At 28.5% G+C, this 72089-nt stretch overlaps 3 protein-coding genes across 7 annotated transcripts; 2 read left to right on the forward strand and 1 right to left on the reverse strand.

Annotated features, from left to right (window-relative positions):
• Positions 1 to 452: 452 nt before the first annotated feature.
• Positions 453 to 32595, reverse strand: LOC100198318 (stabilizer of axonemal microtubules 1). Of its 3 annotated transcripts, none has more exons than XM_065792143.1 (2): positions 32502 to 32595; positions 453 to 1861 (listed from the first exon to the last, which is right to left on the reverse strand). In XM_065792143.1, the coding sequence occupies exons 1-2, from the start codon at positions 32516 to 32518 to the stop codon at positions 472 to 474; spliced, it is 1407 nt and encodes a 468-aa protein (XP_065648215.1). In that variant the 5' UTR covers positions 32519 to 32595; the 3' UTR covers positions 453 to 471. The 3 variants fall into 3 exon arrangements, with proteins under 3 accessions (XP_065648215.1, XP_065648216.1, XP_065648214.1); XM_065792144.1 differs by lacking the exon at positions 32502 to 32595 and adding an exon at positions 4106 to 4190; XM_065792142.1 differs by lacking the exon at positions 32502 to 32595 and adding an exon at positions 3669 to 3883.
• Positions 10370 to 30839, forward strand: LOC100201869 (tetratricopeptide repeat protein 14). 3 transcript variants are annotated; one of them, XM_065792145.1, is made up of 13 exons: positions 10370 to 10610; positions 10725 to 10890; positions 11137 to 11259; positions 11342 to 11414; positions 15046 to 15140; positions 15240 to 15292; positions 22175 to 22318; positions 22501 to 22569; positions 22937 to 23056; positions 23564 to 23686; positions 23979 to 24102; positions 24458 to 24585; positions 24679 to 24966. In XM_065792145.1, the coding sequence occupies exons 1-13, from the start codon at positions 10576 to 10578 to the stop codon at positions 24785 to 24787; spliced, it is 1362 nt and encodes a 453-aa protein (XP_065648217.1). In that variant the 5' UTR covers positions 10370 to 10575; the 3' UTR covers positions 24788 to 24966. The 3 variants fall into 3 exon arrangements, with proteins under 3 accessions (XP_065648217.1, XP_065648220.1, XP_065648219.1); XM_065792148.1 differs by having other exon boundaries at positions 10387 to 10610; positions 11103 to 11259; XM_065792147.1 differs by lacking the exons at positions 24458 to 24585; positions 24679 to 24966 and adding an exon at positions 30768 to 30839 and having other exon boundaries at positions 10387 to 10610.
• Positions 32596 to 41531: 8936 nt separating the features above from the next.
• On the forward strand, positions 41532 to 56843 carry LOC100215737 (protein O-GlcNAcase). Its single transcript, XM_065792149.1, has 10 exons — positions 41532 to 41846; positions 43949 to 44000; positions 50563 to 50660; positions 50835 to 50965; positions 51313 to 51481; positions 53272 to 53370; positions 53598 to 54182; positions 54577 to 54767; positions 54840 to 55262; positions 56210 to 56843. The coding sequence occupies exons 1-10, from the start codon at positions 41801 to 41803 to the stop codon at positions 56726 to 56728; spliced, it is 2313 nt and encodes a 770-aa protein (XP_065648221.1). The 5' UTR covers positions 41532 to 41800; the 3' UTR covers positions 56729 to 56843.
• The last annotated feature ends 15246 nt before the right edge of the window (positions 56844 to 72089 follow it).

Here is a 72089-nt window from a genome sequence, read left to right on the forward strand (position 1 = left end):
AGCATAATTACTCATTTGTTAAAGTGATCGAGCTTGTTCTCAAAACTTACAAGTGTGCCAATGTTATATATATATATATATATATATATATATATATATATATATATATATATATATATATATATATATATATATATATATATATATATATATATATATATATATATGTATATATATTTATATATTTATATAACTATATATATATATATATATATATATATATATATATATATATATATATATATATATATATATATATATATATATATATATATATATATATATATATATATATGTATATATATTTATATATTTATATAACTATATATATATATATATATATATATATATATATATATATATATATATATATATATATTTATATATATACTGTATTTTATATTAGAATACAAGTCTATAAGAATCTAAAAAAAAATCTAAAACAAAATCTAGAATTTTTCCATTGTTTTATTAAAATGTCACAATTTCCATTTGTTTCTGCATAGATATATCTGGTGTAGACATACTTCTATCTAGGACTTTGAAATATTGGTGTCCATTTCTTTCTGAAGTATATATATATCCATTGACCGAAGGTTTGTTTATATTTGTTTCTAAATACTTTGCAGGACAAGGAGAAAGTGTTTCTCCTCTGAAAGTATCTTTATAAACAGTAGAAAATTCTTGTGGACCAGTAAATGAAATATTATCAGGTTTAGGCAGAATTAAATTTTGACGATCTGTTTTACAACCTGTGAAATCAGTTTGAAAAGTTGTGCGGCCATCAAAGTTTCCAGACGGTCCTTTGTAACCTTCTGCTGGTCGCATACTTTCTCTTGGATTAATTGCCCACGACTTAAAAGCATCTTTGTGAGTAGTTAAACCATCAAAGCTGCCAGGCTGCAATCGAACATAATTAGGGCGAGCACTTTTAGTAGGATCAATATGTTTTTTTGTGTAATCATGTTGAAAAGTAGTTTCATGGTTAAATGGAACAGATGAGGCAGTCCATCCAACTTGTGGCATCCATTTCTTTCTTTTTTGAATACTCCATGGCTTGTATGTTGTATTATTTGTTGTTTCTGTGTCAAGAGGATCTCTTGACATTAGTGTCATTTGATTAGGTCTACAAGTAAGAGCAGGCTTGCCATCTAACCATTTGAAACTATGTTGTGTTGTTGTTTGATGATCGAATGGTTCTTTGCATTGAGTTACATGCTGTGGTGGTTTTGCTGATTTTTCAGGTCGAACATCTTTTGGAGAGTAATCTACTTTTGAAGTTGTTTCGTTTGCAAATTTTCCAGTAGGCAAAGATAAAGCAGATTCAGGTATTTTTAATGGATCTCTTCCAAGATACCCAAGATGACTAGGAAAGTCATGTTGAAACGTGGTTTTGTGATTAAACTTACTTGTTGAAAATTTAATAGATTCCAAAGGTCTAAATGCAGTATTTGTTTGAAGATCCCATGCTTTATATGTTTCTTTATTTACTGTAGTATCATTAAATGGTTCATTATGAGAAATATAATTATATTGTGGCTTAGATGACATAACTTTTTCTGGAAACTTTTCAAAATAATCCTGCTTATAACTTGATAACCCTTCAAAGTCTCCAGGAATTTTAACAAACTTTGCAGGCTCTTTCTTTAATCGAGGAACAATAGCATGAGGGATATATTCTTTGGAATATGTACTAACACCGTCAAATGGTTGATCACTTAGACTAGTTGCATTAATAGGCTTAAAAGGAGCTTCAGGTTGGTAACCAGAAAATTTACGAAAGGTATCTCTATATTCAGTTAAAGCACATGGGCCATTTACCTTTATTTCACTATTTGTGCGATGAATGCAATGATGGCGCCTACATAATAATAAACAAAACTTATTTAATTAAATGAAAAATTATGATTAGTAATACTTTTTAAAAATTCATACTTTTTTGTTACTTTACGAACATTAAAATATAATTTTGCATCATGCTCAATTTGAAATGTTTATGATTTAGAGAAAAAAGTTTTATATATACATACATACATACATACATACATACATACATACATACATACATACATACATATATATATATATATATATATATATATATATATATATATATATATATATATATATATATATATATATATACACATATATATATAAATTAGTAATTAAATTTCTTCTACGGTCTGTTTCACCTTCAGCAAGTTCTTCAGGAAGAATGTTTAAATATAGAAAAATTCAAATTATAGAAAATTTTTTTTACAGGAAGTTAGAAATTTTTATAAATAATTTTATAAAGTGTAGTAATATTGCAACCAGGAAGTTACATTAGCTACATTACTTTTCACAAAATTGATCCATGGGTAATAATTTAACATTTTTCTTTTAAACGTAGTATACAATTTTAGAAATATTGTTATAGGCAGGTGCAGTTTTAAGAAAGACATTGACTAGTTTAATTTGAAATTAACATTTTTTTCTTTTAATTGCCAAATATATTTTGACAGTATAGTCTCTTTTGAGTATTTTTTATATTTAAAAGATTGTTTGTGGTTGACGTAATGTTTTTTTTATTCGCCTTCACTTAAGCCAATATATTGTTTATTAGGGTAATTTTGCGAGGAAACAATGCATTTGTAAATAATATTTTTTGATTAGCTCATCAAAAAATTTTATTTGAAAATATAAAATTAAATATAACAATTTCCAACTTTCTGTCAAATATTTTTTTTATAACTTAAATTTTTTGATACTTAGACATTCTTCTTGATGAACCTGCTAAAGGAAAAACAGACTTTACTTTGAAAGCATAGTTGTATTTGCTAGCGAATTGATATTCAAATGTTGTCATGAGAACAAATTCCTATCAGATAACCACAAACAAAATAATTATGCGATTTATATGGCTAAAATTTGATGCTTAGAAATGATTTTAGACATTTTTATAGAAAATGTCTAAATATTTCTCTTATTCGATCTGACTTTTGACTTTATAACTAACCGAATTATTATAAGCAAGAAAGAAATTTGATTATCATTTGTTTAAATTTTTAAAATGTTGAACTAATTAATTAATATGCAATAAACCATTATTATATATACTTTTTATTTTAGCCTTACTTGTATTTGCATGTCTAGTTTTTGTCTAGTTTTATAGTTTCTATCAGAAACCACACATTCTGTAAAAGTATGAATCAGAGATAAATATTTTCCAGTATACATATTTTTCAAATATGTATACTGGATTTTATTCTACTCAAATATCTTGTATTTTTTAGCCTTTTTTTTAAATAAGTGTAGATAAAAAACAGGATTTCGAATATAATAGCTATATATACTAAACTGACTTAAACATTTGTTTTAAACACAATAATTGCACCACATTATCTGTACTGTATATCTTTCTTGTTAGAAACAAATGAAGAAATTTTTTTTAATTATTACAAAATAAAGCAATTAGAGCTACCCTCAAATGTGATAGACATGCTATTATAGCATAACTATAAGTGCTTAAACAAATTTATGTAATTTACTTATTTTAATCTATTTGTATGTAATGTACTAAATTTAATCTACTTTTTGCATACTAGCGAATGGGAAAGAATAAATATACTTTAGTTATGGAAAGCTTTAGAAGATAATTGTTCTTTATATAAAGCTATACTTACCCACAAGTACATATTTGACAAATACAAACCAACTTTCCAGTTCCCATATTTTTTGTTTTTGCCATAAGAAAATCTTTTTCGATCTCAAGTGAATGCTTTGCTCATGTTGTGAATAATTAATAGCAATTTCGGAATAAGTAATAGTAATTAATTATTTATTATAAAAAATCTTTTAAAAATTTTTTTGAAATTGAAATTAGAAGTTAATCACCTTGTGAGCTAAATCAAAAATAGTTTTTACGTTTTTTATGTATTTGTTGTTTATGAAGTTGTTATGGAGACGTTCCAACGTTGCTAAGAAAACTTTTTAGTTTTATTTTTCTTTCTTTTATTGTTTGAGCAACTTGTATTAAAATGTATTTAAACATTCAGAATAAAATAATAATAATATTTGGATATCACAATATCCAAATTTTATTACATATAAGAGATTTCACCTAAATTCACGGCTCATAACAATTCTTATGGATTTCCATGTAAAGCCCGAATTTCTTTTAAGTTCGAGCTGGCCTTATGCCCGAGTTTTACGACAAAGAGAATAATGTGAGTTTTACGATAAATAGAATGAATTCAATTTCTTTTACGTTTGTGATTCTACTTAAAAAAAAAAAAAAAAAGGGTTAAGTTCTAAGAATTAAACGGATATTTGTAAACTAAATTACAAATGTAGTAAAGTAAAAAAGTTCATTGACTTGGTTGGAAAAATCTTTGGTTTTCAAATGATTTGTTATTAATGAAAACGATGCAAAAACAACAACAAAAGCAATAACAATAACAACAATAACAATGTTAAGAGCTATAATTAAACAAGCCTCTTATAGGAATTACAAGAGCTATAATTACAAAATTACAATTAAAACTAGAAACTAAAATTATTTATATTATGCTAGTTTTTTTTATTTTTTTTATTTTTTTTCACAAACATTTTGTACTTTTTTTTTTACAATAGCCAACGAAAATATTAAGTTTTTTGTATTTTTTTTAAAAAAAAGGATTGTTGTTGGCTAAAATCCCGGCTCCGTCAATTCAGCATATGCGTAGATTAAAAAGTATATTAAAAACTATAGACGCGGCTATAAAACGTTAATCTAAAAGTGAAGCCAAACAAAATTTGCGCATGAACGTCATAACAAACTTTTTTACGTCGAGTTTGCTCTTGCATGTATCTTACATTTTATTGATTAATTTAATTGATTACATTATATTGAGTAATTTTGGTGCATACAATTGCACATAAAAATATAAAACTGGTTCAGATGTATCATTTCACGAATAAGAACTTGTATTTATAACCAGTGTCGGATTCAGTATTTTTTGGTGTTTGAGATAACTAACTTCCACGCATGGAGCAAACTCTTGACATTTGTATGTTTATACTTATGTCAAATAATGATGCTTTGCAAAAAATTGCGATGATTGGTGCCTGGGAACAAAAAAAGCCATGAAATCATGAATACAAACTCTTATTCGTGAAATGATACATCTGTACCAGTTTTATATCTTTTTGTGCAATTAGATGCACCATAATAAAAATAATCAATATAATGTAATCTATAAAATTAATCAATAAAATGTAAGATAAATGCAAGAGCAAACGACGTTAAAAAGTTTTTTATGACGTTAATACGCAAATTTTTTTGCCTTAACTTTTAGATTAACGTTTAGCGCTAATAAAACGCGTTATATAACTACGGCCGCGTCCATAGCTATATAACGTTAGATCCGTCACTGTTTATTGCAATAGTAACAAATAAATAGTTTTAAAGAAACAACATACCGTAACATACTTTATGCCTTGTGGTCCTACTTGAATCCACTTACAGAAAATTTGAGTTTCATGCCTTTCCTGTTCAAACGTTTAAAAGGTGGTGCGTTTTTTTCTATTTTTTAATTTATATATATATGACTAATTCTGTTATGAAACCATATTGCTACACTAAATAATTTAACTTTAAGTTGGATGTCAAAAATGAACTGAATTTGCTAGTGAAATTCACGTAGCAGAACTTTTATGTGGTTTGTTATTATCGCACACACTACATAAATAAAAAATCTCTGAGATTTCTAGTTTTAACACTTAGGTAAAAAGATTTAGCTGCGAGAAAAAAATAACTAATAACATTTAAATTAGTTTTTATGTTAAAGTGGGGTTACTTTAATCCGGACTTAAAGTAACCCCATATCATTTATTAAATCTCCAATCATTTTATTTATATTAAATAAATATACTTTTTATTTATTTATTTTGGTGGTATGATTTATTTCTTTATTAAATGTATTATTATCATTATTATTATAACAAATATAATAAAGTTAAAGTCATTAACATTTAATATAATATATATATTAATAATATATATATAATATTATATGTTAATGACTTTTTTGTTGTTGTTGCTTGTGTGTTTTTGAATTATGTTAAGTTTCTGCTTTGAATTAGTTTTTACTTACTATTTGCAATATTCATTACTCTTTACAAAAGTTCCTTTACATTTTTTATTTATAATAATAGTATTGTAATAATTTTACAAAAACCGTATTTTATACTGTAAACAATATTTTTGTTGTTGGTAAAATATATTGATTGATTTATATTTCAGCTTATGAAAATGCCAAGAATGTATTCTAGGAGACCGGTTTCCAGAAAATATGTAGATTATTCTCAAGAAAAGCTCCAACAGTGCCTTAATGCTAATAATGAAGGCAGAATTAGTCAGAGAGTAGCATCTAAACATTTTTGCATATCTAGAACTACTATCCAAAGTAAACTAAAGCTAAAACACAATGGACAACCAGGACATCCTACAAAATTTACTGCTTTGGAAAAATCTGCTTTTGTTTCTCACATCTTGGCAGTGTCTGAGTTTGGATTCCGTGTTGATGAATTGGATTTTAGATTTATTGTAAAGGATTATCTCTCTTCCCAAAACAAAACTATTCCACAGCTTAGAAACAATTTTCCAGGACTTGAATGGAGGAAAATATTTTTAAAAAGACATCTTATGCTCATGACGCAGTAGGCAGTTAATATAAAACGTAATCGGGCTGCTGTTAACGAAAAAACCTTAAGCGAGTTTATTGAAAACCTCTCCCAAGTTGTTACAAATGTGCCAGCAGAAAATATATACAACTATGATGAAACAAACCTAAGTGATGACCCAGGCCGCAAAAAAATTATTTGTCGTAGAGGTTACCCTGAAAAAGTAATGAGCTCATCAAAATCCAATATTTCAGTCATGTTTTGCGACAACGCTGCAACGCTGTACAATACCACCTTATGTTGTCTACAAATCAGAAAATCTGTGGTCAACGTGGACTGAAAACGGTCCTCATAGAACTAGGTACAATCGCACAAAACATGGATGGTTAGATAGCGTCACATTTGAGGAGTGGTTTACTGCTCACCTGCTTCCTATACTGAAAAAAACAACTGGAAAAAAAAGTTCTCATTGGGAATAATATCATCACGCATTAGTCAGAATGTTTTAAAACTTTGTCAAGTAAATAACATAGTATTTGTGTGTTTGCCTCCCAACTCGTCACATTTGACACAGCCTCTAGATAATGCCTATTTAAGGCCACTAAAAAGTAAATGGAAAACTGTTTTGAATTCATGGAAAGAATTACCTGCAGGTAAAAAATCAGCAACACTTCCAAAAGGATGCTTCCCATCACTACTAAAAAAAGTGCTGGAATTAATAAAAGACACTTCAAGTGAAAATTTAATATCAGTTTTTGCTAAGTGTGGAATTTATCCTTGCAATAAAGAACCTCTTATTAATTGGTTGCCACTGCAGGATCTATCATCTGTTGATCTAAACCTTATTTCACAAGCATTTATCAGTCATTTGAAAGACAATTGTGCAGACCTTGGAACTTCAATATTAAAGCACAAAAAGAAACTAAATGTTCCACCAGGAAATGGAATCTGTCCTGACTCAGAAGAATCAGAAGTTATACCAATCAAAAATGCCCTAGAAGCACCCCAGAAACGAAAAAAAGTTAAATGTGATACCTCTAGTGCAACATCTAACAGTAAATACAATTCTAGGCTACGTGCCTTTAAACCTGACTAAAACAATTATTTTCAAACATTAAATATTTATATAGAGTTGTTACCTACCTACCAATTTAGTTATTTTTTTATTATAAACAGTTATTTTTTTGTTATAGAACAGAAAAAAATTAATACAATATTCAAAGTTTTCTGTATAATTTCTATATTTCTTTTGCTTTAAATTGATTTGAGGACAATTATTTAAACAAAACAGAAGTATTTCTTAATGTAGATTTTAAGTAAGTATTTGCTCTAACATTATGAAGGTATTTACTTAAGTAATTTGTAAGTAAATGAAACAAAACAGCGCAACAAGTATACATGGCCAACCCAGGGTAACATTATGCCACATTTTGAAAAACTAAAAAGTATATCTGTTAATAATTTGTTTTATAAATCAATGAGCTCGAATTAAAGGTTGATATCTTTAAAAATATTTTGAATAAAAAAAATTGAAAAAAAAATTTGAATCAAGCAAAATTAATCGTTAAATCTAAAAATTGCAATAAAGTGGATTAGAGTATTTTTAATTAAAGGAATTTTCCTAAAAAATTTAAATAAACTCTTATTTCTAATTTGTTATTTCTAGTCTTTTGTTAAAATGCGACGTTACATACGCAAAAAATTGTTGGCTTTAATGGTTTACGAAAAAGCCTCTTCCATTTTAAATGGTTTACGAGTGCGAAGGAAACTCGCCTCGCTTAACTCAGCTATTGCGATATTTTATCTATTAGTCAAAGCTAGGTATCTAAAAAAATAATACCCCTTTGAATTTTTAAAAAAACTTCGAAAATGAGACTTTAAAATTAACAAAATGAAGAAGCAAAAAAAGAAATAAAAATCACACCCTTAAAAAAAAATAAAGCAAACTCTTTAGGGAGCTTCAAGAGTTTGGGTAACATTAATGATCGCTATTTAGTTACCATAAAAAATCCGTTTCTGAAAAGATTTGTTAAAAGACTTATTGACGTAACTTATTTTTAGCATGCACGTCGTAAGTAGGGTAGATTAAGGTATTTAAAGCAACTTTAATTTCACTGCTTACATCTTAGAAACCTATTGGTATGCTCATATTACCAAGGTGCTCATATTATCCGAACCTATCCTATTTAAAGTTAGGTGAAAATTGAACTAACAAAAGTTTTTTTCTAAATATTTCCCGAATAAGAAAAATAACAATTTTCTTTAAAAGAAACATTTTGATAAAAACAAATTAAATTGAGCTTATTGTTTTATTTAAATAGGTGATCTGGAAACTAATAGATACCTTGATCTCATAAATACCAAGAGTAATTTAATGAGGTAGTGAATGTCATCAGTTTGTTAAAAGACTAGACAAAGAAACTAGCAGGAAAACAAAATGAAAAGCTCTTGATTATAATGATGTGGATAAGAATAAAGTTTGATGTGGATAAGAATAAAGTTTATTAGAACAGCAATACATGTTCAAAAAGACAGCAGGTTCAAAAAATAAGTAGGTCTCTGACTGCGTTCCCCATAACAATAAAATAAATATACTAAAAAGATTACAAAATTAAGAAATATAATACAACTATGACAAAAAACTATTACACGAGATTCAAGTTAGCCAGAGCAGTATTTTTCAAAATTGATGGAGTTGATTTTTGTTTTAAAGCTTTTGATATTAATTGCGTTTACAACCTTAGTTATTAAAAATATTAACAACTCTGAGAAAGAATAAATACTTACAAACATTAAATTATAGTCACACTTTGTGGTGTTTCACCACAAGGTGTGACTATGGTGAGCATACTTTTTTTCACCATTGTCACACAAGGTGTGACCTTGGTGAAAAAAAGTAAATGTGTGATTATGGTGTGAAAGTATTTTTCGAGATACTTGGCTAATCTATTCTTTGATTTGAATTAAATTTATTAGAAGAGCAAAACATGTTCCAAAGGACAAGCGGGTCCAAAAAGTTAATAGGACTCTGACAGCGTGCCCCGTAACAATAAAATAGTTAACAACAATAAAACAATAAACAACAATAAAAATTCTTTGTCTAAAAGGATCCTAAACACCTTGGGCTAAAACGAATAACTTTGAAATTGAAATTGGTTTCAAGCTGGATGCTATAGAAGCAAGAATTTAAACATTTTTTAGCTTTTTTATGTTGTTTTTTTTACATTGAATAAGTGTAACATTATTCAATATAAAACTTATAATATAATGGGTTGGTCATATTTAAGTATTGCTTCATTTAAAAAGTATTGCTTCATTCATTGGTCATTCAAATTTGATTTGTGCGCATTGAATGTCGGAACTCTACACACGGCGTTTATAAATATATAAATAAATATACCTATAAATATATATCTACACACACACACACACACACACACACACACACACACACACACACACACACACACACACACACACACACACACACACACACACACACACACACACACATATATATTTGTATATATTATAATATATATCTTCAGAGCCGTGGCTTAAAGGTTTGTGGTTCCCCCCTCAAAACCTGCCATTAGGGCCCTAAAATTTTAAAAATTTAACCTCTAGTCATTACTTAAAAAAAAAAGCTCCTTCAATTTATAAAAGAGCCCCTAAATTTTCAAAGGAGCCCCCTTAAATTGCTGCCCCCCTCCCCCAATAAGGGGGAAATAATGGCCTAGTCACGGCTCTCTATTTATATATAGATGAAGTAAGTTTAGATTAATAAAATTTTTTTAAATTGTTTCAGGTATTAAACAATGCTTCTTGTACAGATAGTTTAAAGTAAAGATGTACACATAGGAATAAAGTATTTTTATTGACATAGAAGGTATATGCACCAGTAAAAAGGTACACAAACGACATAATATGTGTGCGACACTAAAAGAAGATAAAGGAATAAGGTAAAAGGAATTTTTATATATAGATGTTGATATTTGTAATATGATTATAGCTAATACTTTGATTTGCGAGTTTGTTAGTTGTTTTATTTAATTTTATATTTATTTTGTTTTCAGGTTTCATGAACTTCTTGCAAAATTTTCTGTTAATGTTAACCAGTGTAATAAATCTGAAAATGCTTCTAATATTCTTTTATTAAAACAAGACAGCGACAGTCCTGTTCTTCCACTAGAACAATACATGTGTGTAGGGACTGCATTGCGGCGTAAAGCATTTTTTGAGGTAATAAAAAGACTTGGCTGTGTTTACATAAACAAACAATATATATATATATATATATATATATATATATATATATATATATATATATATATATATATATATATATATATATATATATATATATATATAATATGACATGATAAAAATCTCAATACAATACCAAGTACTATTTACCAGTATATGTTAAATATACTGATAAATGATATCTTTAGAATAATTCAAAAAGTTTCATTTTAAATGCTTCAGAGTGTTCAAGCTGGTGATGTTATCTTCGGAAAAGTATGCAATATATTTGATAAAGTTTTAAATGTTTACCTAGTCTCAGTTCTTTGTGGTCCTAATCGATGGGTTGAAGATTTAAAAATTTTGGTACAGTTTTATATGTAATTATTAACTTTAATTAAATGCACCATCTATTTTGAAACAAATAAATAATTTACTTGATTAATAGGCTGTTGGTAATATAGACAATGTTTTTAAAAATGATAATGATAATGAATTGGAAATTGGTGACAATATTAAAGGTAAATTTAATATGTTCATAATGTAATTATAATAATGTATCGATATTAATAAAACAATAATTGTAAATTTTCATGCATTTTGGGACTATATATGAAATTAAAATATTTAATTTCATATATAATCCTGATAAACATTTGGTATCAAATTTGATTTTTAGAAAATAGACAGAAAGTTTTTATATTTAGAGTTTAACTGGATATAATTTATATATTTTAAATGTTATTTCTTGGCTCATTGGAAAATATATAAAATATTTAATTCCATGTCAAATGCGGAAGTGGTGTAGTGGTAAAGCGCTCGCTTCATAAGCGAGAGGTTCCGAGTTCAATTCCCACCACGCCCCTGGTAGTACCGCACTCAACTTGTTTCTCCGCGCAGCGGCCTTGTTCGTCGAGGTTTGTGTTTCGGAGTTATAGAGTTGAGAGAGGGTTATAACCACTATTAAGTAGCCTCCTCATCTGTAGTGGCTTTCTTGGTGAATAACAAAAAAAAAAAAAAAAAAAACGACCCAGGTCATGTCACCATACATCTCAGATTTCTCTGATTTTTATACAGTTAAGAGTGCTTAGTAAAATAAGAGTTCCTTGAAAATTTTAGCCTCTGGCTCCAAGAAGATCCTGAAATATGTTTTACTTTTAGCAGATATTGACCAGGCCCCTTTTGTCCCTTCAGAGTTGCAACATTTATATGGAGATTTATAGTCGCAACTTTAAAAATATTTGATTTTTTACTTAAAAAATTGTAACTGGCTATTTTTGGGGATGATGAATCCAATGAAATGATCAGAAGTGTAAAAAATTATTAAGTTTAAATTTATTTAAATTGATAATTACAAGAATTATTAATTTAAATAAATTCAGGCAATTTTTTATATCCCTGTTTTTAATGCTCAAGAAACCCATGTGGTCTTCATGATATCAACAACAAAAAAATTACACATTCTATATTGATTGATCTTTCAAAAAATATAAAGATTTTGATCTGCAAGTATTTGGATTTCCATATATGAATAGCAGGACTTGGAATAAGCAGGAATAATATAATTGATTTTTCTCTACCTTCCAGACTAGCTGGAGCTCTGAAACTTTTGGCATTTTTGTAGTGCCAATGAATGTGCATGTTAGAATTGTTTTCATGGCCCCAAGACATTAGGGGGGACTAGGGCAAGTGCCCCACTTTTTTATAGTGAAATCTTGAGATTTTTTACTTTTTTCCAGACAAACTTAAGTTCTGAAACTTTCAGCATTTGTTTAGTTCTGATGAATGCATGTTAAAATTGTTACGAGAGCAATTGACCAGAGACTTCAGGCTCTAGGCACTAAGGTCATGCCCCACTTATTTGTGATTCAAGACTTTTTGAATCTTCACTTTTGGTTTAAAGCTAACAGTATCTATAGATTCCGGGTTAAATAGATGATCCTAGTTCTAGGAGTTGTTCTGCTTAGTTGAAAACATTTTTTCAAAGTGGTGCGCAATTTTGTAAGTCTTTATTTTTCAATTTTGAAAAAAATAATCTATTCAATTTAATATCTGGTCATTTATGGGCCTTTGTAGACTTGCATTTGCAGTCAATAGTTTTACAGTGCCACCAATATTATCACTTGGTGACTTACCATGACTTGTAGCAAAAAATCAATATCAAAAATATCTTTATGGAAACAGATACTGTAAAAGTTTTTGTGGTTTTATACTGTGCAACACAACCATCTAAAAAAGTAAAGAAACTTTGAAATATTAGGAAGATTTTCTTTCATATAATTAACTATTTGTCTGAACTTCATATGCTAAACCAATGTCATGCTCATTATCTTCTGACATGAAGCAAAATGATTTTTCTTGAGGCCAGTCATTTTCGTTTAATAGAGGGCAACCAGGTGTAACTTGCATTGGCTTTGGCACCAATGCTAACTTAAGATTTTATATTTAATCACAAATGTGTAGTTTTCTGCAAAATCACCAAAAACAATACAGCAGTCTTTTGCCAAATTAGGTATCTTGTTTGACATTTTGCGATGTAGGAATGAGCTGTTAATTTGTTTATTGCCTCTAATAACATCAATTTCTTTTCTTTAATTATTGTTCTTTGACAGATCAATGTTGTTCTGTCTTTTTCTTTTCAATTCAAAAAGTTTTAAATTATACAATGTAAAATTCTGTTAAAATCATTAATTTAGATGAATAAATGTTTTTAATTCATATACTAGCAAATCTAAACTTTTACAGACATATGTACTTTCTTAAAATATTTTAAGAAAGATCATTGAATCAGAATGTTCAAAACCCAAATCGAACAAATATAAACCAAAAAATGTTTTTGAAAACAATGTTTTCAAAGTTATCTTTACTATATTTAAAATGCAAAAAAAAACTTTTATGGACAAAAGTGGGGCGTCTCCCCTAGTACCCCAGCCCTCCAATCATCTGCCCGGAAAATAATTTTAACATGCATTCATCAGGACTACAAGTGCTGAAAGTTTTCAGAGCTCCAGCTTGCCTGGAATGTAGTGAAAAAATCTATCACAAAATTTTACTACGAAAAAGTAAGGCCCATAACCCAGTCCAGCCTCCCCCTCTGTGTCTCGGGCCCTGAAAACAACTTTAACATGCATTTTTATTGGCACTACAGAAATGCCAAAAGTTTCAGAGCTCCAGCTAGTCTGGAAGGTAGTGAAAAATCAATTGCAATACACTGCTACAAAAAGTGGAGGCCTGTGCCCCATTATTCATATATGGAAATCCATATACTTGCAGATCAAAATCTTTATATCTTTTGAAAGATCAATAAATATAGAATGTGTAATTTTTTTTTTCTTGATATCATCAAGGCCACATGGGTTTCTTGAGCATTAAAATCAGGTATATTAAAATTGCCTAAATTTTTTTAAATTGATAAATACAGGTTCTTAAAAATAATTTTTTACCTTTCTGATCATTTCATTGGATTCGCCACCCCTGAAAATAGCCTAGTACAAATTTTTAAGTAAAAAGATTAAAAATTTTTAAAGTTATGTAACTTGAAATCTCTAGGTAAACATTGTAATTCTAAAAGGACAAGAGGTCCCTGGCCAACATCTGTTAAAAGTAAAATGGTCGTAATTCAGGATCTATTTGGAGTCAGAGGCTAAAATTTTCAAGGAATTCTTATTTTACTAAGTACTCTCAACTATGTAAAAATCAGCAAAATCTGAGGTATAGGGGTACATTTTAAAAATTTTCCGAGCCATTTGACATGGAATTATCCATAGCGAAGATTTTGTGATGTTGTTCACCTCTCTAAGGCTGAGTAGGCCACTGCAGTTGAAGAGGCTACTTTTTTGTGGTTACAATCCCCTCTCAACTCTAACTCCAAAACACAAATCTTGACAAATAAGGCCGCTGCATGGAGAAACAAGTTGAGTGCGTTATTACCAAGAACCTGGTGGGGTTCAAAACTTCTCGCTTATGAAGCGAGTGCTCTACCACTACACTATTACCGAATTAGATTTCTGTCTATAATTTTATTCTGCAGTTTTTTGCAGTGTTGAGGAGTTTTGGAATATAACAAAGGGTTTTTAGGTTAATGCATAGATTTTTTTCAATGTTAAAAATCTTTGCTTTTGTCTTTTTTAATTAGTTTTTACATATTTGTAGCTGTTATAACAAATGTTAAAAAAACATCTGAAGAGATTACAATATCCCTCAATGATAAATGCTTATCTGATATTGCTTTCAATCATTTTCCATTGGTAAGCATGTAGCTTTAATATGTAATTTTTATTTATTTAGATATTTTTTATATATTTTATAAGAAGTATTACTTAAACAAAATTATATTTGATATTTAGGGTAGAGTTGAAAATAATATTTACTACAGAAAATCTCAGCTTAATAAATCTAAGTATGTACATTTAAAATTTTTTAAAAATAAGTTTGAAATATATATAAAAACAGTAAAAGAAAAAGTGTTCGTACTTGTAAAAGTATATTTTTGCCAATTTGTATGTATGTATGTATGTATGTATGTATGTATGTATGTATATATGTATGTATGCATGCATGTATGTATGTATGCATGTATCAGAGGTGGAAAAAGTAATAAAATTTTGTAATCAAGTAAAAGTACTATTACTAAAGTGTAATTTTACCCAAATACACGTAAATGTTACCTATCAAAACATTGGGTTAATTAATACAAGTAATATGATATTAAAATATATCATTTAATATGTAATACTCATTTTATCAGTTAAGGGATGTTTTTTTTTTTCATTCTTGCAAACTTTGTTAAATTGGCAAGTTTATCATATGCATATAATTAAAAAATGCTTTGAAAAATTAATTTTTTTTTCTTAAATAAAGGAGCATCTACAACAAACATCTTTAAAATAAAGCCAATAGTTGTGTAACTAGAATATATAGTTGAATATATTATTGAAAATAACAAGTTGTTTTTTTATGTTTTTTTCACTATACAAAATATAAACGTAGTAAATCTTCATATTAATTTTTTTTTTTATTAATTTTTTTTTATTACATTTTTTTTTTAAATTTCTTATAAGAAAGATGAAATTCAAAATGTCAGCAGTGGATTTGTTTATTGTCTTCATAACATTATTTAAAACATTAATGAAAACCATAAGGAAACAAATTAATATAAATTGGGAACTAATTTTTATTGATTAAAAAAATTTAATCATACTTTTATTGAAATCGTATACTAATACTATAAAATTTTTTACTCAGTATATGATTTAAAATCTAGTGAGTACAATTCTTTTAAAGAAAAAATACTTAAGTAAAAGTAAAAGTACACACTTAAACAAATGTAAAAAAATTTTAAAAGCACTTAAAAAGTGCAAAATGCACAAAAGTAAACTTAAAAAGTAGAAATACACAAAAAAATCTACTCAATTACAGTAACATAAGTAAGTGTAATTTATTACTTTCCACCTCTGATATGTATGTATATATGGGCAATTCCATGGTGGAAAATGAAAAAGTAGTCGAATTTTATTCTCTTTTTCATCAACATTTAGCAAATAAATATTGATGTAGACACATAAAAATAATGTGGTAATAGAATAGTGGTAAAACATTTGGCAACCAAGAGGTTGACATTCAAATCTATCCTGCACTCTCTTAAATTACTGTGCTCAATCTGTTCCTCTATACAGCGCTCTTGTTTAAAAATGTCAGTGTTTCTGAATTAAAAATTGAGAGAAAATATTTAAAAAAAAACTCCCTTGACTGTAGTGGAGCAAAAAGGAGGTGAATACATGAAATAATTACAGTACACATACATTATTAAAAATTTGGAATATTGATCAGTTTTTAAAAAAACTATAAAAACCAAAAAAACTCAATAAAAATCAAAAAAATCCACTTGGGTTAGGTTTTTTTGTTAAATGAGTTTTTTCCAACCCTGACACACACACACACACACTTATGTATACATACATATGGGCAATTCCATTTTAACTTACGTTACACGCGCAACAACTTTATCAAATATTTGCCAATTTAAACTGTAAATTAAACTTATAGCTATTTTGTATGAAAGCTGTTAGTCTAAGGAATGAAATAGGCTAAAAAGTTTTGAGTCTAGCCAAAAGAGGGCAAACTTATGACTGAAAATGCCACTTAACTTACATTACACGGAAAACAAGGTAAAAAAATTGCTTTAACTTTTAGGTCAGATTTCTGCGAATCAGTAAAGCGATATTGTATTAGAAACTTCACAAGATATAAAGAATTCTATTATCGTGGATTTTTTATATCTAATAATAAGAGTTAAAGTTGTGTAACAAAAAAATTGCAACAGTATTAAACTAATTCATTAAAAATAATAAACAAAGAAAGTTTTAAAAAACTGGTGGCACTCCTCCTGAGTGATTTTTTATAACATTTATGAAAGTTATCAAGTCGAAAACAGTTTTTACACAAGACCAAGAGCAACTTTAAAAAATTATTTTAGTGTAACAACTTCATTAATACTTATTTGAGTCGTTTAAATAAGAAAATCTTTGGTTTTTATTTATGGTGCTCAATGGGTTGTTTAAATAAGAAAATCTTTGGTTTTTATTTTATGGTGCTCAATGGGAAATAAATATTGATGTAGACAATAATGTTAATTAATTGCATTAAATTAAAAACATGTTCAGAATGTTTTTGACTAAGAAAAATCACAATAAAAATTATTATGGCAACTGATTTATTCAAAGTTGGAAGACAATATAAATGTTGAAAACTAGTTTTTATACTAATATGTTAAGCATGTCATTTGGAAAAGTTGTAGATCTGATCAACACTAAGCAGTAAATATCTTATTTTTCTTATTTTATATGATTATAATCATATTTTTAAAATGGGGTGAGAATGGTTAGCTGAATTGTGGGTGACATTGAACACATAATGTTTTTATTTTTTAGATTATGAATAGATTCGTTTGCAAGAGGTTTTGTGCCTAAGCCTAGCTTATTCTTAAGAATATCTAAAATGAATTCATTAAGAACCATTACGGTATCTTTACCACCAGGTTTTTTATTTTTTCCTGGAAGATGTTTTATCCTTAGTTTTGTTCCTCCAGTCATTCGTATAAGTAATTGTTTGTACAAATAAACTTTCTGTTGAACTATCAAGTCTAGTTTGTCCACCATGCTTTTTTGGAACTTGATCCCCAAGTTTTACGTTTTTATGTAGTGTTCTTTTTTGGAATGTTAGCCTTTCTTATGGTAAATCCATGGTTTTTTACTTTGTTTACAGCTGTTACTAGGTCTGTTTGAGGGTGATTTGTTTTACAATACCTGTTATTTTCCTTTCTATCGTAATTTCAAGGCAAATTTCCTAAAATTAGCAAAAAAAATTTCTTGATAAAAAAAAGATGCCATTTTAGATGAGCAAATAAATGTATAGACAAGCTACACCCTAAATTTTGATTTTATTAGAACCTGAACTGTGTACCTGAACTTAATGTATAGCAATTTTTATGATAAGTCGGTTGACTGCCTGAACCACTATTGCTGTTTATATGCGGTAGTAAAAAGCTGAAGAAGATAAATTGTTTGTGCAGCCCAAAATTAGCTTCTATATATTAAAAGCAACTGAATCAAAATAACACAAGATTTATCTCTATTGCTTGTGTTGCTTCACCTTTAGTAAACTTGGTGTTTATTTTTACCCCGCTTTTCATAATCACCCCTGTTGATGGTAAAACTTGCTGCTGATATAAAAATTTTTAAACCTGAAGAATAGACAGTGAGCATAAGTATCATTCTCACCAACAAACCCTGTCCTTGGGAAGTACATACAGGATTCCAACATGTTTTTTCATTGAATGAGCAAACATTTTGCAAACTTGCATGCACATAACATATATATTTAATGGTTTAAGGTGGTATGCACTTCATAAGGATAAGTCCCTGTCATAAGGATAAGTCACAGTCTAGCAAACTGTAGCAGAATTTTTTTTTCCTGACAACTTTCCACTTCCAGACTGTGAATAAGGTGTGACAATTTTTATATATAGTGTTATGCCTGTGACCTTGTACTGAATTATGCATTTTATAACATAAACTTTACAAAATAAAGATCAAATACCAATATAAAACGACAAATCTAAAACGCTTGTTCGGACATATAAGAGTTTGAGAGGAGAGGAAAGATATAAAATAACTAGTAATTTCTTGACTTTGAAATTTAGTAGACTGATTTTTAATTTCTTTATAAACATATAATACATTTTTACCCTATTATTTTCTTTATAAACATTTAATACATTTTTACCCTATTATTTTTTATACATATTACAATAATATTTTTTAATATTTAACTTGCTATATGGTTAAAAAATTATTAAATTATCAATTTGCTACAAAAAATGATTGATCAGTTCAAAATTCCATTTTGTATATAAATACAGTGTATACAAGAGTATTTCCAGTATAAAAGTTGCAATTTGTTAAAAATGAAGCTATTATAGGAGCTAAAATTAGACTTATCAGTTGTAAAATAGGATATTTTAAAAAAACCCAAATATATTTGGGTTTTTTTAATTAAATTTAATCATATAATATTTAAACTATATATGTGTATATATATATATATATATATATATATATATATATATATATATATATATATATATATATATATATATATATATATATATATATATATATATATATAAAAGCAGATGCGGAGATGGTTGCAGATTACAGACAAGTGCACAAGTGCTGCTACATGTTTCATCAACAAGCTGGCCTGTCTGTAAAGCGATCAAAACGTGACAGTGCAAAAGTTGCGTTGAAGTAGGTCATTCCTTTCTTCAAGAAAGCAAATATTATATTAATAACAGAAAAAAGGCCTGCAAAAAAATCATTGCACTGTCTGGAAAAAAGGAAAACTTTGTGAACTTCCTCTAGATCGTTGTTTATCATTGTCAGCACTTGCCAAGCTTGAACAAATGTCAGAAGAACTCAGTTTGACATTTTCACTAAAAGATGCTGAAAAAGTCATGAAGAATGACAAAGACGTAAAGTTTTTAGAGTCCGTGAAGACAGACCACACAGCATCATTTGGCTCCCATGACAAGAAATTGGTATTATAATTGCAGTGCAAGAAGGCACGACTGCAAAAGCAAGAAGAAAGGAGACTAACAGCAGAAGAAGTAGCTACTGCTACAGTATCTGCTATTTGTACAGTAGAGCTTTCTAGCAACAGCAGCAAGGAAAGTAGTGATGAAAGTAAATGTGATATCGATAGTCCTTTCAAGACTTCTGAAAAGAAACTGGTAAAAACGCACCATTGAACCACTCGCACTAGAACAGCAGCTCATATACCTTATAACATTCTCAAATCTCCATTTGTGGCTTTGGCAATGAGAATGAAAGTTTCTCATGCACAACAGTCTGCAGTCTAGGCGTATCGTAAATGAAGAAATTGCTTCTGAAGTTTGGAAGTCATGGGTTCCAGCAAAGTATGCATGAACTATTATTCTAAACTGATGAAGAGCCAGGCAATACATGACTCACAGGAAAGACTTGTGGTCGCTGTTGGCAACAACACTAATGTCAAAATTCTTGGTGTACCTGCTTATCAACCAGGAACAGATCAACGATCTGGAGATATCATCACATATGCTAAAATGCAGTTGTTGCAGTCATGGAACTATGCTGAGTCAATTATAAACATGACTTTTGATACTATGGTCAGCAATACCGGACATCTCTGTGCCGCGTGTGTGGCCCTGCAGCAAAGAATTGGCTGTGCATTGTTCTGGTCTGCATGCCGTCATCATGTTGGAGAAGTTATTTTAACACACATTTTTAATGACTTGCACATTGAAGCATCAAAATCACCAGAAGTTACTGTATTTAGCACATTTAAGAAGCATTTTGACACAGTTCCTAATGGAAGCGACAAGACACTCGGTCCATTCGACCCTCAACCTTTCTCAAATGATTCACAAACTGTTTCTCAAATTACTATGTGGAAGGAGAGTGCAGAAGCAGCTGCTGGATCTTCCATAGAGCATCAGCGAGAAGACTAAAGAATTCAGTGAATTATGTTTGCTGCACCTTGATCCAGAAAACAGACAGTTTCACTTTCGTCAACCGGGTGCATTCCACAAAGCATGATGGATGTCCAAAATATTGTACTCCATCAAAATGGTCCTTCTTGAACAGCAGATCCGTTTGTTGCCAGCAGGAACAATTACCACTGCTGCATAGCAGACAAAGTTATGCAGTTTCGTCACCTTTGTATGTCTGATATTCAGTGCCTGGTGGACAATATTTAGATCTGCAGTTGATGCCCCATGGCATGATCACTGCCTTTATCAGAACCTTCTGAAGTACACACAAGTGAGTTCTGAAATATCTGAAAGCGCTATAAAAGCACTGAAGTGCATTTAATAGCGCTTTCAGATATTTCAGAACTCAATTGTGAATGCACTTCAGAAGGTTCTGATAAAGGCAGAGATCATGCCATGGAGCGTCAACTGCAGATCTAAAAATTGTCCACCAGACACTATAAATGGAACGCGGTGTGAAACTAAGTGCAGACTTTCTAGATGCAGCCAAAACTGAGGTGAATTATCAGTAGATTCTGCATGTTGTTGAGGCTGACAGAAAGTTTCAAGTCTGCACAGCCATAAGAAGAAATGAGCAGCACCAACAGTCGAAGATCATGACGATGACACTTGACAATATTTAATTATATACCCATAGTCCTAGTAGCTAAAAGCTACCTTTTGTACTGTGCTCTGTTCAATATTGTAAATTTTAGAATTACAAGTAATTTTGTGTATATTAATTGTTTAAGTGTAACCAACACCAATAATAGTATTAGTTACAGTTTATTTCAAAAAATACAGATATTTGTGTTTGTTGTGGACCCATTAAATTGTCACAGAGAAATCTCAAATTTTTACAGGAGTCATAATTTATTAAGTGGAACACAGGAATCATAGGGCCAAAACTGAAGTAAATAGTTTAAAAAATTGTTGGGGGTTGATGCACCCTAATATATATATATATATATATATATATATATATATATATATATATATATATATATATATATATATATATATATATATACATACAAACATACATACATATATATATATATATATATATATATATATATATATATATATATATATATATATATATATATATATATATATATATATATATATATATATATATATGTATATATATAAATATATGTATATATATATTATATATGTATATATATATGAATGTTTAAATGCACATAGCAAAGAACAAGTTGAAGAGTATGAACCAAGGCGTTATTTAGATCATCTCAGAAAATCTTCATCTTTTATTGACCCTCATGGTGTTGATAAATTACTTGATCAATTTCATGTGGATCGCTCAAAATCATTTTTGAGAAGTCAAATGTAAATCTTTGTATTTTTTTATACAATTTTTTTCAATTTTATATTTTAATATTTATATATTATAAATATATTTTTTTTAAAGTAAAAAAAAAATCTAAATGATAGTCAAAGTTGTTAGTATTAATCTTTTGTCTCAGTTAAATTTGTTTACCGAGTAACTCAAGTGATTTTTTTATTTATAGGTGCAATTGTCCTAAAGAAACTGTTGATTCATTGCGTGAGCGACAATCATATAAATGGTCGATGGATATGTGAGTAGAAATTTAGTGGATATTAATACCTTATGTTGAAATGTTGTTTTATTTGATCTATTACTCTTTTTTTTTATTTTCTTTTACTTTATTTTATATTGTTAAAAATTTTACATGATGTAATTTGTTGCATGTTGTAATACCTATTTTAAAGACTTTTTTTGAAGATAAATTCAAACCATTTATTTACTTGCTGATTATAATACTTTTATCACACAATTATAACACAGTTTTAAATGTGTTAAAACACATTTTTAATGTTGTTCCAACACTATTATAAAACATAACACAGTTATAAATGTGTTCTAATACTATTATAACACAATTTTAGCAAAATTAATGATGCAAAATATCTATTTATTATAAGGGTTGGTACAGGTGTGAAACATTTTCGTGAAAATGAAGTAAAAGAAGCAAGAGATAGTTTTGACCAAGCCATAGCTTTCTATCCAAATAATGTTGAGGCTTATGTTGCACGCGGTGCTTTGTAAGTTATTTTTTTAAATAAGTTAAACTTTCTAAGGCTGAGAGTTAAATTTTTTATTGATTAACTCTTAATAGACAAATTTCTTACGATATTTCCCTAAGAATTTTTTGGTAAACTAATAAATAGTTAATATAATAAATAGTTATAAATAATATTTATAGTTATATATATAATAGTTATAATAATAAATAGTTAAAAATAATAGTAATAAATAAATAGTTGAGTGCTCGCGCACTTTTGTTTCTTGTTTTTTGTTTTTGTTTTTGCAATACATTTTGTTTCAGTTTTTTAATAAAGTTTAAAACAAATAAATAGATCAATATATAATAGAAGCAATGACTACAATAATAAAAAACAATAAATAAGACAAATAAATAGATCAATATATAATAGAAACAATGACTACAGCAATAAAAAAACAAAAATAAATAAAAAAAGACTAGAATAAGACAGAAAAAACATTAAAAAAAAAAGGATTTAAAAAACTTATAAATTATTTTGATTTAGAAAAGCAAATAGTAATCAGCTTAAGGAAGCCATACAAGATTTCAAGAAAGCTCTTGACATAAAGCCAAATCATAAAAATGGCAAAAAATATTTAATAGAAACATTGTTTAGTCTTTCAAAAGGGTAAGTTTTTCACTTCATTTTTGAAACATTTTTTATCAAAATAAAAATGTTTTATATGGTTATTCGTTATTCATAAAGTTATATGTTAAGTTGTATACATGAATATTATTACTTATACTTTGCTCACTACCTATTATATTGGTAAAAACATATTGTTGTATAAACAACATTGGTTAATACAATATATTGGTAAGAAAATATATTGTTGTATAAAACATTATGTTCTAAAGAACCTATTGTGATTTTAAAACTATAAATATTTTTTACTGAATACTTCTGTTATTTATTTTAGTTATGAGAGAGATTCAAAGTGGAAGGAAGCTTGTCGTTGTTACAAAGATATTCTAGAGAAAGATAGTGGTAATACTGATGCCATGGATCATTTAAAGCATGTGCAACATCTTTTATCTAGAGAGGTCAGTCTTGTATATCCTCTTTTTAAGATACACTACACGTAAGATCTTAAATATATAACTAATTTAACATGATGTTGCTAATTGTTTTATTTATACTTAAGACAAAATTTAATATTTAAAACAATCATTTGATATTTTTTTGTTAACGTTGTTGCTTTGTCTTCTTTTTTCATGCTTTTGACGTTATTTTTGCAACTTCTGTACGTATCGAACGTTTTCTTGCATTTTTTATTTATTTGCGCCAAACTTTAATAAACCGCTATCTTTGGAGTTTTGGTCTTAACGTTTCAATTTTTGTGAATTTATACGATTTTAAACGTTTCATAATTTCTTGCCTAAATGTTATCTGATGGAGGTGGTATCAAGGCGACCTAATGCGTCAAAAAGAATGAAGCTTTCAAGTTTAAGCACTGCTTCTCAAATTAAAATTGATAGACTGAAGGAACTATTAGAGGCTGATACTAGAAAAGCTTCTGAATCTAGGTAATATTAAAAATACTTGAGGTAATATTTTAAGCACACTTGAAAGATTAATTTTTTCAAAAATGTTATAATTAATTTTTCTTATTTCAATAGCTCTTCAACTTCTTCCTCCTCTTCGTCTTCGTCCTCGTCTTCTTCAGGGTCAGAATCAGACGATGACTGGGTAGAAGCAAGTTGTTCGAAACATATCGACAAACGATAATGATTTTTTAGATTATAACAATCATGAAAGTAATAAACTTTGTTAGGTTAAAACCAAGACCACCAGTAGTTGTGTGGACAAAGAACAATTATAAAATTTTGTCTTTTCTATGTATCCATACGTTTACAAAAGAAAGTCATCTTCATCAAATTATTTTGATAATAAAAAATGCAAAGAAATCTCGTATTATTGTTTATTTGCTATTATTTATCAGCATTGATGCTTTAGGGGTTAATTTGAGAATAATTTATTCGAATAATACTTTTCATTTAAAGGTGAAAAGGAAAAATAGAGATAGATGAAGAAAGGAAAGGTCAGAAAAATTATTTTAAAGATATCAGATTGATTTTTTTTTAAGAAAAAAAAAATAATAATAATTATAAGAAAAAACAAAATATAAGTTAAATAAAGTCGAAAATGGAAAATAATAATAAAAAGGAACTACAAAATTAACTGCAAAAGTTATTGTTATTTAGAAGGAAGTAGTTATTTGTAAAGAAAAAAGCAATAATTTTTTAATTATTAAAATTATTAGTTAAGCACAAAAATTTATCACAATTTTTTGTTGGTATATTATTTAAAGATAAAAAAAAATTCACCGTCATGACGTCATGACTATTATAACAAATGGAGTTTTTTGTGCAATCTAAATTTTACTTTTTTAATTTAGTAAATATTTAGCAAAAACTTTTTTTGTTTAAATAAATATCTACGTCAAAATTTTTTTTACTAAATTATTATCTGGAAAAAAGTAAAATTGCATTTCTTTTTTGCCACCTGTTATAAAGAGTAATTTGGATTATTTATACAAATGTGTATTTATGAGTCCATGGCAATATTTATAAACTAATTAAGAATATCATTTATTTGACATATTCTACATGTTAATACAGGCGTTATGTAAATATAAAAACGATGCCCAAATCGCACAAGTTTGCAAAGACAACAGAGAAAGAAAACTGAGCTAGAAAAAAAACGAAGTAATATTCGTCACCAAAATTTAACGTCAGAGCGACAATTAGAAAAAAAAAGAACTTTCTAAATTAGGACAACGTAAACACAGAGATCTCCTGTAATCAAAACTTGTTAATGGTACTCCTTGTTGATCTTCTATTCAAATAAAAGAGTTCTATCGTCCAAGTTCACCAGTAGCTCGTACTGTGTATCGTGTTAAACTGGATTTATCAAAATCACAACTAAACACAGATTATGTCATTAAATAGTTAGCAATAAAAATAAAGATTTGTTTACCAGATATTCTAAAGACAAAAAAGGTATTCGTTTATCTTCTGTTGTTTTTGATCATGTTTTAGAGTTATGGTAGCAAAATAAAATTTTCCAAACTTTGCGCACTTTGTCCAGCTTGAGTGCTCACGTACTCAGAGTTGCCCCTTGATATGTTTAATTCATGAAAGTTTTATTAATATATGCAATGCCTTATTCTCTAAACTTAATTTTGAACCTAGTAATACAAACTGAGTAAACAGAGAGATTCTTTGCAGCCCTTTCACTATAGATTGTCTCTTGCTCTCTTTTTGAGCCAATTACCTTACCAACCGAATGTTACCAACATCAGAGGAGAAAAATGAATGACATAAAGAAATCACTACATAAATTGGAACAAAGGCAAAGTTACAAGTTGCCTACAGCGAATATAGATCAAACAGTCTTTGTATGCGACATACACAGAGTTTTGCGACATACACAGGGTAACGAAGGGCCTGTTTCTTGTCACCAAAAAAATGAACAGTAAGTTGAATATTAGCAGAAAAGATTGAGTTAATAATTTCTGGAGAGTTAAGAATAAAATTTTATGCATAAAAATGTCACCATTGTCAGACAACTTACGCAGTTTAACAACTTTTATTTAATTGACTACATGAGTTTATTTAAATATGTTTTTAATTGCAATTTAATAAAGTGATTTGTCATGAATTTTCATTAAAAACTTGTTTATTTATTTGTTTAATTTACTTAACAGTAATTAAAAATTATTCACAAAGTATTTATAAATTTTTTTAAAACTTTAGCATTGTTAACCTTGAAAATAATGTTATCTGATAGTATATTTTGTCACGACTGCGATGCCACGATCGCAATTTTTTGCTAGCTACCCATTTATTTAAAATAAAAAAATAATTATAATGTAATCAATAAAATTTGTTCTAAAAAATAAAAAAATTTCAAATATTTTTAAGTTTTTGAAAGTTTTTGATAATTTTTAACTTTTTTTTCTGGCTGTCACAACTGCGACTGATTTCATTTTAGCAATGCAACTATAGCATAAATTTTCCAGGTAGTAGGACACTCAAAAGACACAAAAAAAAAAAATGTCACAAACGTGACTATATGGAAAAATCCTGAGTTTATGTTGTCATTCATTTTCACTTCTGTTTTTTTTGTTTTTTTGGTTAGTCTTGCTTTTATTGTTATTGTTCCAAATCTAATAATTTTCTTTTTAAACAGAAGTGAAAATGAATGACAATATAAACTCAGGATTTTTCCATATAGTCACGTTTGTGGCATTTTTTTTCTTTGTGTCTTTTGAGTGTCGTACTACCTGGAAAATTTATGATAACTTTTATGCTATAGTTGCATTTTAGTTTTCTATTATTTTTATTTTTAAGTCTTCATCTTATTCATTTAATAATTATTTATGTTTGTTATATTATACATAAATAATTGTAATATATAATAATATCAAATAGGCATAGAATTACCATCAAGGTAAAAAAAAAACTTCATCAGAAAATTTTTGTACTAGGTTTTAGGTATATGCATGATGATTTTCACAAATTTTTAAAAGTATTTTACGACGTCCGAAATAGTTATGGCTATTTAAACATTTCGGTTAAAACCCTAAAATACAGAAATTTCCTTTATTTTCAAAATAAAGAATCCAAATTGATATAACTTTAAAGTAAAATAGTTTTCTTGGCTTCCAGTCACGAGAAAGCAATACAAATAAAAATTTATGGTTTTATGAAAAAAAACTAAATTTTGTGTTTTTTAACGTTCGTTTTAATTTTATCATTATGATTTTATCATTTCTGTGAAAATCCAGACTTGTAGTAGCGCATAAGTATTTGTTGTCCAAATCTATTGTCACAATACCTAACAAGACTTTATCACACACTGAAAATTGTGCTCAAGTATGTCTAGTTTACTTTTAAAAAGGAACAGATATGGTGCCAGCTTGAGACTCAATACCTCCATAAATTCAGAAATACTTCCATGAATTCAGAAATACTTCTTTGAGATTTATGATCCTAATTAAAAGCATTTACCTTCTGATATATGTGCTAGATTTAGACTAATCTTTTTTAAGATTATAAAAAGGGGAGAAATAATAATCTACCTGGCCCTATATTCTGAATAGTTAAATAGGGGAATACTAAGGCTGTTCTTTTCCAAGTAGGAAGACCTCCAGTAGCAGCCGAAGATTTTTTATCACCTTGTGGGCAGTTTAAAGTGTGCCAGCGCTGTTGACAGCTAGTTGGTTGTAGAATAGCACATCCAAACCCTTGTACAGTTCAAGATGCAAGGGAAAATCTTCAGACAGTTATTGACCAAGTTGCCAGTATAGCAGAACTTATTGCTTCTGATGCGATCAAAATAAAATTTGCAGCATCTTGAGATGGAGACTCAATTGCTATTTTAGCAACAAGAGGAAGAGATTTAACCGTCACAAAAAGTGTCAATTCTCAAAAATCAAGAGCACTTCTTTAAGTTTCTCTTTGAAACAAACTCATAAAGCAGCTATTTTTTTCAGAACTTGGAGTGGTTGCAAATCAATTAAATCAGGTTTGGTTGGCAAATTAAGTCAACAAGACAAAGCACTTGACTTATTCTACAATTCTACAATAATGGACTTTGATGTTTCCAATGGTGATGAACAAAGTGGAAAAGCTCAGCACACGTTAATTTTTGTAATGACATCTTTGGTTAGGTTGAACACTTCCTTGACCTTCAAGACCTTCCACCAGATGATTGTATGATCAAAGTAAAATTAGGAGGTGGTGGGTATTTTAAGGTTTGTATGAATGTATTGGATAGTCAAAAAAAAAAAAGCATAAGTTTTCTTATTCATAAGGTTCTCAATAATAATCTTCTCAAGTCTGTGGTAACTCAGGAGTATAGAAACTCATGATCTTGACAATTATTGAGTCTGTGAAAGAATTTTATGAGAACTTGAAGCAAATTTTAGAGTTGGTTTGTCTTGAAAGTGTTGCTTTTACTGCGGCTGTGGACATGAAACTTGCAAATGCTTTTCTTGGATTAGGCTCGACTGCATCCACATTTCCCTGTTCTTAGTGTTAAACTTCAAAAAAAGATTTTGGGAACCAAGAAATTACAGGGCAATTAAGGACACTTGGGAGGATGAGACTTAATGCCAATAATTATCAGAAAGATCTCAGTGTTTATTGTAAAAGTTGCATGAACCTCCCTCTATTTGATCTTGCAGAGGAAACAAAAATTCTTGATATTTTGCCAATCATATAATTGCACATGGTTTTAGGAATTACCAGCAGGCTTTTCGATCATTTGATAACTATCCTTAGCAAAACCAATTCTTGTTCTTTGAAAGGTACTGACAGGTTAAACAAACTGAGCATCTATAGACCACCAACTCATGTAGGAGAATTCAATGGAAACCAATGTAAGCATCCCCTAAATCATGTTGGGGTCCTAGAAGAATTGCTTGCAAATGCCAAAATTGGAAATGAAGGAAAAAAAATAATTTCTGCATTTAAAACATTTGATGCAGTCAGACAGACATGTTTAGGGAATGTCCTAATTTCCTCTTATAGAATTTTTATACTTTCTTTTAAGAGAGCATGCGATGCCCTTGGAATTTCAATTACACCTAAAGTTTATGCTGTCATTATGGCATGTTATTTTGTGTTTTTTTATTTTTGTTTACATTTGACGTAATATATTTTACATAAATTTATATATATTTTATAAATTACATATTTTTCAAATACAAACAAGGCTTCTTCAAGACTTCTTCAAAAAAGAAGATCACAATGATCTTATCGTCAGAAGCTTTTTACAAAAGAGAGTACGTAAAATATTATAAAAACGCCTTCATACAATAAGTGTACGTAAAAAATAATATAAAAACATTAAATCGTATTTAGATAAATGAAAATAAATTGCAAACAAGTATAAAACAAAACTTGAATATACATGGCAATAAAAATTATTTTTTATTACAAAATTTTCAATAGAGAGAATGAGATCTTTTAATTTATTTTTAAAAACAGGATAAGTTAGGGATGAGCCGAAGTTAGGCAAAATAATTTTGTTACAGAGATGAAATACACGATAAGTGATACAAAATTAATTGAATTTTGTTCGACAGAGTGGTTCATTTAAATAATTATTATTCCTCATGTTAAACTTGCTTAACGGTTTCAAAATAAAAAGGTCTTTAAAAATTAAAGGAGATAAATCATACTTCCATATATAAACAAAAGATAAATTTTTATATACGTTTAGTTTATATAAATCGTGGATTTTCATTTCATAAAAAAGTATTGAGGAATGAGCGAACCGATTTTCAGAATTAATTAAACGGATTGCATGTTTCTGACGGCGATAGAGACATTGTAAATTGCTTTGATCAGTTCTACCCCAGGCAAAAACCCCATAACTTATATAACTGTGAATAAAAGAATAATAAAGTTTAGTTAAATTATTTTTATCTAAATGAGTACGCGCCTTATATTTAGCGCCTTAATTCCGATACTTTTTGAAACTTTTGAGCAGAGAGTTAATATAACGTTTCCATGTGATGTTCTCGTCAATAAAAACCCCCATGTATTTAGTTACAGAATATCTTTTTATTTCAATATGGTCATTAAGAATTTTTGGTAGATTTGGGGTAGAGAACGTTTTTTGGAGAGCGGGTGGAGAAAAATCCATTTTGTTTTGCTTACATTTAATGTTAATTTGTTACTTTTAAACCATTTAGATATGTTTTGAAGTTCTTTGTTCATCATGGAAAATAGTAGATAGATGTCACTGTTAGAGAGAAATAAGTTTGTGTCATCCGTAATAATTAAGTTTATAAAGCAAAATATCATAAACGACAGTATCAAATGCTTCTGAAAGATCGATAAAAATTCCTAATGTGAATTGAGATTTTTCAAAAGAATTGGAAATTTCTTGTACCAACTGAGTAATTGCATGCTCAGTTGAATTATTCTTTTTAAAGCCAATCTGATTGTTGTATAACAAATTATCTAAACTAAAATAATTAAATACTCTATTGAATATGATTCTTTCTAGTATTTTTGAAAATATAGATAAGATAGAAATAGGCCGGTAATTACTAATGTCAGATTTGTCACCACCTTATTATGTTCTATTCTATTCTATAGTTTATTAATATAAAGAATAGCTTTAATAATTTGATATGAATAAATAATCTAAAGTAAAAATAGAAAAAATAAATTTTATAATGACGTTTTTTGGTAGTTTTCTATTTTAAAATTATCTCTGGGTAACTAATGTTTGAGATGACATTGGATTGTTCTTTGTACATGAGTCTGATTTGGGTTATTAATGAAAATTTAAAAAAAAATTATATTTTAAATAGTCCAGATCATTTTTTGCACAATAAAGCAGCCGAAAAGTATAGTTTTTTCAAGGATTTTTATAGAAACACTTAAATGACTATAACTTTCTCGTACGTCGCAAAAATATTTTTCAAAATTTTTCAAAATCATATCTATGCATATACCTAAGACCTTGTACATATATTTTCTGAGGAAATTTTTTTTCACCTTATTGGTTATTCCATGCCTATGTGATATGGTCTTTTTTATTATTATTTAATTAAGGCTATTAGTTTGCTAGTTAGTAACTATATCAACTAGCCAATATTAACTTAATTTTGTAAATTATAATTAACGTTGTAATTTTTAATTTTATGGTTAAATAAAGGGATAAAGAAAACTTTTTTCAAATAAACTGCGGACGGGTACTTTGAGCACCTCTCTTTAGTTAGTATAAAACGAGTCTTATTTGAAACAACTTCTCTCGAGTTATTATTACAAGGGGTATGGTAAATGGGAATAAAAGGAGGGAGGTGGTGGCAATTTTAGCCTAGATCTAATGAACAGGGGGGGAGGGATTTTTATGTTACTATATAAGTATTTTTTATAAAAAATTTCAGTTTATAAATCCAAGCTAATATTTTTTATAAAACACGCATAAAATTATATCTAACGTGGTTTGCGATCAAATACGCATTTTCTAACAGCTGTTTAATAATAATTAAATAGGATATACGCTGATAAAGTTTTTGAGAAATAAACCAAAAGCTCGTTTTCGACAAATCAAGATTTACTTGGCGATTTTTAAAGCCCGTTTACACTACAAGTTTTTGTTTTTATCTGTGACTAAAATAATTATTTTCTGATTTTTAAAGCCCATTTTCACTGATTTTGTTGTTGTTGTTGTTGATAAAAAGTAAAAGTTAATAAACGGGGGAGGGGGTCTTAATAAGTTTGGGGTGAGTGGGAAAATTTTCCAAAAATTTTTAAACCTGCCCCCCCCCCTTCTTTTTTTTTTGTTAAGGACTCGAGAGTATTATTGAAAATAATACCGATTTTTACAGAGTTACTTAAGGGGGTGGCTGAAATACATGTCCGCCGAATAAACAATTCATGTAAATTTCTTAAATTAAAAAAATTTTACTTACTGAACACACAATGCCATACCACTGCAATCATTTGAAAAATAACTTTCTAGTATGTGACGTCAAATTGTGTTTAAATTTGCATATTAGATGTCCGAAACAATAAACACAAGCTTTTGTTATGAGACCAATTTTTTCTAAAATATGGTAACATATTTATATCTTTTAAGGTTAAATTTTTTAATTTTTAAACTATAAATATAGTTCAAAAATTTCAATAATATTTTGCATTTTTGTGTTTGTATATTAAATTTTTTACGATAAAAAATTTTTTATAGATCTTTTTGAAAGTTTTTAGTGAAAAAGTTTACGTTAGATTGGGCTTATTCTAGTCAGCGCTCTGGCAAGTTTTTGTAAAGATTTCACTCATATATATATATATATATATATATATATATATATATATATATATATATATATATATATATATATATATATATATATATATTTATATATATATATATATATATATATATTTATATATATATATATATATATTTATATATATCTATATATATATATTTATATATATATATATATATTTATATATATATATATATATATATTTATATATATATATATATATATATATATATATATATATATATTTTAAATATATTTCGTCGTTAATAGTATTTACAATAACAATGTACATGAATAAAACAATATATGAGCGGGGCAAAAAGAAGACTATAGTTGCCTTATCGCTAAGCCCCGTAATAAATATACCGTAAATTACAATGCTAATAAAAACCGTAAAAGTTACATATGCTATAAATTATTTTTTTTATTAACGCTTAAGTTTACTTTACTTACTAAAAAGACCAACAATAAAGAAGAAAAAAACAAAAAAACAAAAAAAAGACAAAACAAAAAAAAACAAAAAAAATAAACAGAAACAAGACTAGAGACAAGATTATTTATCATATTTATGTATTTGAATAAACAATCTTAGTAATAAACAATTATTAATACTAAATTATTAATAATAGTACTCTCATTTTAAACGCTTTAGAAGAAATTTAGTTCATTGTCGTTTAGTAAAAGATTTTGCTTAAGTTTAGTTTTAAATTGATTAAGCGAAGAAAGTGTTTTAAGATCATTATTTAAAAGTGTATTCCAGAGTTTAGGTCCTCGGTTTGTGATTGAGTATTTAGTGGCAGAATAGTAGATTTTGGATTGAGTATAGTTATTATTTGAAAATCTTGTGCTATATATATGATTTATTTTTTTAAATAAAGAGTTGAATAAATATGGTGCCATTTTTTTATCAAGTTTAAACATAAATATAAGAACATGATAGAGATTTAATTTATAAACATTTAGAATATTAAGTTTACGAAAAAGTATTTTTGAATGAGAGAAGCGATTTTCATTTGTAATAATCCTAATGGCGTGTTTTTGTTTACATAGAAGTTTACTTAGCTTTGTAACATTGGTGCTGCACCAAGCAATGTTAGCATAGTTTATGTAACAGTGTATAAATGAAAAGTATATGTATTTAAGACAAGATTGGTTTAAGAACTGTTTAGCTTTATACAATATACCAATATTTTTAGAAACCTTATTCTCAATAACACATATATGTTCTCTCCATGTAACATTTTCATCGAGTATTACGCCCAAAAACTTTAAAGATATTTCCCTTTTTATTATATTTTTATCGATAAAAAAATTTGGAAGTTTAAATGGAATATTTTCTTTTTTATGAACACGATGGAATAATGTGTATTTAGTTTTAGTAATGTTTAAAGATAATTTATTGGCTTTAAACCATTGGGTTAGGTTATCAAGTTCTTTGTTTACCGTTAAAAATAAAATATTATTGTCTTCATGAGAATAAAACAAATTCGTATCATCGGCGAATAAAGTTGTGTTTAAAATATTAGAAAATTTATATAAGTCATTGACATAAATTAGAAACAAAAGGGGCCCTAGAATTGATCCCTGGGGAACACCGCATGTAATAATCATATTATCCGTTTTACCACCATCGTAAGAAATATATTGCTTCCTATTAGACAAGTAACTTTTAAACCAAGCCAAGTTAGAATTTTTGATGCCATAGAACTCGAGTTTGGACAAAAGAATTAAATGATCGACAGTATCAAAGGCTTTACTTAGATCTATGAAAACACCTAAAATATATTTTTTTTCATTGAAACCGTCTGTTTTTGAAGAAAAAAAACACGTCTGTTCATGAAGAAATTATGCGCAAGAAGTTTTAAAAGAAAGATATTCTCCAAATCGCTAAGGCCAGCAAAGTACCGTCTTAATGGAAAAAAAGCTTAAGTCACTCCCATTTTCAAAAAGGGTTGCAAGTTGAACACTTCAAATTATCGACCTATTTCACGCACTTCTGTCTCTTGAAAAGTGATGAAAAGTCTTATTCCCTCAAATAAACTCATCAGTCTTGCTGCTTAACACGGATTTCGAAAATGAAATTGGTTACCTCACAAACCTGCTTGAAACTTGCGACATCCTGACAGAAGCTGCTCATAAAGATCACCCAACCAATGCCACCCAACGTCTATTTACAGACTTTTCAAAAGCACGCGACAAAGTTCTGCACCGTCGTATATTGTACAAGCTGAAATCGTAAGGGTTGACATCTTGTAAAAATAAATCGAGATTTGGTCAACCACCCTGTGGGTATGCGTCGTCCAGGGGACGTCCGTCGGACGTCCTCCGGACGACGCGTGCCTACTGGACAACCACCTACAACGCGTAACTATTAGTAATAACAAATCTAAATGGAAAAGAATTTGCAATAGAAAACAATTCATGGACCACTCTTATTTCTCATCTATATAAATGATCTGCTAGACAAAATACTAAAGCGTTTCAAAATGTATGCAAACGGCTGTAAAAAACAACAACAGGGTTATCAAATTAAACGAAAACAACATAAAACTTGCCAAGCCGTCATCAATAACGCAGTTAAATGATCATACACATGAATCACATCTTTTGATGTCGATAAGTGCACACTGGCTTCAACAGCAAAAAATACTCAACTGCAATCTAAACAATAAACAAAATTGTCGACAAGTGCACCAGCTGTCACGCATGGCAACTGAACAAGATCTTAGAGTTGTGAGGAATGATGATTTAAAGGTCAGAAAACAAGTATGCGCGGCTGCATCAGCTAACAGCCGTACGCTAACAAGATATAGTTTAACTTAATTAAGTTCAACACTGAGCCACGAAACATATCTCTATCATAAAGCACTTACCTTACACTTAGCGACCATTAAAACTAAACAATTCAAAGCTAACCAAACAACGAGCAAGAGGAGATTTTGTTGAACAATACAAAATCAACAGCAAAATCAACATATTTATTATGTGGTTCTTCAGCGTCAACCAAACGCAACTCTTTTAAAGTATAGCTTTTAAGCTCGCACACTCACTAAAGTACTAATAGCACAATTTGTTCAAAACTGTGCCGAAAGAAAAAACTTTCTCACCAACCGCGTGGTTGAACTATTTTTCTTATAACACCTTAATAGTAATTTAAAAGCTAAAGGCTGTATTTTCAACATAGAGCGGCCTGGTGTGCATTTTATCGATAACTTAAAAATTTTATTGACTGTGAATAAATTAAAATCATAGTAACATAAACAAAGCACCTAATTAAACTTTCTTTTCTATTTTGCAAGTTATTATTGTTAACAAAATTAATGCCAATGGTTACTCAGCCATCAAAAACTTAGCGCCGTTAATCATCCACCTTTTTATCTGGATAATGGAGCTCATGAACATCATTTCTGAACAGATAGCTACTATCAAATTGCAAGCCAATCAAATAAAAAACTTAAATAAAATGTAGCAGTTATACAAACTAACCTCAACTCTCAATCAGTCACCCAAGCAAGTTCACACCAGCCGTTCTAGAGTAGTGTAGTCAAAAACAAGCTAAACTAAGTTCTCGACAAATTCGTCAAGTCTTTGTTGAAATAAAGTAAGCAGGTAAGCGTGAGAAAAAAGTTAATAATATTTGGTCTCCCTAAACCAGTCTTTGTAGCAGATTTTACACAAACACCACCAACAGTGTTACCCTGCATCACAGAAGTTCTAACAGTTATAGGCTTTACCAATGATGATGTTAGTTTCTCTAAGCTTAATACAAAAAAAAAACATTAAATTGTCGGACTTCTGTGGTAGAATTTATAAAAATTGCTAATACAAAATTGGCTCTTATAAATTCTTGCAAACTTGCTACACATGAAAATTTCTAGAAATACAGTGTTTGTGTTGACTTATCACCTGCTGAAAGAGAGCTTGAGTATCAACTACGCAAAGACCGCAAAACTCTTAATGATAAACTTTGTATTGATAACCCTGATGCTCCTTTCACAGGAGTATTTGCGATAGAGCAATTGCTAAGATTCGCGGTGTTCTTACTCCTTGCTCCACGCCAACCAATTAGCTCTAACATCAACACCAATCGCCTAACAAAATCAAGATTTTTAAACAATTTCTTACAGATACTAACATTGACATTACCTGTCTGACTGAAACATGACTAAACCCTAGTGGTAAGCCAACTATTCTTTACCAAATCAACAATAATTAAACTTACATAAGTACTGAACAACAGGGTTGCATAAGTGATGGCACTACTAATTACAAAAGCATTTTATAATGATATTACTTATTTCTTAAATAAAAATATTCAGATTAAATAGAATAAATAAAAATAATGACCGTTAAGACCGATTAGACCAACATGTGTTTAACTCGGGGCCTAAAAAAAAAAATAATTAAACTAACAGTTGCTTGTGTATACCCAAAACACCTTCCCCGAAGTTACTCCTGCCGTCTGGTAATACGTGTCTAGATCGCGGTTTAGTCTAAAAGCGAGCAGTGCATCTTAATAACTTGCACAATGTTTTATTTGCAATTTTACCTTCTGATGTGGAAATCATCATTTTTGAAATTAAGGTAAAAAATGGCTAATAAAAGCTATTTATAAGCTATGTAAAATGGCCCGATTATCATAAAGATAAAAAAGATGCCAATCTTATGCTAATATAAAAGATGTCGGCACATCAGGCCAGCATTCATGTGTTATCTGGAAATGATCTCATAACTTTTTTTTTTTTTTTTTAATTTAATTTTTTTTGTTCTTTAATCCTTACAAATTCGTAAAATATAATAGAATCTTTACAGAGTAGTAAAATTTAAAAAAAAAATAATAATAATAATTACAAAGTTACGTTATACAAAAAAATATATAATGTAAAACTGTAAAGTATTAGAAATTACTTCAAAGAACGCGGAAAACTTGCAGAAGACCGACGGTCTTGTCATCAAGAAACCGCTATGCGTTACTAATATTTATGGATGCTTTTATTTAAAATAAGTTTATATATATATATTTAAAAAAAAAAAAAAAAAAAATGTTATTGGTTTTCGGCAGAATGAGAATAAAAATCCAAAATGCAAAAAAACAAAGAAAGCAAACAAAAAGTAGTTTTTAATTTTTTAATTTTATTTCAATACAAATTAATATAAGTAGGTACACGATTTGCTAAATAGGTAATATATAGTCGTTTGAGTGTTGATAAATAAGCCTATTATTTGCTTTTGTGTTTTTGTTATTGCTGTTGTTTTTGAGTTATTTAGAGTTTTTTGAGTTATTAGAGTTTACATTGGTTTCGGAACAAAGTTAGTTTTATACATAGTTTTAAGTGTTATTCGTTTAATAAAAATTCATAAAGTTGTCAGTGTTTAAAATGAGATCTTTTAATACGGTTTTCAGAGTATTTAAGTTGTTTGATTTTTCTAGTTGAGCATATTTGGATATTATTTTGTTATATATACAAGGACCACGGTGCAAAATGGAAAAGCGCGAGAGATTTGTTTTTTTAAAAGGTACGTTGAAGTTTCCGGTTCCTCTGGTATGGTATCTATTTTTGCTATTTTGAAAAAAATTCTTTGAAAAGTAAGAAGGAACAAGTCCAAGTTTATATTTGAGCATAAATAACAAATTTTAGAATATATTGATTTGATATACATTTAATGCTTTCAAATTTTTTAAAAGTGGCTCAGCATGCGAGAGTCTATCTTTATTAAAAACTATTCTTGCAGCATGTTTTTGTTTTTGATATAGTGTGGTTAGTTTGGATCTATGAGTGCTCGCCCACGCAACATTAGCGTATATGTAGTAGCTTTGTATAAACGAGAAGTATAGAAACTTTAAATTATCAGGAGACAGTATAGAACTAGCTTTGTAGAGGATACCAATGTTTTTTGATATTTTGGTATTTAATATATCTATATGTGATTTCCATGAGATGTTCTCATCAATAAGTATCCCAAGAAATTTAGTTTCTTGGGTTCTCTCTATTTCTTTAGGATCTATATTTAGCGAAGGTAAATCGGGTGGTATTTTTTTAAGGTTAGAATGAAAAAGAATGTATTTGGTTTTTTCTGTGTTTAACGATAATTTGTTAGATTTTAACCAACTGTTTATTTTTTCGAGTTCAGTATTTGTAGTTTCATAAAGTTCTGTAATTGATGAGGATGCATAAAATAAATTGGTGTCGTCCGCGAACATTATGAAATCTAATTTACTTGAGGCTTTAGGAAGATCGTTTATGTATATTAAAAACAAAAGAGGTGCAAGAATGGAACCTTGGGGAACACCGCATTTTATTTTGAGTAATTTTGAAAATTTTTTTCCATGAGCAATAACGCATTGTTTTCTTTTTAGTAAAAAATTTTTGAACCAGTTTAGTGCAACTCCTTTTATCCCATATTTTTCCATTTTCTTAATTAAGATAGCGTGATCTACCGTGTCAAACGCCTTAGATAAATCAACAAAGACTCCAAGGACGTATTTTTTGTTTTCAAAAGAGTCATTTATATTATTTATAAGATCAAGAATTGCGTGTTCGGTTGAATGTTGCTTTTGGAAGCCAAACTGTTTTTCATTTAGGATTTTGTTATTTGTTAGATATTTGTACAGTTTATTGTATATTACTCTCTCCAAAAGTTTTGAAAATACAGGTAGCACTGAGATAGGTCTGTAGTTACTTAGTGTAAATGCATCACCGTTTTTTAATATTGGTATTACCTTAGCTATTTTTAATTTATTCGGTACGGATCCTGTAATAATTGAAGATTTAAATATTTCATAGATTGGTTGTTTTATTTCTGGAAACACATTTACAACTATATAGCTACAAATGTCGTCTATCCCAGGGACCTTATTCGTCTTAAGCGAGTTTTTTTGCAATTTCTAGTTCTTCATGGTTTAGTCCAGAGAAAATCTTTAAACAGAAATGTTGGTTAGAAATGTGATATAGGTTTCGAAGGAGATATCAGGGCATTGAATTTTTGAAGCCATATTAGGGCTTATGTTTGCAAAAAAGCTATTGAAGTTTTTAGCGATAGAAGTTTTGTCGATATATTCAGTTTCGTTAACGATAATTTTATCGGGTAAATTATTTGATTTAGTATAGTTTTTACCTATTATTTCTTTCAATATGTTCCAGGTTTTTTTAATATCCTTTTTGCTTTTTTGTAGTTGTTTTGAATAATATACTTTTTTTGAATTTTTTCTAATTTTTTCAAATAGATTTTTGTATTCCTTGTAGTTTTGTATTCCTTGTAGTTTTGTATTCCTTGTAGTTTTGTATTCCTATGTAGTTAAGTTAGTTTCGTTTCTGTTTTTTAAATACTTGATATAGAGTTTTTGCTTTGTTTTTGATGATTTTCTAATCCCCTTAGTTATCCATGGGCAGTTTAGATACTTTAGCTTTATTTCTTTCTCTTCAACAGGGAAATGTTTATTGTAGTGATCTAGAAAAATATTTATAAATAAATTGTATGCGGAATTTGTGTGTCCAAGGTTACATTCTTGATACACTTCATCCCAATTTACTACCGATAGCGAGTCTTTAAAATTTTTAATAGAGAACTGATTGATTTTTCTATTATATACTTTTGTTTTAGGATTGTTATAGGTTCTTAAATCTTGAGATAATGAAAAATAAATAGGAAAATGGTCTGATAAATCAGTTTTGATAATTCCTGCTTTTAAAGAAGTTTCAAGAAATGTATTTGTTAATATATTGTCTATTGCAGAGACGGAGGTTGGGGTTATCCGAGTAGGTTTGTTGATGATTGGAAGGATACGTAATTGAAACAGATTATCAAAAAAGAGTTTAGTAACCGCGTTTTCTTTGTAGTTAAGACTATTAATATTTAAATCTCCTATAAAGAAAATATTTTTTCCCTTGTCATTTATTTTAAGAAAGATTTCATTTAAAAAATTTGAAAATTTAGTTATATCACCTTCTGGAGGTCTATAGCAAGTGGAAATTATAATATTTTTTGATAACTGACTGGAAATGTATGCAAGCTATACCTTCCAAATGGTCAAGCTATACCTTCTAAATAGCTAACTCGTCTAAATGGTCTCCATTTTTTGACGAACTTGTCTAAAAGGGTTAAATTTGCTGACTAAATGAACGAATAATTCATTAATAGAAGGTGTCACACCCTCTCCCTAATCCCCAAAAGAAGGTGATTTTTAAGTTAAAATCGATTTTTTGAAGAACATAGTTGACAAGTTGTGAGTTTGACACATTTCTGTCGGATGAATTTTAGTTTTGAGGACCTTTTATTTTTATTCGGTACTTTTTAAGGGTTCCCTCCTCCCCTCCCCCCTCCCCTCATTTTTTATTATAGAATCTATAATTATAGAATTTAATTATAGAATGTATATTAATAGAATAGACTTTATACGACCCAGATATGAATATAATAAAAAATCAACGGTATATAATAACTTAAAATTAAATTTATACATATCTAGTATAAATTTAATTTTAAAAGTCTAATTTTTAAAGCTATATTTTATAATCATCTCGATAAAAGTTCAAAATAACTTTTTACAAAATGATTAAATCTACGTCAATACCATTTAAAAACTGGTTAAACCGGCTTAACCGGTATTAAAGCAATTGATGCAGGGGGGTCATAATTTAACTAATTATTTTCTCTTTTTACTAAAAAAAAATTATAAGTAGCTAATTTTTACTGAAAAATCAAATTGAAAATTTTTATTGCAAATAAATTAAGAAGGATGCTTTTAAATAGTAAAAGTAGTTTGAAAATCTGTAATTATTTTTAATGTACTTTACCAAGTGGCTAACATTTTTGTTTATAAAATATTGAAACAGAATTTTTCAAAATAATCTCTCCGAAAAAAGTTTAACAAAGAAAATACTTTTAAATTCGAGATTGTTGTTTTTACTGTTCAAAACAAAAAATAAAAAGTTTTTGAAATGGTTGTTGTGGAAGAAAAACACTTCATTTGTGGAGTTGTAGAAGGTATAACCGAGTCAAATACTTTTATGGAGTTTTAATTTTATTATTTTTTTAGATTTAATTAGTAGATGTTAGTTATATACGTTAAAATTACAAAATTAAATTACCTATAAAGTAACTTAGATAAAGATAATATTGATGCGGAATATATTTTTTTAATATTAAAAGAATAATAATGATTATTATATTAAAGTTAAATTTATATATTACAAAATACCTTTGCTTTCATAATGTTTTTGTATCATTGATTATATAAACGACAAAAATCTAATAATATATCTTATATTCTACATCTTATATACTTTTTGTTACTATATACTTGTAACAAAAAGCAAAATCAGTCTAAATTAGTCAAATAGCATAGAAATATAATTTAATATAAGTAATAATTATGACCATCAATTTTAGAAAATGTTAGGTATCTTTGTTGTTAATTTAACATTATTTTCAATCTGTTTTAAAATCTCTGATAATGATAATGTTAAACAACTTTGTCCTTAGTGAATAAAATGTATTTCATATGTTTAAAAATACATTTTGATAACTCAGGACAAAGTTGGTTTACCATTTAAAAATATAAATTTTAATGCACAATAATGAACATAATTACTAACCAATTAAAAGTTCTATTTTGTGCAATGTCCAATTTTGTTTCAAAAGAACTGTTAATTTATGTTTTAATTAACCTCTGAGTATTTGCTGCAACTCGCTGCTCCTAAAAGAGGTTATAAATAAAGTCATTTTTTTTTACAAGAAAATTTTTTGCACATATGTGACAATCAAATGTTTACATATTTTCTTGAAAATTAAATAATGGTTTTGTCTTAATCTAATGATATTTGGTTATCAAGTGTTTTAACTTAAAGTTGAAAAAAAAAAGAGAAAATTGGGTTATTTATAATATTATTATTAAAGATTGGTGAGTTTGAAGTAAATAAAATCTTTATTAAATATTTTTGTTTTGTTTTTTTGTTCACTTCCCCAAGGCCAAGAAGGTCACTACAGATGAGGAGGCTACTTAATTGTGGTTATAACCCTCTCTCAACTCTATAACTCCGAAACATGAACCTTGATGAACAAGGTCGCTGCGTGGAGAAACAAGTTGAGCGTGGTACTACCAGGGATATGGTGGGGATCAAACTCAGAACCTCTTGCTTTTAAAGCAAGCGCTCTACCACCACACCACTACCGCAAATATAATAAAACTTCTGAATTAGTTCCTAGTAATCATTTAAGTGAACTAAATTGAATATTACTGGTTTTTTTATTTGTGAAGTAAATAATAAAATAAAAAATACTGCAGCAGCTATGAGAGCTTTTTAAAGTTTGATGTTTTTTGTATTTTATATTATTTTTTCCCTTTTTTTGGTAATATATCCCAAAAAAATGAACCACCGGCTAGGCCATAAAGAATAATATTTTAATAAAAACATTTTGGTATTCTGATTGCCCATTAATAAGCTATATTTCTTTAATACATAGTTTTTGCATAAGACTTATAAACTTCTAGGTCATATCAATCATAAACTTCAAGGTCAACTTTTGTATAAAAAATGTTTCTGAAAATTTCTAAAAATTCCTTCTTTTCCCACCATTATAAATTTTAACACCAATATGGAAAAAACTGTATAAGTTACTTTGGACTTGTATTTTTAAAGATTTTTATGTTTTTGCAAGACTCCATAAAAAGTTGCTATTTTTTGGCTGTTTTGAATGTTTTATGTTGTTGTACTTCTAAGTTTTTGTTTCAAACAAACAAACAAAGTCCACTAATTTGTCTGTTTGAAACAAAAACTTAGAAGTACAACAACATAAAACATTCAGTATAGAGTAACAATCAAAAATTACTATTGTGCATAATGTTCGTCATTCTCTTTGATTTCTTTTATCCAAATAATAAAAAAGTCAGATTTAGGTAGGCACTATTTTAATATATTGTATTCTTTTTTTTTTGGTGTAAAAATAAATTATTTTTGACTTTTTTTTTATGTATAAGTATAATCAGAGTAAAAGTAATTTTTTACATATAATTGTCTATAGATATGAGTGTCTTTTAATATAAGTGAACTTTAAACTTCAATCTTTTTAATTTTATTAATTTTAAGGATTTTATGGTCGCCCTTGGACATGTTTGCAGCGCAAAGATTTATTTTCAAGGTAAGTTATGTTTTTTTGTAGTGTACTGTTGCTCCAGAGTGGCACATTTAAAAAAGAAATTAATAAATAAATTAGATACTATAAGTAGTAAGTGACCGGGGGCCTGGCCCCGGCTAAAAATGAGACTTTTTGCAAACCCCGCTCTGGCAAAATTATAAGAATTAGCAGGGGTTGATTGCTGGGGCTAGAAAAAAATTTATTATACTTTTTATATTATAATTTTATATTTATATTTACTATTTATTACATACTGGCATATATTTATATATTTTTAAACTCTAATTTACTTTCGATGAGATTGGAAGCAACCGCTATTATGTTATGAGTTACTTTAAAATAGAGGACAGGTTAAAATACTAGAAAATGGTTAACTAAAATACTAGATAATGGTTAACTAAAAATGAAAACGCGAAGATGGGGAAGAGTTAAAAGGCTTTTTTTTGTAACTTTAGATGTAAAATTTTCATGAAGATTGTTATTGTAGATAAGAAACATTACAGGAGCAAAGATAGAACTTTGTGGTACCCTTAAAGTTACTTGAAATAAAGTAACTTTATGGAGTGTAGGCCTTCAAGAATAACTTTAATTCCGCAGTTAAAAAGAAATAATTTATTAATCTCAAAAACTTTATATAAAGAAACTAATAATAGAGTGAAGACTAATCGTAGGATATTTAGAGAGGTCAAAGTGTTTTCTAGAGTTTTGAAAAATTGGAACCACTTATTTAGCACTTTTTAAAAGTTAAGCAAAAATTGAAGAGAATTCTGGAGAACACTTTTTTAAGACTATGATGGAACTCTTGTTGGAGCACAAACTATAGAAGTGCTCAATTGAGAATTAACTTGAGCATTAGAAGCCATAGTGATTTTAATGTTTAACAATGGGTTAATCTGTTTAACTGGCAGGAAGCGTGTGGCCATTAGATTCAAGAGTTGAATTTGAGTAGGATTTTTTTGCAAAAAACTCTGCCTTACTCTTAGGAGAAGTAAAAAGTCAGACCCAATCAATTAGAGATTAAATGTTAGATGTACTTTAGTTAATGACACTGTTGAAGACTTACCAAACATCTAAAATAAGAAATGCACTTTATTCATATATACAGGGTGTTAGCTAGCCCAATGGTGCCGCGTATAACGCGGAATTCCCAATGGGCTTAAAATTCCCAAAAGTCAACGACCTTTTTTTTTTTGAGTGTTTTTTTGAGTTTTTTAGGACCTTTTCTAGAAAATTCCCAACATTTTCTAGAACAACAACAATAAAAATTCCCAATACAGCAAAAACGCGGTATAACATTTATTTCTGGCTAACACCCTGATATATGATGGGTATAAACATAAATTTTTGCTATTTATTTAGATGCTGGCAAGCAATATCCTTTCATATTTGTATAAACTTTAGTATTTATATGGTGTAATCTTTGCCAAAATAGAAGATGATCAGATGAATGTGTGGTGTGGTTCTAACACGACAAGAAAAGGAGGCATAGTCTTAGACAGATTAGAAAAAAGCGTCTTATCGAACAACGTTCATCAGAGAAGATTTAATTGATTTATTTATCAGCATGTAGAGAGGTAGAAGCTTCAGGAGAAAATGGTAGTGGTAGAAGTAAAAAACTTAAAAAAAGCGCCTTATATATTGTATGAATGAGGTTTAGTTAAAGAAAGAAAATGCTCTAGATTGATTATATTAGAGAAACAGCATAAAAGAGGAAAGCTAAAGCCAGATAATGACAATGATGATGATGATGATCATCATCATGATCATGATGTTAATGATAATTATGATGATCATGTAAACATAAAGTTATTTATATATGCATATATATACAAAATGTATGTTTATGCATATATATACAAAATATAGCATGAATTTTGAATAAAAAATATACTTTAGGATGTATAATTGTTTATGCAGCCCTGGTCACAAACCCGACCTCGGCCATATTTTATCAAACCCTGCATCGGCCCCGGTCAAATATTAACACCGGTCATTTACTAAGTATAAGTTAGGACCTTTTTTTTTTTCAAATAATTATTTTAAATGATTCCAGTTCGCAGCAAGTGTATGATATATTTATGACAATGTATAAATGACTATGGTTGGCTTCATGCAGCTGACAGAAACACCATCTTAAAAATAGCTTTAAACAGAATAAAAACTGATATACAAATTTTATGATATTTTGAAGATCTAAGAACATTATTCAGTGCAATCTAATAAAAAAGTTACTGTTATGTTCCCTTTTTTCAAAATTAAATGCTGTCATTTTGTCAACCATGTCTTGTTTGCCACTGTCTATTTGATTGTCGTCATTAAGTAGTTCTAATATTGGGGTTATTGTTATTATACAATCGTATAAATTATATTATGAATTTAATTAGCATATATAAATAGCATAAATTATACTGTGTATTATTTATATTATTTACAAATGGTGTGTAGGTGAACAATAAATCCAAGAAATATTTGAGTGTCATTTTGCAAACATTTTCATTGCATACTTATATATTACTTAACTTATATTCCGGTGGTCAGTAACCTGAGCAATAATATGTGGATAAAACCACTATGGCATCTTTAATCCAATTAGCTAAAATAGTTTTAAGAACGAAATGTTTTAATTTAAGAAATTATTTAACTTAAGTAATAATATTTAAAAAATTGTAAAAATAAATTCCTTTCAGCCCATCATGATTTGCCATTGCTTAATTTAACCCTTACTTGTCTTACTTTAAACAAATTGTTTATGTTTTTTTATTGAGACTAGTTTGTCTGAAATTTGATGTATTTGTGCTAATTATTTCAAGTAGCTTCTTAAAGAACTTTGAAGCCTAAACCAGGTTGGTGTCTCAAATCAAAAGAGAACTAAAAAAAGATAACTTGGTGGTTAAAGGAAATTAATTTAAAATAATCTGGCGCTGAAAAGATAAAGCCATAAAATAAAGTTTAGAATTTTTTTAACATTTTATAGTTTTAAAAAAATAATCATGAAATTTTTTAAAATGCAGTTTTAATTTGTTTACAAAAAGTATCTGTTAACTGACTGGTTTAAAAAAGGACTGAAGTAAAAATACTGAAAATATTTTAAAAAGCAGTGCGCAACACTTAAATCATTTTTGATATTCTTGTCAAATTGATTATATATAATCAAATTATTATGCAACAGTGTATAAATATAATTAACTAATAATTAAGTTGTGACATCTAAGCATCAATACTAAATAAAAAAGATGATGCTACACTGCGACCATTTTCTATAGACGCACGTAGAATTTGGCGAATTTACATTGTTACAGTGGTAATCAAATTGTTCTAACGGTACTTTTGAATAAGTGTATGTAAGAAAACAATGATCCATTATGCATCTAATTATTAATTGTCTTGATTGTATTAAAATAATTAAGTTTTTAATATTCACGTGGCAATTTTTTATAGACGCACTAAAGTTTTTACGAGTTTTGTCGCAAATTTCTTATATTCTGTAGTATTTTTTATCTTGTGAGTCGAAATTAAGTTGAACTTAACCAAATGTCGAAAGGAAAGGTCCTTACAGATATTGAAAAAGGTCAAATATTGGCTTATCATCGAGAAAAAGTTCCAAATCGAGAAGTTGCTAGAAGATTGAAGAGATCAGATCACGTTATCCGTAATTTCTTGAAAAATCCAACAGATTATGCAACAATCAAGAGGAAACCAAAGAAATCTAGAGTTTCAGACCGTGAAAAACGAAGAATTGTTCGACTCGCATCAAATTCATCAAGAAGTTTGAATTTGGGTTTAAATGTTTGCTAGGAGACGACTAGAAAAGTTCTTAAAGACATCCCACACATAGTACGATCAAAAATGAATAAAGCACCAAATTTAAAGCTCGTTCACAAACAGAAATGGATGGAATTCGCCCGTGAAAACATGGCACGCGTTTGGGAACAAGTAAGAAATTTTAGATTAAATTCTCATGAATACGTAAGATGTCTAAATAGCTGAATATTTTTGTTTTAATATCAGGTGATTTTTTTGGACGAGAAAAAGTTTAATCTTGATGGGCCTGATGGTTTTAGTGGCTACTGGCGTGATTTGAGGAAAGAACCCAAATATTTTTTGACAAGGAATTTCGTTGCTGGATCTTTGATGGTTTGGCTTGGGTTTTGTGCAACAGAAAAGTAAAATTTAGCATTTACATCTTACAAAATGAAAAGTTCTGAATACATTGATGTGCTAAAATTATGTTTGATTCCATTTAAAAACAAATATCGACGCAAAAAGTTTGTTTTTCAACAAGACAACGCCAGCATTCACACTAGTAACGAGACTAAAGCTTGGTTTGAAGCTAAAAAAATTGAGCGAATGTGGTGGCCTGCTCGCAGTCCAGATTTGAATCCTGTTGAAAACATCTGGGGAATCATTGTAAGACGTATCTATGCTGACCAGAAGCAATATAACTCTGTGGCAGAGCTAAAAGTAGCGGTGTCAGAATGCTGGGAGGATATGGAGCCAAAAGTGCTAGAAAACTTGGTGGAAAGTATGCCAAAACGAATTTATCAAGTAATTGAGCAAAAAGGAGGTCCAATCGAGTACTAAAAATGTGATAAAAACATTTTTTTGGATAGTTTTGTTAAAAAATGTGAACTGCGTCTATAGAAAATAGTCGGCTATCTTTTGAACTTAATTCATTTATGATTGCCCTCTTTTCAAATTTGATATTATTTTTTGATAATTTTCGTTATTTTTTGATACTTTATTTATAATTTAATGAAATACACTATAAAAATAAAGTTAAGTACGTTTTTAAGACATAATCCACATGCGTCTATAGAAAATGGTCGCAGTGTATTTGGATTGGTTCATTGAAATTCTTGTTTATTATACATCATAAAGTAAATGCATTTATATAAATATAGACTGTAATAAAGTAAGTGCATTTATATAAATATAGTTACTGTTCCGTTTGTATGTATTATTTATATTTATTTTCTTTATATACATAGATTTCCTAATTTACTAATTACAGGTTCGAAAATAATTATTTATTTGCAAAAACAATTTTTTACAAAGTTTTATTAGTTGATTAAAAAAAACTAGTTACTTGGAAGCGAATAGTTTTGAAACTAGCATATAAAATTAATTAAAATTAAATTAACTTGTTTGTCATTATTTTTAAAAGTATTTTATATGTAATTTATAATTAAATGCAAACATAATAAAATATATTGATCTAACATTTCAATCGAAGTTCCAGAAAAGATAAAAAAATCATGTTTAGCCTTTTTGTAACTTAGCATAAAACACGCCAAATCTTTATGCATTACTTTCATTGATAATTGATACTTATAGTTTTGTTGGTGCAAGTATTCAAAACTTGTATAAAATATCAATACTCTATGAGGTATTTAAAACTATAGATTATTTCAAGGTATTTGTTATTTTTACTAATAAACACAATAATTATCTTAAAAAAAAATTTATTGAGCCCTAAACTTATTTACACAAAGCCTGTTCTCAGCTTTCACTGTTAGGCAGCTGCCCCAATTTGTTTTTTCTCAGCTTTGTTTTAAGCTGCAAAATTCAGGTGTTATTGTATATTTGTATTCTTTCATAAATTATTTTTTAATATGTTTATAGATATTTTAAACAGCTTTTTATATAACCTTTTATTTTATATTGACTCAATATATAAAATAGCTTTTTGTTATGGTCCTCTGTGTGTGTTGTTTATGTGCCATCTCTCTCTCTCACTATATATATATATATATATATATATATATATATATATATATATATATATATATATATATATATATATATATATATATATATATATATATATATATTCAACCCGTAGATGTTGTCCGAAAGTTTTTTCCATATTTTGTTGACAAAAAGTAAAAATTAAAATGCAAGACCGGAATAATTTTTTTTTATTAATTGATAGACTGCCTGCCCCAACCAAGCCATCAGTCGATGTAGCAGCACTCCCTTGCGGGTCAGGCTATTTGTCAGTCGATGTAGCAGCACTCCTTTGCGAGTCAGGCTATAAGATAGTCGATGTAGCAACACTCCGCGCATGATTTACAGTAAAAAAAAATAAAAATAAAAACATTTTATTAAAAAAATTAAAATTAAAAACATTTTATTAAAAAAAATAAAAATAAAAGTATTGTTTATATTGTTAAAAACATTCAGAATGTTTTTAAAACATTCTGATCAATTAAATTTGCGTTTTTGTGATTTTGTTTAAAAACAATTTATTTGTAATTAAATTAATGGTTTTTACTTTCGTCCAACACGCAAATGTTGGACGAAAGTCCAAAGTAATTAAAAGTGACGTATGTGTTGGCGTAAGAATCATTTTTTTCCTTCCGCTCTTCCCAAAGACAACAAACTATAGATCTATATATATATGTGTGTATATATATATATATATATATATATGTGTGTGTATATATATATATATATATATATATATATATATATATATATATATATATATATATATATATATATATATATATATATATATATATGTATATATGTATATATGTATATATATATATTCAATTTTTAGAATGCACAGATATTCAATGAACACATATATATATGCTCCCAAAGATGATATTAAACATCGGGCTTTGTGGAGACAGCTTTATACAAAAGAAGAAGAGTGTATGTTTTCATTTTTTATTATTATTGCATTATTTTACCATTTTATATATATATATATATACATATATATATATATATATATATATATATATATATATATATATATATATATATATATATATATATATATATATATATTCAATTCTTTCAAATTTGAGCAATTTATTTCCCTAGCAAAAATAGAAAAGCTTGTAACAGCTGCGTCATTTGAAGGTATAACTTTTGTTTATGCCATCTCTCCTGGTCTGGATATAATGTTTTCTAGTGAAGCTGATGTGAATGCTCTTAAGCGAAAAATGAAACAGGTTGGTTTTTTCATATTCTAAGTTAATTTTAAATGTAACATTTGAATTAACTTTTACTTTAATAATCATATTTACTAAGTTAAGTTATAATAACTCACAAATGTACTTTCACATTATGAGTTAGACTAAGAATATTAAGATGTATTGGACACATTGATATCTAAACTGAATTTTTTTTTTTAATATTTTCATATATTTTTATATTATTTTTGCTTTAAATGCACACATCTTTAATTATATTTATTAGGTTTATATGAAAATATGAACCTATCAAAGTAATGCACCAAAGTTTTATTTACTTAATATTTTAATTTGATAATTGACTAAAGAAGATTTCCTAAAATTAGGTCAGCAAACTGGGTTGTAAAGCATTTGCATTGCTGTTTGATGATATCAATCCAACATTAAAGCCCTCTGATGCTCTAATATACAAATCATCTGGTCATGCTCAGGCAATTCTTACGAATGAATTGTTTGATTTTTTAAAACATCCACAATTTCTATTTTGTCCTACTGGTGAGTTCTTTTTTTTGTTATAGTTTTTTAAAATACCTTTAGTCTAAATACCTATATTCCTAAAAGCTAAAAATATTCGCATCTTTTGGTTTTCTTTTTTTTTTTTTTTTTAATTTAATCTTATAAATAATCTCTTAATAAGATTTTGCAATTTTTTGTATAATTGATTGTTGTAACTACTTGATAAAAGTTCTTTAAGATAAATTCTATAATTTAAAAACTTTGGATAAAGAAGTTGCTGAATAGAAGAATACTTTGGAAATGCTCAAGATATGTTTTTGAAATGACCAGTGTATGCACTGTGTTCATTATATGTAATCTATTCTAGCACATCCCTCATCCCTGTCGTTGACAACAACAGCACCATTGGAAACAAAAGATTGAGAAAAAAAAGGTTTTTTGTTCTTTCCGAAAAAACCACCCTGACGTCCCCTTTAAATATAATTATAAAGAAAGTTAGGATTGTTTACTGTTGTGATGTGCTTGTTTGTCATTGTTTTGTATAAAGAGCAGCAAAACTACTTAAATTCTCTACATTTTCTATATTTAATTTGAAATTGTTCAAGATGATTGGCATTAGTTAGTTAAAACCTTGTTTTATATAACTTTTAATTATAATATTAATCCAGTGCCAGTTTTATATGCTAAACTGAAGCTAAGAAAAGTAAAATTATTTGTTTAACATATAAACTTCTTAAGTTTTTGACATTATATCCTAATGTTTACATTTTTCATATTATTTTCTTGGTTTCACTTTGTTGTGTTTGATAAAACTGGTACTGGTGTTTTTTAATAGTTTTTGATATTGTAAAGTTCTTAGGAAACAACAAATGGCAACTATTTGATTATATTATTCATGCTAAAAATCTTTTTAGTTGCTAAAATTTTGTCTCCTAAGTGCTGTTACTATAGCTACCGATTTTGCTATCATGTTAGAGGTTGGTTAAAAAAAGATTATTAAAAAAAAAAAAAAAGTAATGCATTTTTTTTTACTATTAAACACAACCTCAAACATAAGTAAAATCATGTTTTAACAATTTAGTTATCCATTAACTCATTCATTTTCAAACTAAAAATCTTCTATCATTAAAATGTTTTTGAAAATTGTTGTATGAGTTTTTGGATGTTCCCACAGTTAAGTGACACTGTTAAAATCTGTTATATTTTATATCATTTTGAAAACATAGTGTTTGTGGGTGGGTAAAAAGTCATTTTTAATAGAGTCACTTGAGTATACCCTAAACAATTTTTGTACAAAAAAAATCCGTTTAATGGTCATCCGATTAGATTATACCTTACTAATAAGTATTCTTAGTAATTGGTTGACTGAAATGGATTTATTTTGTTATTATTTTAAAATTATCATTATTCTAATAATCATTAATTGCACAAGTTGTTTATTAATTATCTACTTCTAAAATTATTTATTTGTGCAAAAAAGGATATGAGATGCAACCTAATTTCATGTTATGTTTCATTTCATATCTTTTTATATAAGCTGCCATCTTGTTTCTAACTTCAATGCAATCAGTGAAAATGATATTTTAAATATTTAGAATGAAAATAGTTTACCAAGTAAATATATTTACTTTGGTTTGAAAACTATGTATTTAGACAAATTTCAATTTTCACTTTTAGTGTTGAAGGCAATGAAACAAAAAAGGTTTTAACTGACAAAAATTATTTTTTCAAGCATATTTTTTGACATAGTAGAGAATTTAAGTTCACTAGATGTTATTTTTATTATATTTTTTAAAATAGCATTTACCTCTAAAATATTTTTTATTTAGAATATTGCAAAACTCGCGCTATCCCTTCTGTATCAAAGTCTGAGTACTTAAGTACACTAGGCACCACATTACATAAAGAAATTGATATTATGTGGACAGGTTAAAATAATTAAATCAAGTCTTTTTAGGTTAAAATAATTTAATACTTATTTTTAATATTATTGATTAACTAAAAATAAGGAAGCTATTCATTATCAGTTTTTTAAAATGAACAACCAAGTTTTAAAAACATTTGAGTTCTTTTAATTAAATGTTTCTTCTTAAAAAAAAATGTACCTCTACAAATGATTTTAATTTTTATATGAAGCTTTTATTTAAATTTATAGGTGACAAAGTTATTCCTGAGACCATAACTAAAGAATCTATACAAGAACTTGGTCATATTTTACAAAGAAAACCTGTTATATGGGATAACATACATGCAAATGATTATGATCAACGTAGAGTTTTTTTGGGTGCTTATTGCGGCAGATCAATTGAACTCTATTCATATCTCAATGGTATTTTGACTAACCCAAATTGTGAGTTTGAAGCCAATTTTGTTCCAATACATACACTTGGTACATGGTGTCGAATAGCATCCAACTCTTTTAATTCAAATGATGCATTATGTTTTGATGATGTTCCTATGGCCTATCTTTCTGATGATGAAAATCCCAATAACAGCAATGAAATGACAGTTGACTTACTTCCTTCTCTCACTGTGGCTGATGTTGCATCAATTGTGTTAGACTATAATGCAAAAGATGCTCTTAAACTGGCTCTCTGTGATTGGATTAATGAATTTAGTAGAATTAAAAAAGCTCCATTAAAGTCATATTCTAAAAGAAATTTAAAAGCAACCTTAGTAAATGGACAGACAGTACTGAGTGCCATTGCATTTGATATGGATCATCCTAATAGAACGTCAGGTATAATAATGCATTTATTTTTTATATTCAAATTGTAACCATCATATTTGTGAAAAAAGTAATTAATTTAAAGTGCAAGTTTCTAAACTTTCTAAAAGTGTTCAAATATATTAGAAGGAAGTAAAAGATAAAAATGAATAAATGATAAAACATGCTTCTTTTTTTTAGGTATTTACATTTCTTATTGCACACATTAGCGTACAAAAAAAAATTTAAAGTGATTGCTGATTTTTTAAAAGAAAATATAGCTCCTTCTATAAACAGTCTTTCAAATTAAATAATATGGCAAATATTTTTACTTTTAAACAACTAAAGCTTATTTAAATTAGGTTAGAATAATGCTATTGATATTTTAATACAAAAGTTTTAAATATATATATATATTTTTTCATAGAAACTATAGCTAGTATGATTGTGGATAAATCAAAATCAATGCAGCTTACTATTAATTGTATTAGTCTTCTAGCAGAACTTTTTTATCTACCTTATGAGCATGGTGAAAAAGGAAATTTATTGCTGCAAGATTTTATCTGGCTTCTTAAAAATGTATGTGATATATATGAGCAGCCCCCTAGCAAAGAAAAGGTTAGATTTTAGTTTTTTGGTATTTTGTTTTCAAGCATCTTTATTATATTAAAAAGAAAAAAATATTTTCAGGTTTCTTGTTGGTTTGACAGATTGTTGCACTGTGATCAGCTTTGTAATGAGATTTATGTACTGTTTGAAAACTTTTGCAAAATACCAAATGAAGCTATTTTATATGACTTGTATCCTTATCTTTGGGATTTAAAAGAAGTTTTGTTAAGTCTGCAGACCTATGTTAAATGGTTAAGTGATTCTATTTCAACTTCTATTCCTTTAGTTTTTTTTGAGCCTTGCAGTGTTGAAACTTTAAATCTACTTAATGTTCCTATTTCAAATGACTATATTGAACCTTGGCACATAAATTACTTAGGAGGACTGACTGTGCATTTGCACCGGTTACTTCCTTTTAAAGGTGGTTATATATTTTTGGACAATGCTCCAGATATACCTTCAAGCAATGTAATAAAGTTGCGCACATACTTACCAAATGATAAGGTAAGTACCTTGAATTTAGTTTACTGTTTTGTAAGTTTTGATATGTTTAGTGTTGTGACAAAACCAAAATTTGTAACTAACTTAACTAAATAAATCTGTAGCAATAGTTCATTGACTAAATTTTAATGTAACTAAAATCAGTCTACTAACATTTTAGTTTGCCAATATCAGTAGACTAACTTTTTGATTTAATTAAAATTAGTCAACTTTTTGGATAACTAATTAACAAAAATTAGTTGGATAATTTTTTAGTTGGTTTTTACCAATTTACATATTTGTGTATAAAAAAGTTTTTTAATTGATTTTAGCTAAAAATTTAGTTTACCTATTTTAGTAAGACTTGAAAAGTTAATTGGCTAATTTTAATTAAACTAATACATAAACTCCCATTCCTAATTATATAGTCTTTTTCAGTTTATATTAAAAAAGAAAATAGTCGGCTTACACACAGTGACTTAGTATCGTAAATAGTTTTTTTTTTAGTAAGTCGATTTGAAACATTTTTCTGAGTGTTTTTTTTTTTTGTTTGTTTTATTTTTTAACCTTTACCTATAATGGTTTGCGGAAATCTATAAATAAAAATTGTTTATGCTTTAAAATTCATAATACTTTTACAATAATAATTTTAAATAAAATCCGATGATTTTATTTCAAATTATTATAAAAGTATTATGAATTAGACAATTTTAAAGCATAAAGCTTTTTTAAACAATAACTCACATATAAATAACGTTCAAATTACCCGTTAACATTAATTGTTCGAAATAAGTCTTGTGCGCAGACTTTTTATTAAAAATATTTGGTATCATCACTTAGCTATGCTATTATGCTACTAAATAATACTATAGATAATACTAATTAGAAAGTATAATATATGAAAATTTATGTATGTATGTATGTATAAATATATATACATTTTTTACAGCTACTTAACTTTTATTTCATAGGAGTCTTTGTACGATTTATGTTCTTCATTGTCTTCAAATAAGCTTTGTGGTACAGAAAATACATTTCAAAAAAATGATTTTCCTGGTGATACATTAGTTGGATGCTATATTTCTAAATTTTCTAAAACATTTTTTATTGTTGAAGATAATGATGGTGTATGTGGTTTTATAGCATCTGTTCCCAACAATAAAATTTTTGTCGAACATATAGAAAGTTACTGGCTTTCTGAGATAAAAGTTAAATACCCTGAAAGTGAATCATATTCATACAAACTTCCAAACTCTCCAGAATGGAGAAATTCTTCTTCGTCGCATTTGACTTATATGTTTAAAAGTAATGTTTTCGACGAATGTGTTGTCAAAAGACTATTTAACAGTGTTCTTTGCGTGTTAAAGACATGCGGTTCTACAACTACATACTATCAACTTTCTAATGATTCACATCTAGATATGTATATGAAAATGGGGTTCTACCCTGTTGAAAATATTTCAGAGAAATTGATTTTTAGAATTTTATAATTTATGTTCCATTATTCTCATGTATATTTTCCCCTATTAATATTTGTATATACATAAATTTTTATATAGCTTGTTATTATTTTGTTAATATTTATTTGAATGTTTTTCACCTTAATTTTTAGTATCTTTCCCTCGCTCAGTACCTATTTTTAACTTGGATGAAATTATTATTTTTAGCACTTTTGTTAAAGTTTGATCCGGGTTAATCGTTTTATACACGGATGGTTCTAAAGATTATATATATGCGACTATAGCGCCTGTTTGATTGAGTACTTTAAGAAATAGCCTTTATAATTATTATTATCTTAAAAAATATTTTAAATAATTTTCAGTTTTTAAATCTATTTGTTAACCTTTTTTTTAAGTAGAACCCCTGATATATTTTAGTATTTTTTAAAAACTAACTTCAAAAGTTTTTATTTTTAAATAATTACGAAGAATTGCTTGTTTCGTGTTATGTTTGGTGACCGCGCCTCATTAAAAAAATGTATCCTAAAGTCTGATCTAAATCTTTTTATCTAAAAAAAAAACTCTGAGTTTTCCTAAAATAATGAGCGATTTTCTAAATACTTTAAAAATCTAATTCATTTGTCCTGAGTGCGGTGGTATGCATGCGGTGGTTCAGCGCATGCAATAGGCATACTTACAAGGGGGTGAATAATTATTAAGGTTACAAGCTTATTATACATCCCGCAATAAGAATATTAAAGAATAGCTCAATAATCCGACACTAAAAAGCTTAATAATTTAATGTATTTCATTTTATTTATTTCAAATTCATTTTATGTATTTATTAGAGATGTCACGAATATTCGGTATTCGTCTACTTATATTACTACTCGGTATTCAACCGAATGTTGCAAGCTATTCGGCCGAATACCAAAAAAACCGCATAAATACGGATTTCATACAACTACAGTGGCGGCACAAAGTAAGGTGAACACGTAAAATAAACATTGTTTTATTAATATTTGGTATGGTATCCACGAGCTTTAATCACACCTCATACGTGTCCAGACATGCACCCCAAAATCATAACACTACCACCGCCATGCTTCACAGTTGGTGCAATACAGGCTTTTTTTAACTTTTCACCAACTCTTCTTCTAACAGTCAGTCTCTTTGCCCCACAGAATAGTTGAAACAAACTTTCATCGGAAAAAATAACGTTTTTCCAGTCCTCGACAGTCCAGTCTTTGTGCTCCCTGGCAAAGACGAACCGTCGCCGGACATTGGCGGCAGAGAGCAAAGGTTTCTTTGCTGCCACACACCCTCTTAATCCGGCTTTTTGTAGTCTCTTCCACACAGTTCTGGAGGCCATTTAACTCCATGTTCTTCCGACAGTCTCCGGCTTAGTTGTGGTGCAGTCAGGCGACGAACCTGAAGTGACATGCGGACCAGCACCCGATCGGTATGAGCCGTCGTCTTCTTTGGCCTTCCGGAACGAGCCTTGTCTGCTGTAGAACCTGAATTCTGATATTTCTTAACAATTTTCCTGATGCCGTTTGCAGTAGAACCAAGAATTGTTGCAATTTTACTATAATTTTCACCATTTTCTGCCATGAAAACCGCACGGAGGCGCTCTTCCTGGGACAAGCAACAATATTTTACCATTTTTCTACAACAAAAAATACTGATATTAGATCATTAAATTAAACTAAAACAGACAAAATAATATTAATACTGATAGTGAAGCTGTCAAAATGGAAGCAGATGCTAATAAAACACACAAAAAATTGGCTAAAGTAAAAAAACTTGGTGGAGAATACCTTAAAACTCAATAGTTACCCTTGACTGCTGGTTCTCAGTAACCATATCGGGCTTTAGATGACCTAAAATGACCTTAAATGGTATATACTGACTCAATATGTGATTGGTAATACAATGAACACATATTTTCTACCAAATAATAATGATGACATTAATATCACAATAAAGGCACATCACTTACCTCTACTGTCTCGTTTCCTATGCTTAAAATATGACAAACAACTTTCCAATGTGTTATATCAATTTATCAAAAAAAAACATGTGCTTCTTGCTAAGGTAAACAGGAAGTGCAAAGATATTGACGTGTCAACACAACAGAGATCAATAAATGTAGCTATGACGCTTTCATCTGGTAATTATTTGGACAAAAGTTGCAGTGATTAAATTTCTGCTGTTTTGTCCTTACTTTGTACCGCCACTGTATATTTATTTGGCATATTTTGTACATGAAATCTCTAGGCGGTAAATTATGATAAAAGATTTCCATTGTTTAATGATAGCAAATTGCGAATTTCTTATAATAATATACAGACTTAAAAAATATTCCGTTCAATCCGTACCCTGTCACAAGTAAGTATTAGGAAAATTATAGCAAGTTCTGTTTAGTAATTTTTTGCGTTTGCTGACCGCAACTTGCAAGGGTTTGCTGTCTAATTTAAGCGAATTTCATGCAAAAACTAATATCATTTGCAATTGAACATTTTCCCCCCTACATCTTCATGTGTGCATAACTCGGCGTTAATTTTTGGCCAAAAATCTTTCAGCGCGAATTGTTCGCGCGAGTATTAAAACTAAATATCGTGTAGAATATTTTTACGTTTGGTTCAGTCTACACTAAAATATGCAGTTAAGTAGCCAAGGTTCATGGCTTAATTGGTTCAAAGGTTGAATGTTTCAATGTGTTAATATGTTGAAATATATATATTTTATATATATATTTTTTGTTCATTGAAAAAAAAAATATTTTTACACATCCTTCGTATTTTTCTTTTTTTTTTTTCTTTTAAACATCTTCGCTTCCAAAAAGGCTGCAAGCAACCACTAATTAAAGTTGGAAGTTACTGGAAGAGAAAAGATGAAGATTGTAGAGCAAGATAACGATTGACGGACGACTCAAAAGATTGCAAATTATATGAATCAGGAAAGCAAGATGAAGGAAGCGAATTCCAAACAACTGATGTTCGAGGAAAAAAACTAGACGAATAAGCGCTTTTGGAGCACTTAGGAAAGTCACAGAAAAAGGATGAAACTTAATTGAATGACGAGTAACACAAGAATGAATTTTAGTAGATGGCACAAGAGACGTTAGCTCTTTAGAGCAGTGCCCATTATAGTATTTGTAGAAAAGAGAAAGAGAAGCAACATTACGACGATGTGATATGGGTTGGAGGTTGGCTGCAAGAGCAGGTCCAACTATGTTTACAATGGGTTTTTGCACCTTATCTAAAAGAGAAAGAGCATCATTAGAAGATCCACCCCAGATATGGCAAGAGTATTCCATACAAGGCCGGATTTGAGATTTATAGAGATAGAGAATAGAATCCGAAGTAAGAAAGTGACGAGCTCGATAAAGAGATGCAACCTTAGCAGATGCTAATTTTGCAACTGATTTGATATATGGCTTCTAAGAAAGATTGGAAGTAAGAGTTAATCCTAGAAGATGTAGGGTAGATGACTCACTGAGTACATCACCGTTCATAAATAAGGAAGATCTAAATTATTGCGATTACGATTGGCTGAAAAAATTGAGTTTTATCTAAATTAAAGTTCACCAGCCACTGTGAGCCCCATGCTGTAGCAGAAGTGAGATCCTTTTCAAGCTCAAATGTCCAAGCGATCAGAGGGTGTTAGTTTCTTATCACGACAAGAATAAATGGTAGTATCATCAGCAAACAATGCCACCTTAGATGTGAGAATATCTGGAAGATCGTTAATGTAAATTAAAAAGAGTATTGGGCCAAGGATAGAACCTTCAGGAACCTCTGAAGTTCTTCTGAAGTTACAGAATAAGAAGAAGAGTGTTGTTCATCGAGGACAACTTTTATGCTACGATTGGAAAGGAAGGATTAAATGATCTTAAAGATGTTGCCGGATACACCATAAAAAGAAAGCTTATGAAGAAGACCAGCATACCAAACTTTATCAAAAGCTTTTAAATGTCAAGAGCGATGGCCTTAACCTCTCCACCTTCATCTAATGCACGGTTTAACCTGTCAGTTATTACTGTTAGCAAATCAGCTGTAGAACAAGAAGATCGAAATCCATATTGATGGTCAGAAAGTAAGTTATTAGATTCAAAATGAGAAATTAAGTGTTTGTTAATTAAAGATTCAAAAACCTTGCTTATGATAGGAAGAAGACTAATGGGACGGTAGTTAAACGAATCAGATAGCTCTCCAGAATTTTTGAAGATAGGGATACCAGATGCCGCTTTCCAGCAAGCTGGAAAACAAGACTCTGATAAGCACTTGTTGAATAGTTTTGAGAGTATAGACGACAGCTCCGGAGAACACTTCTGCAAGACAATAACAGGTATGTTGTCCGGGCCACAAGCTGTAGAAGAGTCTAAGCAGGAAATCACTTTAGGTACAGAAGCTGGAGTGATATGAATGTCAAGCAATGGATCAACCTGTTTGTTGGCAATATCAGGTAAAATGCAACTAGTGGAATCAAGAGATGATATTGATGAAAAGTTTTTTGCAAACAATTTGGCTTTGTTTTTAGGTGAGGTGACAAAGTCTGAACCATACAAGAGAGGTGGAATTATAGATTTGCCCTTAGTATTGATAATTTTAAAGATTCTCTAGAAGTCACGAGAGCCTAATTTTTGAGATGAGATGCGAGATTTCATGACCTGAGAATAGCGGGTTTTGGCATTAGACAAAACCTTTTTACAATTGTTTCTAGCAGTAATAAACAGACGTCTGTTTTCTGAAGAATTGTTCTGCTGATAAATATGGAAGTAACGGTTTCGATTGGCAATCGCAGCAGCACAGTGTGAGGAAAACCATGGAAGAGAGCGAGGCTTGACCTGGAATCGTCGAGAGGGAATAAAAGATTCCATGCCAGCCTGAATCCACGAAGTTATGTAAGAAGCACATTTGTCGACAGGAAGACGAAAGATTTCTACCCAATGGTCATCACGAAGAAAATCACGGAAAGAATCCCAGTCAGCTTTACTGTAGTTGTAAGAGGTTCGATAATAGGGGGATTCAGGTGATGAAGAAGAATGAGATATTAGTTTTATAGAGATCAAACTGTGATCAGAAGAACCTAAGGGTTAGGTTAGGTATGGCTAAGTATAAGCTAAATCATAATAAATAAGTCTACAAAAAGATGCTCGATAAACCACTTTGTTATCTCTTCTATAACCCAGTTTTACATTTGAAATTGATACTTGCATTAATATATTACTTTTTAGCTAAAGATTTTGAAAGTTAATAAATACATTTTGAGATGTTTTATTTTTTCTTGTAAAAATTGGCATTTTTGATTTTCAAAAAGTCTTAAAACCTAAAATAATTAACTTTAAAATCTCTAACTAAATATGCACCTAACACACTAAGGACCATTTGCGGAATTTTTTTTATAAATGAAGTAAAAGATAAGTATGAGTTTATCTCTGATGTTTCTATGTGACTTTTTGACTAATTTTCAGAAAATTGGCAGCCATTTTTAAAAAATATTTTTTATTATTTGATTAAAAAAAAACAACTATTTTTTATAACTTTATCTTTTTATGTTAAAATGTTATAAAATATTATGTTATAAAATGTTTTTATGTTATAAAATTTTTTATTTATTTGTCACTTGACATTTAAAAAATTTTATAGTTGACAAAATATATTTCGCAAAAATAATATTTATTAGTAGGTATAAATAGTATATATATAAAACAGTATAAAAAAATGTTTATAAATATCTTAACTTACAACGTGTAGCTGGCTACACATCAGTGTTGTCCAAGTTTAACCGAGAAATGCAATCAGATCATTTTATGAAGCAAGTTTATGTTTATACTACATTATTGTGTTATTAGGATATTTAAACACACTAAATATTACTTTTTATTTTATTTGGCTGAGGTAAGCAGGCTTTGTGAGAAAAAAATGCTTGAAAGTTTTATCTTTTTATCAATAGCGGTAGTGGTTTAGTAGCAGAGCGCTCGCTTCATGAGCGAGAGGTTCCGAGTTTGTTCCCCACCATGTCCCTGGTAGTCCCACGCTCAACTTGTTTCTCCGCACAGCGGTCTTGTTTGTCAGGGTTCGTTTTTCGGAGTTGTAGAATTGAGAGAGAGTTAAAACGACCTTTAAGTAGCCTCCTCGTCTTTAGTGGCCTTCTCGGCCTCGGGAACGTGAATTAAAAAAAAAGAAATCTTCATATTTGTTCATATTAATTATTATTTTACATTAAATTACAAAAAATAGAAATATTTTTAACAAAATCTTATCAAAGAGGCTAAAAATAAATACTACAGTAATCAAATCATTGAATGCAAATCTGATAATAAGAAAACGTGGTACATCATTAATGAGATAATGGGAAGGAAAAAAATGAGCTCAACTTCTTTACCAAAAAGAATTATTATTAACAACACTGACATATTCTGTAAGAAACAAATCTCGGAAGAATTTAACAAATATTTTATAAATACTGGTCCTAATCTTGCTAATAAAATAAGTCCAACATCTGATTCATTTAAAAACGACCTAAAACCCGCAAATAACGCTATCATGTATGATAATGAATTCAACTATAAAGAATTCGAAGAAGCCTTTTCCTCTTTAAAAAAAAAGAAAGCACCAGGGTTTGATGAAATAAGTAGCGATTTAGTTATCTTCAATAAAATCAGTCTAAGCAAACCTCTGATCCATATACTTAAGCTCTCAATAACATCGAGGATTTTCTCTGATGTACTTAAATTAGCAAAAGTAATTCCTATCTTTAAATGTAATGAACATTCAGACATAACCAATTATAGACCTATATCAATACTTTTTATATTTTCAAAACTTTTTAAACGAGTAATTTATAATAGAATCTATAATCACTTCACTAAAAACAAATTATTTTACCCAAATCATTTTGGATTTCAAAAAAACCTCTCAACAGAGCATGCAATCATTGAATTAGTTAACAATCATTGAATTAGTTAATAATTAGTCAAATGACTGATGGTTTTAAACATAATAAATTTACTCTAGGAGTATTTATTGACTTATCAAAAGCTTTTGACACAGTTGAACATTACATCCTATTAGATAAACTAAAGCACTATGGTATTATTAATAAAACTTACAATTGGATTAAAAGTTATCCCACCAATAGAAAACAAGACGTGTGTAATATACAATCTGGAGTTTTAAATGTTTTATGTGGAGTCCCCCAAGGATCTATCCTTGGCCCACTCCTATTTTTGATTTATATAAATGATTTTTGCAATGCATCTTTAAAACTTAATTCAGTCATGTTTGCTGATGATACAAATATATTTCTTACTAACAATGATATCAAGAAATTATACTTAGATATGAATATTGAACTAAATAAAGTAAATAATTGGTTTAGGGCTAACAAACTCTCCCTTAACTTAGAGAAAACAAACTATATATTATTCCATAAAAAAACACAAGAAGAAAACCTTCCTCTTAAGTTGCCTGACCTTATCTTAAATGATAACTTAATTAAAAAACAAGCCAGTATTAGATTCTTAGGAGTTTTTGTTGATGAGAATTTATCCTGGCTTCCTCAAAAAAGATGTATACAATCTAAAATCACTAATATAATTGGTATGATGTATCGAGTTTGCTCATATATAAATAAACAAAGTCTCAAACTAATATATTTTGGGCTAATTCATTGCTTCATCAGCTATGCAAACATAACATGGGCGAGTACGCAACTATCAAAACTTAAAAAAATTTATAGTCTACAAAAACATGCTAGCAGAATCATTTACTCTAAAAATAAGCGCGAACATAAAATAAAATAATGAAAGGTATGAAAATAATGGATGTTTTTGAATAAATATCTATCAGCATTTAATTTTTATGCATTGGTTCAATAATAATCTCTCTCCTGCAAACTGTAATAACAAGTTTGAAACAAACATAAATAAATACTATTATCTAAGAGCAAATATACGTAACTTATGTAAACTGCCTCAAAACTTCAATAAATATGCTGAATAAAGCATTGCACATCGAGGACCAAATATATGGAACAGTTATCAAAAAGGATTCAAATGTATGGCAAAGTCATTAAGTTTATTTAAGTTTCTAATAAAAAAGGAAATTTTTAAAATTTGAGAATCATTTGTGCTTAAAGGGATCACCAAGTAATTTTAATTATTTTAGTATTTATTTTATTTGATCTTTTTTTGATTTACTGATTAGCGCAGCAGTTTTATGCCCATTAGAGTTTTTGGTTTAATATCTATATTCTATTAAAAATGTATAAAGGGGCTCTATGAAAAGATTGCGATGACGTATTGTCACTTTCATCTTTTTTGAGTCCCTGTCTGTTTAACTCTTTATTTTATAAAGAGTTTGTAAAAAAGTTTTAATTTTTTATTGTATATACAAAAACGGTGCTTGTTGACAAGATTTTACTGTCTTCTTTGTTCTACGGACTTTTTTTCTTGTATAAATATGTTGATTATTTATTGTTAAACAGAAAATTAATTAAAAAAAAAAAAATGCAAAGACTTGTACTACTGTGAATAGAAAGTATAAACAGCTACAAAAAGGTGTTTTAGGAATTATAATTAGTATATTCAAACGACTGTTTGAGTATAATGTTACATTAAATAAGTAATGAACTGAAGTGTTCGCAAATTTTCTTTTTTTACAGATTCAAATGTTTTATATTAATAATTATTCATAGAAATGTTAGTGTGTATCTTAAAAAAGTCTTTCTCCTATTTATATTCATTAATATCCATTTATACATTGCATGTTCAAAAACAAAAACAATTTGTAGTTTGTTTTTCAAAGTTAATAAACATCTAATACAAGGTATCAGATATACTTTGTATGAGGTTATAGAAATTTAATACAACGTATCAGATTATTAAAAAACTTGATGTTTGTGTTAAGGTTATCTAAGTAAAGCCATGATCCAAGTAAGTATTGTGAATTTCAAAATAGGTATCACAGATGTAATGACTTGCAAAGCTGCTCAGATCTATGGCTTTTTATTAAAAAATGTTTGCTGGCAAATATCAAAAAGAATGTACAAGAAACAAATTTTTTGGTTTCATTTTATTTCTGAAAATCCTTTTGCATTTTGATTATATCTCGATTTCAGAAATTATATTTATGCAAATTAATTGATATATTTTTTAGACTTGGATTTTATTTATATCATTTCAAGATATTTATATTACCTTCATAAAAAAGATGGCATATTTAAAATATGAAAATAATTTATTTCTATTAGTTTTGTTAAATATTACCTGACACAAAAATAATAATAATATACAATAAGATGGCACCTTTCTTGATGCTATGTTTTTTATTTTTTTTAAAATAAATTAAGGCGTAGATATATATAGTAGTTCTATTGGTTTAAGGTTAAGTTATTATATTGGTTAAGGTTAACTATTTAATCCACAACATATCTAAAGCTAGGCTGTTCAACAAGCTATACAAATTACAGAGTATGTAGATTTATGAAATAGAATTTACAAATTGAATGAAAATAGAAAATGTATGGTAAATTGATAGTAATTTTTTATTTTTGTTTTTTAGATATTGGCAGTACTTGACGTATTATTGGCTGTACTTGACGACTTACCTTCCTGCAACGAAATTAAAAGAATCTTCAACCACAAGCTATTTAGAATAATTTTCATAGCAACATTTTTTAAGAAGAATTTACCCTTTATTTTATTTGGTACGCGTAAATACGACCTTAACGGAGCCGTTTTCTTCGTCCAAATTTTCTGTGTTATTTTTTTAGAAATTTATATCAACATAGATTTTTTTTTAGTACTAGAAGAGTTTAAATTTAGTTCTGCACGGAAATAGTTTTTGTAAAGTTTTGTTTATAATGAATTTATTGTTGTTTAAAACTTCCTTTTTGTTTGTGCATAGGGTATGTATTGAAGGAATGCTCAGAATTTTTCTAATATATTCAGACATCAGCAAAAATCTTTTTTCTTGCTACCTGCCAAATTTCATCAAAAAAAAGCATCCTAGACACCCTACTAACTCACCCAAAATACGTACTTACTTTTGACTTGTGGTCCGCTATGTGCACTAGAGGTATGACTAAACATTTTTTTGGGCAATTTTTGGTTTCCCATGCCACTATGAGTAGAGAAATTACATTTTAAAACTGGTAATACCATTTGAAAGTGTTAAATCTTAAAAAAGTTCACCCCCTCTAAGCTGAAAACTGTTTTCTCCCATCTACACTATGAGTCATAAAAAAACATGCCACTGAACTTTCTACCATAACTTTGTCAAATTTGGTCTGATGCCTAACAAAATTGCAGGTTTTGTTAAGAATTGAATTGCAGAAAAACATTCGTCTCATAGCGACCCAATTCTAAAAACTGACTGTACACGAACACTCTAAACTTCAATAGCAGAAAAATCGTCTGATTTCTTATATAGAAGTTAAAATTAGTTTAAAAATTCTAGGTTGAGACAATAAAAAAGAATTTAAAAAGTAATATTTTATATTAGTCAAGTATTGTTCTTGTTCTCTACTTGAAGAAGACACCATTTTTAAAATCGGTTTACAATGAGCAAAGTTATTGCAATAAGTTCAGTGGCATGTTTTTTTATGACTCATAGTGTATCTATTGTTAGATACAGTACAGTTTAAGGTATCACAGCTTCAGTTTATTGCTAGTGTGATTTTGCTAAATGTATGCATTCTTATTACATCTTTCATATTATATATTATATTTGTTATCATCACCTGACTTTTGATATTTTATAAACTTCTTTTGATAACCTAAACTCATAAGATTTGTTTATTTGTAGATAATTAAATTTACACTCAAATTATAATTTGACAAGACTATAGTCAAGATGTCTAAAAATAGTCTTCCCTCAGATTTGAATAAAAAACTATGGGAATCAAATTTGGTGAGGTTTGAACAGCCAAGAATTCAAGAAAGTTGACAAAGATTGTTGACAGTCTTGATCAAATGAACAAAATGACAACAGAACACCATATCCTGGACAGATTTAAGTTTTTGGCTGCAAATGTGAAAAGTAGACAGGAGAGAGTTGTGATAGTGGTCAAAGAAGTAAAAATCTTATGGAAAAAACTGAATCTTCCAATTCAAAAAGGCAAATCTACAGCGGAAAGAAAAATTGAGAATGTACTAAACAAGTATAAAAAAGACAGCAGAAAACCAGGAACGCAAGACTTTACCAACTTGTTCAACGTAACTGATGAAAATGGAGATTGGTTGTGCCAGGAAGATAAAGCTTTCTATAATCTTCAGATGTCAACAAATGGTAGAGCTGGCTACTGCACCACAATTGAAGATACACAAGAATTTCATCCAAGAAAACTAAAGTTGATTAAGCAAAAAGTTAGTCAAGATACTAAGGATGATTTAAGCAGTGAAGATGAAGAACATTTTAGCACTGAAGAAGAAAAACAAGATTCTGACAGAGGTTCTCAAGATTCAGAGGCTCCAACAACATGTAAAAGACAAAAAACTGATTATGCAATAAATTTGGTGACAAAAGCAAAACAGAGTTCAAGAAAGGCACACACAATCTGCAAAACTCTTGCAAAAGATGGAATTTCTATTCCAACTCCAAGTCAAAGTGGTGTTTACAAAGCTACAATGAAAGCAGGTGAAAAATTAAAAGAACATTTTATTGAAACTCTAAGAAACGAAAACTGGAGCTTGCACTTTGATGGGAAGCACATAAAGAATACAGAGTACGAGGTTGTAGTTCTAAAAAATAAAAATAGAGAAGTTAAACTAGCAGTTCTTGCACTGATCAATGGAAAAGGTGAAACAATATTCAATGGAATAAAAACTGTGCTTGATGAATATAAGCTATGGCCTGGTTAATAATTTCTGATACAACCTCTGCAAATACAGGAAAATCTGTTGGGGCAGTCACACTACTACAGAAGCATTTTGTTAAGCTTGGATTAGACAAACCTCTTTATATTGGATGCCAGCATCATGTTCTTGATACATTACTAAAACATGTGATGAATGATTAATTTGAAGCAGCAACAACCTCGCCTAATCTCAATTATTGGTTCATTAGCAGAATAACAGAAGAGTACCAGCAACTGAAAGCATCTTTTGACAATTCTGGAGATGCTCTGAAGGAAGAAGAAATTGTTTGGAGAGATGATATGGTTTTCCTTTATCACTTGATCACTTGTTACAGACAGTTTAAGAAAACAGGATGCTTCCCTAAAGTAAATTTCAGAACTTTGCCAAATATAAGCAATGCAAGATGGAATAGCCGAGCAATCTATGCTTTGCTAGGTTATATTTTACTTCCAGAATTTCAACAGTCAGCAAAAGGTCAGTCATCATGTGACTTTATTAGTGGCACGTGCAGTAGAATATGGTTTTCTGGTCAGGTTTATAATCAGGATAACTACAATAATTTGGCAGCCGTTTGCAAAGATCACTCAAAGGCAATAAAGACTTTAAGGACTTTTTCGTCGGTTGAGCCGACTCCAATCCCAACTCAAAGGTCAAACATTTGTACTGAACGTGCAATTAAAGTTCTGCAGGATTTACTTCCGTTGTGCAAAAGCATTGAAAAAATTAACATTAAATTTCTTTTGACAAATGAACACTAAAACCTGTCTGTTTGTATTTCTGATTAAAAAAAACCATTATGTACAATGTATAATTGTATATATTTTTATAAATTTGAATAAGGGGGTCACATTTTTTTAATGTTGACACTTGCCATTGGATTTTTCTTGATCTTTGCATTAAAACTCCACAAAAAATAACATGGGGATAGGGTCTTTAAAAATTGTCATATCACTAATGTGCACGGGTAGTTGGGAGAGGGCGTATCATAATAAACATTTGAACATTAATAATATTTAAATGTATATTGTGATATAAAATAATATTGAATAGTATATATAAAATATATAACATGTAAAAAAAAATCAAAATTTTAATAAAAAGTAAAAATTTAAAAACTCTAGATTTTGAATATATTAAAGGGTGCTGTAGACGCCCTTCTAACGCCATGCATACGTCTTTTAGTTATCCTTATTCTCATTTTTGAGACCTTTCTTTTTGATACCAATTTTTATGTAGTTTGATTAGAGTTGACGAAGTTATGACATTTTAAGTTAAGAAAAACTTAAAATTTGGTCACGGTTTCTTCAAAAGTTCATATATTAAAAAATTGATACTTAAAACACTATAATTTTTTGAAGAAATGGTTTAATTTTTATAATTTTTTAACCGTTAAAATAATGTTTTCAAGGTATTTCCAATGATGTATAACAATCTAGTGTTTGAATAATTTCAAAATTTCATGCCGCATACCTAATTTTAATTAACTAATTAGATTACTTATACATAATTTCTTTAAATCATTTTTGTTTAATTTTGGTGTTTTACAAAATTTTAAGTTTTAATAATTGAAGTGTCCAATTTTTGTAATGATCCATACGCTTTGTATGGATCATTACAAAACTCAAGTTTAGCGCAAAATGTCTGTACCGATAGAAACCACTAGCAAAAACTTTTGGTATTGATTGTTCAATTAAAATTCCATTGTTATTTTTGCATGGTTTCCACTTACTATGACTGTGAGTGTGAAAACACGCGCAAACTGGCAATCGGGAGATTTTTGAACAAAAATTAACGCCGTGTAATTTTTGTAGAGATTGGTTTGATCGTTTTCATTTGCATTTATTTTTCTTATAAAGCGGAGCTGAATCAACACCGGTGCTGCTAGTCGCTAGTGAAGGTTCAACGGTGCCAAGCAACCTTTCAATGAGAAGGATTAGCCTTTCACTAACTTAATCTTTCTCAGAGCTTAAATTTTTTTTTGTGTGTAGCTCGTTGTGTTTTAACTAACCCATTAACATTAGTTTTGAAGCGTACATCAATAAAAAAAGATAATCGTATAACTGACATTCCCACAAAAGTTAAACCATAACCAGAGGTCCAAATCCAGGTTGCTGTGAGATATCATTTTTAATAAGTTTGGAGTTTTTTGTGCTATATTTCTATCTAAAGCAGCTTCTAAAATTTCCTTCAGAAATGCAAAATATACTTGAGCTAATTATTTTTGCAACCTTTTAGTATGGTTTGAAGAGTATGATTTTTTTTTTATGCATAACTATAATTAAAACAGTTTGATGTAACACTCAACGAATAATGCGAGCTGTTCTAAGACCTAATCATAAATGAAACAAAAACTCACACTGTTTAGTTGGCTTATGCACTTTAATGAAGCAAGTCAGAACCATCAAAATAACTATCGCCAAATATTCAGTGCTTCGGCCGAGCGCCTTGCCGAATATTCAGTATTCGGCAAAATTCTTATTTGTGACATCTTTAATTAGTACGCATCTATTGTTGCAAAACATTTCATGACTGAATACCAATGATATATTATATAAACTAGATGTCAAACTTTGATCAGAAAAGTAAAGCCACTTTTACCCTTTTTACAAATGCGGATTAAATTTGTAAGCAACTTTTCTTTTCTTAAATAAAGTAAATATATTTTAAGTATAAATACTATTTATAAGTGTTAAGAGGATATTGGAATACTTATAAAATAATATTTTTATGAATTAAAATACTTTTTAATAAACATTGGCTCATAAAAAAACTTTTATAAGTACTTTATAATTATTAAAACGTGTTTTTGAACTATCTTTAACATATTGAAATCTTTTGACTTGCATTTTTAAATTTAGTTCCTCACATCGCACAGTGGAGTATTTAAGGTTAAACGTTGATCAAAATTATTTTATAACTTTTGTCAATCAGATAAACAATAACAAGCAGTTTAAAGTCATAATATTTAAAATAATTTAATAAAGGTTTAATAAAGGTTTTTTTTACCCAAAACACACTTTTGTATACAAAACATGCAAAAAGAAGATTAAAAAAGAACTAAACAACAATATAAAGTGTTAAACTTCAATTAAAACATTTAATGCCCAAATAGAAAAAATGTCTATAATCACGGAAGTGATTATAGGGCAATTCCACATCAAATCACCCAGTCCATTAAACCATGTGTCTTCCTTTTGTGATATATTTTGACACATTATTCCTAGTTATAAAAAAATATTGCATGGAAAATTTCAGCTAAAAAAGTTTAGCGGTTGACAAGATATTGCAATTTTAATACTGACCTGGTTTCCCAAAATGACCCGGTTTTCATAACACTCTGAAAAAACATTTTTCTTAAAATAATAAGAAATAAAAATGGCAAAAACATGAAAATAAACATATATAATGTTTTTTTGATGCTGAATTCAATAAATGTACTTAAAATTCTAAAATATAAAAGGAACATGCTTAAAAAGTAATACAACAACTAGTTTCTATAAAACAACTTTGGGGCCCAATATCTCAAAACACCCCCATCAAAAA

The sequence above is a fragment of the Hydra vulgaris genome, chromosome 03, assembly GCF_038396675.1.
Source record: "Hydra vulgaris chromosome 03, alternate assembly HydraT2T_AEP".
Lineage (NCBI taxonomy): Eukaryota > Metazoa > Cnidaria > Hydrozoa > Anthoathecata > Hydridae > Hydra > Hydra vulgaris.

Coding starts and splice junctions, on each gene's coding strand:
- LOC100198318 (XM_065792142.1), bottom strand. CDS start 3,733: ATGGCAAAAACAAAAAATATGGGAACTGGAAAGTTGGTTTGTATTTGT. Junction 1,862..3,668: donor TGTCAAATATGTACTTGTGG/GTAAGTATAGCT, acceptor ATTATTATGTAG/GCGCCATCATTGCATTCATC.
- LOC100201869 (XM_065792145.1), top strand. CDS start 10,576: ATGTGTGCGACACTAAAAGAAGATAAAGGAATAAG. Junction 10,611..10,724: donor AAAGAAGATAAAGGAATAAG/GTAAAAGGAATT, acceptor TTTTGTTTTCAG/GTTTCATGAACTTCTTGCAA. Junction 23,057..23,563: donor TATGTTGCACGCGGTGCTTT/GTAAGTTATTTT, acceptor ATTTTGATTTAG/AAAAGCAAATAGTAATCAGC.
- LOC100215737 (XM_065792149.1), top strand. CDS start 41,801: ATGGTTGTTGTGGAAGAAAAACACTTCATTTGTGGAGTTGTAGAAG. Junction 50,661..50,834: donor TTATACAAAAGAAGAAGAGT/GTATGTTTTCAT, acceptor TTATTTCCCTAG/CAAAAATAGAAAAGCTTGTA. Junction 55,263..56,209: donor CATACTTACCAAATGATAAG/GTAAGTACCTTG, acceptor TTTATTTCATAG/GAGTCTTTGTACGATTTATG.